At 40.4% G+C, this 55,853-nt stretch overlaps 1 protein-coding gene across 6 annotated transcripts; it reads right to left on the bottom strand.

The window, feature by feature from the left end:
• Nucleotides 1-2,029: 2,029 nt before the first annotated feature.
• On the bottom strand, nucleotides 2,030-32,022 carry CNOT6 (CCR4-NOT transcription complex subunit 6). 6 transcript variants are annotated; one of them, XM_079320196.1, is made up of 13 exons: nucleotides 31,819-31,997; nucleotides 29,635-30,010; nucleotides 18,333-18,446; nucleotides 15,678-15,864; nucleotides 12,243-12,328; nucleotides 11,194-11,283; nucleotides 11,022-11,090; nucleotides 9,448-9,605; nucleotides 8,786-8,940; nucleotides 7,663-7,817; nucleotides 6,463-6,693; nucleotides 4,985-5,187; nucleotides 2,030-4,312 (listed from the first exon to the last, which is right to left on the bottom strand). In XM_079320196.1, exons 3-13 carry the CDS (start codon nucleotides 18,442-18,444, stop codon nucleotides 4,100-4,102), a joined length of 1,659 nt encoding a protein of 552 aa, XP_079176322.1. In that variant the 5' UTR covers nucleotides 18,445-18,446; nucleotides 29,635-30,010; nucleotides 31,819-31,997; the 3' UTR covers nucleotides 2,030-4,099. The 6 variants fall into 6 exon arrangements, with proteins under 6 accessions (XP_079176322.1, XP_079176318.1, XP_079176319.1 ...); XM_079320192.1 differs by having other exon boundaries at nucleotides 11,179-11,283; nucleotides 31,819-31,996; XM_079320193.1 differs by having other exon boundaries at nucleotides 11,179-11,283; nucleotides 29,635-29,956; nucleotides 31,819-31,996.
• Between the last annotated feature and the right edge of the window lie 23,831 nt (nucleotides 32,023-55,853).

The raw sequence follows: 55,853 nt of genomic DNA, 5'->3' as shown, positions 1-55,853 counted from the left end.
GGGTTCTCCACAAGATCTGGAGGCGTTTCTCATCATGCCTTCACTTTGCAACCCAAACCCAACTGACTGGAGCAGATTTCTGGTGTGCAGTTCTCAAAAGCTGCAGGAACCACAGCAAGGTTTTTCTTATGCTTCCATTATACCCTTCACACACTTCATTCCCTTTGGCTGTGACTCTTGAGGAAGAGCTTTATGAATCAAGTTAAAATATGAATTAGACTTCAAGAAGGTTTGAAACAGATACTGGATTTATTGGTCAGCTATGAGTAGGAAAATACATTGGTAAAGAAAAAGAAGACCCTGTATATAAATATAATACTAACTAGTTAAAATTTGACCAAGAAGAAAGTTCCACTGAAGAGAACAGTAAAAGCCCTTGTTTACCATCAGACCATATTCAGTTTCCCATTTATCTTATTGAAGAGCTGCCTATAGACAAATGCAACATTCTTTGAGCTTAGTGCAGATAATGTGCTGGTTTTTGTTACATGAATGGTAAACAAGAGTTAGTCCAGTGCATTACACATTATACAGAAGTACTGTGAATAAAGACTAAGATATTCTATTTTAGACACTACTTAAACATACCAAGACACTTACGTGTTACAAATTTATGCAACCAAAAGAAAAGAATAGCAGTTAACATACTAAAAAATACTGTGTCCGGCTGGATGAGAAAGGCTTTGCTACTGAAGCGGTTAACTGAGCTTCTCAAAGTTTTACAGTGGAATTAGTTTTCTTTTTCCCCCTCCCCCACAATGGTGTCGCAATTATTTTGCCTTTCATACAGGTTTTGCGTGCTTGAAAAAGCAAAGCATAAGCTATTTTCTAAGCCTGCTATAAAAAAACAAAAACAAAAACAAACAACCTTAGATTTGCTGAAGTTACATCAAAGATGCATACAATGTTCTTCAAATCAGTTCAGTCAAATGCTAGCCAAATTGACCTTTAATTTAAAGCTGCTAAAAGGACAAAATAATTACAGCACACACCAATTTATATGCTCATTCCCCCCCTACTTGTGTTATGTTAAAAGCAGTAACTTGTGGTATTAGTCTTGTACTCTAAACAATTGCTTTAATTAAGGGTGTAGTACAATTTACACTTTGACACCCAGAACTCTTGGTAAATGTAAATAAAACTAGACAAGATATGGCAGAGTGTACTTTAAGTGGAAAAAAGCCTGGTCTTACCAAAATAAATCCTTTCAACCCCAAGGATGTTCTGTGACTTCTGCTGTATGTGCTTTTACAACAAGAACACTGAAGGTACATTATGGCAACACCCAAAACCACCTCGAATAAAAATATTGCAAAGAACCATTTCATGTTAAAAACTATGAAGCAAACATTTTGATTTTGTGAAGACACGGTTTATTGCCTTATTCTATGTTATAGCTGGAAATTGAGACTTTTGAGTTAGATTTGTTTGACACAAGAATGTATTTTCTTTGAAAGATTTATCTCAGCTCTGTTTTGGTGCCATCTGGTCTTTCCCTATTTTCAAAACATTTCTCCTTCCTTCCTTCAGCCCCCGAGTCACAGCTGCAGTCCAGTTAAAACCCAGTGAAGTCAAAGGAGTGTCTTCAATGGATTCAAAGGGTTTTCAATCAGGACCTGATGGACTACTATAAAAGCTGGAGGAAATGGTTATTCAAATGGACCCTTAGACCATAAGGTGACTAAGCAGGAACAGTTGTGTCTCCAAAAGCACAAGGGGCCATATTTTCACATGCTGTCATAAATTCAAATATCTTTTAAGACTAAGCAATAGAGGAGAACACATACTGGATAAAGCTCAAACCTTTAGAATCTAACAAGTGCACTCAAGCTCCAGCATCTATTAAAGTAAATTATCCCCCTCTAAAAAAATACAAAATGAGTAAGTGCTTCCCTTCCCCTTCTGTAAAGCTTTCTGGACTCCTTACACAATCCAGATATCAGAAAAGAAAAATAGTTTGCTTAGTCTGACAAGCTAAATTGGCTCATCATTACTGGAAATTGTCATGATGTACATTACCAAGACATCATTAAGGAAACATGAGTAAAACACCTTTTATTCACACTTTACAAAAAAACCCCAAAAAACAAACAGAAAAAAAAATAACACTACGCATTAAATCTACTACAGCAATACTACCAGCATTTCAATGTACTGATTATAAACTGGACATGTTTGGTGTTTTTACAACTAAAACCAAAACAAGATAACCCCAAGAGATCAGGTCCCAGACAAGGATTCAAGATCAAAATTTCTCCTATTGATATTTTAAAATCTACATTTTACATCCGAACTGTTTGCAATGTTTACTTTGAGCTTAAAACAGAACGGTTTGAGCACACTTGTGTGCTGACTACTTTTCAATAAAATTTTGAATCATCATTATTACCAATTCACTCTTTTATATATAAAAAAATTCATAATATTTAGAAAGTTTTCTCTTAATGCTCAGTGTCCTTTTGCTTCCCTGCCCGCAGCTGAAACAAAAGCTGTTTAAGACCAAGCTCTATCTCCATTATTAATTTTTATTTTTTTTTTTACATTTATTATTCAAGTTGTATTAGTTTAAGGAGATGATGAATTCTCCCTTTTAGGATACAAATAGACAAGCTAAATTTGTAAGCTGTTCTATACTTGGCTTCATGACACAAATGGCACTGAGGGTACACTATAACTTCGGTCTTGCTTGACACTTTAAAATAAGACTTGGTCACTTTAAAATATGATCTGAAGAATTGTCTTTGGGACCTGTATTGAAGATGCATTTATTTTACACTGCTTCATTAATAGAAAATGTAGGGCTAGGTTTTTATCTTCAAGGAATTATACTTTCAGAAACTGAGGAACACACAAACAAAAGAGAATCCACATGATAGTAACTCTTAGTGGGAAAAACAGCACTGTGCAATGACACTGAAAGAAGCAGTGCATGGGCATTAGAAGCTAGAAACTGTGTACCCATAACCTGAACATGTTCCAAAGTGTGATATTCAATGCTTCACAAAGGAAAAAAAGATGCCACAGCTTATACAAAAGTATCTTCATAAAATTTTCACAAGTGTTAACATTATTTAAAAAAATAAAAGAGGATGCACAGGATCTCTCTGCATGCACAGGCAGTGCTAGTTGAGAACAAATTTAAGCAGGCACAGTGGAGATAGGACAAATATTTATAACAGAAATGAAGAAGCTGTACACAAGTATCCCTAGATTTTAGTTAGAGATGAGAAAAATTCTGAGTGTGTACACATCAGCAATAACTTTCAATCCATACAGGTCTACTTATATTCACTGCTCAGCTTATCTGTTCTGCGAGAACTCTATGCCTCTTTTTTTTTTATCAGAAATAGAATGTATTTTGTTATCTCTGTAAGATATTAAGATTTTATAGGTTTGGATTTTGAAAGCAACGTTCTCAATGGAACATAAAAAGTAGTATAAAAGGGCTAACAAAACCCTAACAGTGCAAATCATTAGCAGAGAAAACCTGTGACAACCTCTTTTACACGCTGGCCTTTATAACACATGAAAACAGATAAAAATTTAGCCTTAGTTTACAATACAATCATTTTCCAAATCTGATTTTTCTTTTTTTTTTTTTTTTAAAGTACAAAATCTCATAAATCAGGTTTTCTGTTGTTCATATACAATCAATAAAGGCTAAATTCAAATTCTATATTTTACAAACAAGTCTGAAAAAGGAGGGAGTGAAGTACGGAGAATGTTCTGTGGATGTTCCTACTGGCCTCAAAAAAGTAGTGCTACAGATAACTGTGCAAAGAGAATACACTGTATAACAATTCCCTATTTCAAGGCATGAAAATGTCACGTTGGAGAAAAGAAACAGGAAGGTTAATTGTAATGTATTAAAGAAAGGTGCAAATGCACCAATCGCTGTGGAACAGTATACAAAGTATATTGGGCTCAGAATTGTGTCTGTTGATAGCACCTGGCTTTTACTATGTCTTTAGCAAATAATTAAGATTAAAGATTAAGATTATTAAGAAAAAAAATCCCTGTTGGCCATACCTCACTCCTCTATATTCAGATTTTACAATTGTACAAGTTAGATTGAGGTTGCCCTCTAAAATGTATTTGACTACCTCCTGCCAGGGAGATGGATTCCATTTACAGGAGGCAGGAAAGGCAGCAAAAGCTCCAGTTGTGCAAAAAGTGAGAAGTGGTCAGAAGGGATGAGTGGATGTGGACAACCACTTATATTGTTCTCTATTAACCAATGATGATCCAAAGGTCCAAGAATGCCAAGTATGTTTAGCTGAGGTTTAGAGTAGAAGATGTAATCAATAATACCCTAAAACAAGAGAAGAAAAAAAACAGAAAGAGTACAGTTAGTATTTATTCTTGTCTCAAATTATTATTCCAAACAAGAGGTAAGCTCAGGGTTACAAGTAATGAAATATCCCATTCCTTCTCTTTAGCACATCACAATTTAGGAGGTTTTTTTCTTCCTATATCCAGTGGGATGCTCAGTATAGATTTGGAAAACAAAAGAAAAGGCCACCCTTTTTCACTTCCACTATGCTTTGTGGGTTTCAATTTCCAACCTCCTACAGAGCTTCAAATAACATTTTGCTGATTTTGAAGAGGAAAAAAAAAAACAATCTTTGTTTTCCCTGGGCAACAGAGAACTAAGACTTTTCCAGAAGCAATATGGATTATTTCACTATTATTGCACTTGACAGTTGAAGTGCCCCTGTCATTTAGCTTGGAGTATCAAAACACAAACTCTTACTGTTTACAGGTAAGGTTAAGAGCACCCCAACTCTTAGAAGGCTACTGCAAGTTATTAAAAATAAGATGGTTTCTAGGAGACTGAAGTGTTAGGCATGCCAGTTTGCTGTGTTTTAAGTATAAACTTGGTGAACTTTGCTACACAGATTAATTTATATAACTAGTTCATACAGCAAATCACTAGTTACACTTGAAAAAGGAAAACTTCTCCAAAATATAAGCAAGTCCTTACCTTGAAGTCAAATGTGTAATTTGTATAAGGCATTAGACCATTCTCATAGGCACTCTTCAACTTGAAACCATGTGTAATTCTTCCATTTGTTGTCCCATTTTTTCCATTACAGCTGAAGTTAGTAAGACTTTCATTGTATCTCAGTTCCTTAAAATCTTTGTGGTTTGTTTCCACTCCACCAGTGCTCAAGTACTCAACAACACCTGAGGAGACAGATTATAAACAAGTATTAACAAACATTCAGCAAATAAGTGTGTGTAGGTACTTGAAGTCAGACATGCAACTTTAGGCTTTATATAACCAAAACCTTAACAATGCACAGTACAATCAACAGCAGTTCTTTCAAAATACTGCAGGGCAGTGTGTAGCAAGAGCAAATGTCACCTAGAACAGAGACATACTTTGATTAGAAAAAAATGAGAAAGTTAATAAGGCATAGATTGGGAAGGGGAAGATGAAAAAAATCAGAAGTAAAATTCTATCAGTGCTAGCTATTGGCTGCCTCTTCTTGCTCTTATGCTCAGGTCCTGCCATTCAATGTTCTTCAGCTAAAGTGCTGCAAAAAAGCCAACTTCTGGAACACTACTTCAAAAGAAGCTAACTTTAAAGAGGCTGCAAAGCCAAATTGATTAGACTTGTGTCACAGAAACTATGATTGTGCCTCAATTTCAGAATATCTATATTATCATTCTGGAAGGTAAAAGAAGCAGTTAAGTTGTTCTGAAGATACAACCAGACATGTGAACTGGTCATTGCAATCAGCACTAGTGATACTGACCCTCCTGGGATCAAAAATAATCCCATTTCCACTGTTGCTGAGCAATAACTGCTCCTTAAAACTCTAGCAGATGTTAAGAGTTGCCAAGATGAAGCCAGAAGTAAGGGGACCAGGAATGGAGATGATTATATTGATCAACCCATAGTAAGAAGGAAGGATGGCTCTTGAGTACAGCACTTCAGCTGGGTGGGTGCCTGAGCAAGCAAGGTGACAGCCACTGAATGTGCTCTTTTCTTGCATTTATACAGCTGCTACCAAGTCAAGAAACAAAGTCCCATGTTAGTAAAGAGCTCTGGAAAGTCCCCTTTTCAAGGGAATGTATTGAATTTTAGAAGTTCTAAAAACATGACAGAAAATGATTGTATGGTAGCAAATTTAAAAGGTAAAAAATTATCTTTTCACACTTAAAATTAAGAAAACCAAATTATCAGCTATACACTTATGTTTCCAGTTATTTTTGGAAGACATTTTAAAATACATGAAAGAAGAGGGAACAAAATCACAATGGGAATGTTTCTGAAAGACCAGACACAGTTCTACTACAGCACAGGCAGTAAGACTGCTCACAAATGAAACAGTTCTCTCTCCTTCTCTTCCCTTAGCACCTCTACAGCATATAATATCAAACAATGCATTCTTGAAACTGAACAAACTGTTACACACTTAAAACAGTCTAAAGAATAAGAAATAGAAGTCTTACCAGAGTCTGGTAGAGAATTGAGATCTGCACACAGTACCAGTGGAATGGTTCCAAGCTCTCCCGAAACACCAGGTTTGAGACTACGAGAAGCTTTATCAATAATGTTCTTTACCTCAGACAGGAACATCATAGTCTGAACCAGCTTCACATCAGAATAATCTGGGTCCCAATGCATATGTGCATTAGCTACAAGAACTAGCTGCTTTTCCATCCCAAGATGTGGCTTTCCAGCTAAAATTTAAAGTCAGTTATTTATTTAAAATCAGCCAATGACAGAAAACACTATTACAGAAATGTATACAAAATGCTTAAGGGGACAAAAAAAAAAATTACCAGTATGACTTCAAGAAGGTTAATACCATTTGAATGAAGAGGGTCAGATAACTCCTCTTACATTTAACAAGTGTTTTAGTTGATATAAAGCTTTAGGAATGATATTTCACATTTAAGACCACTAAGAGACTATCTTGTTACATGTAATGCTTTTGTATTCACTGAAAATTAACATAAGTAATGGATAATCCTAATTACAGGCAAATAATGTTTTTCTAAAATATTACAGCAGCTTTCCTCAGGCTATGATAGCAAACAGGCTCTGTTCATATCTTATTAGGTAGCAAGCTCTGAATTCTAAGTTATTCACATTCTAAGTTACATCTCTTGATAGAAGTGTTTCTTAAAAGGCTTGTTTGCTACAATCTGAATCAATAAAATATCATTTGGATAAATATAACACAGGTTGAGTAGGTTCTCACTGTGATACTTACAAACCAAATTTACATTTCCTGAATTAAGAATGACAGGGCAGAACAAACAGGTCGTATAAGCATGACAGTAAAGAAAATCAGTTAAAAATATGGAGATACATGATCCAGAAACACACAACCTAACACCATCTGGTTCTTTGATACTTGTACATAATTTTAAGGAAAAAACCCCAAAGCCAAACAACAAAATCACTCAACTCAAGTTTTTATATCTTTTTTCCTTAAAAATACAAGTTGGGGGGGGAAGCCCTCATCATTTAAACTATAAAACTTTTCCCCAAAATCCTCACTGGAAATAAAGTTGCCTGAATATACCATCTGCAAAGCCAAATTCACCTGCAGAACCTAATTTCTTTTCTTTATTATACCAAGAGCAATTTTTTTCATTTACAAAATGCCATCTATTTAAAAAAATAAGTGAAATGGGACTTACATGACATCTCTATCAATTCCTTTCGCAGTTCTAACAGAACAGCAACTCCAATGTTATCTTTTGTCATGACTCTGTTCAGCATAGCCTCTGAACCTTCTGAGTTTGCCATTGCTAGTTGATTGAACTCAACAGTATGCTTTTGAACCAAAGTAAATCTGAAAGAAAAACATCATATGTCATTGTTTTCAGCAGTCAGATACAGTTGGAAATGTTATCAATAATTCTCCTTTTAATTAAAGCTCAAACACATTTATGATGTGAAAATCTCAGCCTATCACATAATTTCATTAAATCCTAAAGTGAAATCAAATTCTATAGTTTTCCTAGCAATTTTCATGTCATTTAGAGTAGCTTAGTTACAATTAAAAGATTTTGTTGAGAGATATTTTAGAAAAATCATGCTTGTTTCTAACTTGGCATCTGCTCCTAGTTCAAATATGTACATTTAACAGAGACGGACTAAATAATTTTCCAAGCCACTATGTAGCAAACTTGGCACCTACATTTACTTGTGGATACACAAGAATGGAAGCAGGAAAGAACATTATTACCATCAATCCAAAGTTGTACAAGTGCAATATGACACAACTAGTAAGTGCTGCAGCTCTTAAATGATTAGGGTTTGTTTTTTTATAGAATTGTACAGTGATACCTTGTCACTTGCTTTACCAAAGGCTAATTCATCAAAAAGTCAATGTGATATGAGGCCTTATTTCAGTAATTTGGGGGATTATAAATTCCTTTACTCAAAGAAACAAAAGGCAAGAAAATCTGCTTCATTTTTCATTATTTCCTTCATTTTCTATTATTGCCACCAAATGGCTGGGACACCCACACTCAACAAGTGAAGGATAATTTAGTGAACTCCCAACCAGCACTGCTCAAACAGAATGAAATCTCATTCAACTCCATATTTCAAGGTTAAATTTTTTATTGTTAGTTCTACACAGAACAATCTCTCATATAAACCAGTCTTTCCAGGGGTAGGAATGCTCTGTATGAAATCCTGCCTGGCTACAAAAGGGCAGTTTAAAGCCCAACTATTTGAACTATAGACCAGCCTGAGAAATTATGCAAAAGACAGCAAGAGACAACAGAAGGCTTAGCAAACCACATCACTTACTTTTCTGTTTTGAAAAATATTGCACAACCATCAACGTGTTTTCTTTCCTGTTCTGACATTGTCCTAGCTCTAGATTTTGGACTGAAGAATCCATTATAGCCACGTTCTTTCAGTTCTACCAGGAAAAAACTGTAGTACTGCTCTGTTTCCACCTCCTGTAAAGTTAAGGCAGCACAGCATGAACATACTATTAGCAAAATATAGAAGATGTATTATTTAGACTCTTCAGAAGTGTAAATCACTTTCAAATGAGATTTAAGGGGAAAAAAATCTAAGAATTAAGTACATCAGAGAATGCAAATTCAAGAGCAATATCCCTATTTTAAGGAAATATAAATGAATTTCTGTAATCCCTGGAGTTATGATTATCTCAAGCCTCTTATTTGAAAATGTGTCAATTACAGCCCCACATACAGACACAGGCACAAAGACACCCCCATGAACATTGCTTTGATCAGGGGCTGCTGGTTTTCATTCCAACTGCGGGGGCTGAGATCTTTCTTTTGATGTCAAGCAACAAATAATGCACTAAACATCACTTCTTTTTCTTTTGTTTGCAGAAGGTTTTGAAAACAGACCATTTACTATAAATACACTTAATGTGAAGAAACCAGCACATGGCAATAGGAAAGGGAAAGAAATAATGGTGTGATTTTTTTTACCTGCAGACTTATGATGTCAGCATTGCAGCTCAGTATTTCCTGCATAATGGCTTTTTTTCTGTATTCCCAGTTCAAGGCCCAGGATGGACAATAGCCATACAGCTGCCGGGTGGCATATTTGTCACAGAGCACGTTGTAACACATGACAGAGAACAAGGCTGCAGAACAATAATTTTACTTACACACTGATAGATTAAAAATAAAAAATACAATTATGGTCTTGACTTTTGTCTTCTGGGAATTTATCAATTCACGCTTCATTTGTTTCAACCAAAACACAGCATGTGTATCTGTGCTAAAAAAATTTGTTAGTTCTTCCAAGGAGACAAATTACATGTTTGGACTTATGGCAGCTGTCTTCTAGCATTTAATTAGGAAACAAACACCCCCTTTTATATGGTTAACACAGTGAAGAGTAGAAAAATGTGTTTTATGATAAATGGCACAGTACTGTGAAAAACCCAAATTAAAGTAAGTGTATTTGAACACTTGTATTTGTCAACTACACAAAGATCTGCAAGTATACAATTAGATTCTTTAAAATCTACCTTAATTATTGCTACCACAAACTGTAACAGATCCACAGGCAGGGTGAGGGTTCTTTCACACAAAAAAAGTGTAGGCAAATTAACCCCTCAAATATTTCCACCTCAAAAAGCCATTCAGGCATAGGAAAAGAAATATCTCCTCTCTGTATTAATTTGAAACAGGAGTAATAATGAGACAGGCTGGGGCAACTTGACAGGTAATCCAAGAGCATGGATTTGGGGGGGGTGTTTTGTTGGGTTTTTAGATTTGCTTGTTCTTAAAAAGCACTGAAAGAATTTGTCATACAACAATGAGATACTTGGAAGCTTCTCTCAAATGTAGAAAAAAAGAAACAAGACCATTGTTTGAAAATACAGAGAACTGAGGAAAAGAATCTTAGGCTGACTGGCATCCAAGTCTAGCATTTTGAAAACAAACAGGTGACAGAAAAACAGAAGCTGCATTAACATCATGATCTTTGAAGCAATCACTTAATAATGGGAGAATAATCATTCCTGAAAGAGAAGGCACTGCAATCATTGAGAAATACACTAAGATTTTTGGTGTGCAGGTAAAGAGAAAAGACAGTATTTTAAACAATTTATGCATGGGAAAAAAAAAAAAAAAGTAGATAATTAAACATGACCTGAATCCTAGCAGCAAGAAAAAAGCTGAATCAAAGATGATACCCTGGTTACTTAAAACGATTCTACATTTTTTGGAAATCATGCTTAAATGCTTCCATTTTTTTTTATTCTTCAACAAATGTTACATTAAGCCTATTATAATTCTGCCATTTAACTAATTGTGGACAACAGTTTCAAATCCTGTGAGGGGGACACTAATTAAAAATAAATTACTTTAGAGTAAAAGATGGGTAAATCTGGAACAGGTGTTCCAATTGGGATAGAATGACTTCAGCTGGCTGGTCAGCACTGCAGAGATGATTGGTTAATTTAAGCATTAACTTCTTTACAAGTAAAGATCAACAGCTTTTATTAAAAGGAAAACAGAAGAAATGAGAAATCCTTGAAGTGTTACAGTACCTGTTGGTCTTGTACGGTCTGGTTCTTGCAACATAATCCAGGATCTTGGAGGTGGCTGTTCTGTCGAAACTATGGGAACATTTTAAAATAGAGATACAAGTGATAATCACATTCATTTTACACAGCAGAAATAAATGTTTTAAGAATGATCACTTACTTCTTTTTGCAGTACCTGCCAAATTATCAAGCAAATAGTTCAGTAGCCGTCGTGTCCCATCTGGTTCCTGATACAGGTTCAGAATATCCTGTGTAAGTGGGTTTCCTACAAACCAATTCACAGGAATATTGAATAAAATATACAGAACTATTGCAGACTTGCATATCAGTGTTGAAAGATGACAGCTTGGAGACAAGATCTACTATGAACTTCTTTGGGGTTTCAGATCTCAGGTCTTCAATCCCACAAAACCCTGGATGTGTGGACAGCCCTAGTGAAGTTTAGCAACACTCCCTGCTGATTCTGCTGGGGGACTGAGCATCCCAAAGGGGGTCCTTGGACTAAGAGCAGTGAAGAACTTGTGTGGTACAATATGCAGAACTGATGAGCACAAACACAGGAGGCACCTCTGCTCAGTGTGAAACATCCACCAGCAGCTGATCTGACAGTCAGATCTCAGTAGAGACTCTGCCATCTGCCAAACATAAGCAGATTGCAGAAGTTGTCATGGACAACACACACTGCAAGTGCCTAGTTTTAAGGGGGAGATAAACAGAATTTTGAGATTTAGCAGTGTTTAGAGGTATTATATCTCTCAGTGCTTCTGATTTTGCGGCTCAAAAATTCCTCAAGGTCAGCAATTTTACAACTAGAATCCATAAAGTTCAGAGGGGGAAAAAAATGGGAAAAGACTTAAATTGCTGCTTGCATAAGAACCCTGCAGCCATACAAAGGATGTTCCCTTTCTGGCTGGAGATGTACCACAGTTAACCACAGACTATTTCTTAGTTAAAGCAGAACTGCATTCAACCCCCATGCAAGCAACAGAAAGCTTCTGCTCACTCTGCAAAAAGAAAAGCAAACCTCCTTCTATGGGCACTGCTTTCCCAATCCTGTTATTTTTCTAAATAATCCCTAAGTAACAGTATTTATAAATGTGGAGGGAGCAGCTACATCTGGGATTGCTAATCAGTAACATTTTATGAACCAGCAGACTACAGCCATTACAGCTCAGCAGCAGTATCACTAAACAAGCACAGAGACCAAGAAAAAAACAGCAATACCTTTCAGACCCAAAGTCTGTAACTGGAACAGTTTTCCCAGCTCAAAAGGTAAAACTCGTAACAGGTTGTTATTTAAATGTAGTTCCCTGTAGACAGAGCAAGAATCATATGGGTCTGAAAACAGAGCAACATTTATCTGCAGCAGTACAAGAATTGAACTAAAGAGAACCAATATAGTAGCAAACCACAATATCGAAAAATTCAGAGACTAAACAGCAATGGTTAGGGAAATCCTGCTGTACTCAGACACACACACCCAGACAAAACACATTATGTTGAAGTACAGAGGAAAGGAGCTGTTTGGAGAGTTTATCTTAAACAGTCAGACATTTTGTGAACATTAGCAATAATTAAACACTTTAGTATCTACAAGGGATGATGCAGTAACAGCTCAGACAAACCAGACCATGAAACAGGTCAGCTGTAATTAAGAAATAAAGGGAAATTATATCTCTGAAACCAAATCAAAAAATCCAGGATCATGCCAGTATGATTACAGCTGTGGCATTACCATGCAGTAGTCATTTACAGCAGTAATTTTCTATGGTTTGAGTGGTTTTCTTTTCATAATTTCAGTGGTAAGACAAAATACGTGTTTTGTAACTCACAAAACCAATATACAGACAGCAACAGAATTCATGTCCTGAATTCTGATATCCAACAACTGGGTAGAGAAAAATACTTTTCACTTTCCTAAATGAATTCCCACTAAGCAATGAAGACTTTCATAGAGTCCATCAATATAAAGTTGCTGCTCCAAAGTGTTTAGAAGTTGGCGCCTAAAGACTTGATTTCTAGGCAACAGAAAAAAAAAAAAAAAAAAAAGGAAACCTGGAGGGCAAGAGTTAATTTAACTCTTGCTGATTTCTAGAGAACAGCATTTGTGGGTTTCAATGTCTTTCTTACCATAAGCAGCCAGAACTGACCCCAGGATTTGAGGTGTGTTATCAGCAGTAGAGGGGGACTGTCACTGCTGCCACACTCTGGTGATCTGGGCCAGGTGCCATCAGCTTTCTCAGCCATCTGGGCACACCTGGCCCACATTCAGCTGCTGTTGATCACTCCCACCAAGTCCTTTTCCACCAGGCAGCTTCCCAGTTTCCCCAGATTTGAGCACTGCTGGGTTGTGACCCAAGTGCAGGGCCCAGCACTTCAGCTGACTGAACCTCACACCACTGGCCCCAGCCCACGGATCCAGCCAGTCCAGATCTCTCTGCAGAGCCTTCCTGCCCTCCAGCAGATCAACCCTTCCACCCAGCTCTGTGCCATCTGCAAATATACTGGGGGTGCACTCAAGTTTTTTCAAGCATATCAAGAGAATCTGTTTTACAGCTGAGCTTTCCAAGATAACATGTTACACTGTTTATTTTTTTTTCTCCTTTTTCTGCAAAGATCAGAAATCCTACTGTTCTGACATGTCTTTTTTCAACTACTTGCAGCAAAAAGGGAGATGAAAGGAATCCTGGGTGAGATCTACAGTACAGACTGAACCCAGAGCTCCAGATGTGGGAGCTGGGAGAGCTGTTATCAGTTCTCAGTGCTGAGAGCACAAATGATTTCTGTGGCTCAGGATAGCAGCAATGCCCAGGGTTGAATTACCATTAGTTTGAACAACTTCCCAGAATCCAGGGGAAGTGTCTGCAGCAAGAGCCAGCCTGGAACACAAAACCCTGGCCCAGCTGGGACCTGCAATGTGCTCTCACATAGGATGTGCTTATACGTTTTTCTTCACTTTCACTACACTAAAAAAAAAAAAAAAACATGGAGCAGCTGCAATTACTGAGAGCACAGTGGGTTCATGCACAGCTTTTCACATCTAGAGATCTGGGCTCAAGTACTGTGTTTTGGCCATAAATAGAAAAGCTGATGTGATCATAGACCTTAGCCACACATTTCACATTTACAAGATTTACCCTTCTCTGTTCAGAACAAACTTAGGACTGAAGATTCACAGAATCAGCCAGAATAAATCAGGAGAATTGTTGGGAAGAAGGCATATTGATGACTCTGCACTGCTGAACTATCTCCATGTCACAAGTGTTACATTTACAAAAATATTTTAAAAAGACTGAAAGGAGGTTAAGGAAGTACAAAGATGAATTTGAGACTACTCCAGTAAATTTAGGGTTGCTAGCTCACAATATCCAAGGAGCTGGATAAGGAAGAAACCTATTACTAATAACTGCTTTGAATTGAAATAGTAATGCAAAGAAATAGAGCTTAGAACACATTTCTCTCCAGTTGAAAGCAACTATACAACATGCTACAAAACAGAGCTGCCAATTATGCTTCAAAAAGCAAGGTCCCTTTGCTCAGCCTCCAAGGTTGAGACTTGAACTGCTCTGGAATTTGAGCTTTTAGAACCAATTTAATCAGCTAGTTTAATCCTCTCCAATAGAGCAGACGTTTCTAAAGGGAAGGAAAATGCAATGGCAGGTACTTTTATGTGCAAAATTGCTTTGCCTTCAGCTTCAAGAAAGCTGTGCTGGCAGTCCACTTCTCTATCATTGTCTTTACTTTTAATAACATTCACATTACTTTCAGACTCTGTATTTTCTGGATTTGAGAAAGCTGTTCAGAAATATCTTCTAAATTAATAGCAATGAAGGCAATTACTGGCAACTGTCTAATAAACCTAAGATAAGGCTCTTCCTTTGAGTCAAGGGCAAAAAACAGTTGCCTGTAAATATTTACTCTTATAAAATTTATATATTTATGTAACAGTGTTTTTACAAAGTAAAATGCAGGAGCCTTAAGTACAATCTAAATTGGCATCATTACTTGTATTTCACTTCCAAAAGGAGTTTTCATTCCATGCTAACTTTGTACATCTTGGCATTAGAAAACTGAAGGGAAAAAAAAAAAAACCTCGAAAACTGCAATTAGAACATCTTTTTCTCCTCCCCAGTTTGCACAGGAATGAAGTTACATCACAGCAAAGGTGGGGAGGAGATGATACTAGACATCTTGCAATTGTTATACAATAAAGAGAACAAGAACTATTGTTAAGTATAATTACTAAATATGAATGAAGAGGAAAACATTGTAGTTAACATGCTTATAAATGTTTAATCTGACCTTTTTCCTACCTTACTGTGAGATAAAAGCAATTTTTTCTGGTGCTTCACTTACTCTTTGAGACAAACACCACATAAAAGATTTGTAAAAGAATCTGGAAAGAGATGCCTGAGAGGAAACCTGACTGGGAAAAATATAAAATGGGTGATTGCCATCAAACCAAGCACTTTTGAGGCTCATTCTGTGCTGTCACACATCAGCACAGGAGATCACAGAAAAGCCAGTACTGCTATAGCTGCAAGTACTCAGGGAGGTAGATAAGAAGGGTGGAAAGGGGAATTTACTGATGCTGAAATTTGAACTGCTGCTACAAAGATAATAAAAGAACAATTTTAACTGCTGTTGGGATTTACATACCTGAGTGACACCATGTTTCCGAGCTCTGCTGGTAAACTGCGAATTTTATTAGAGGACAAGTCCAGATATACCAGATTGTGAAGCTTGGCAATGTCTGAAGGAATACGGGATAAGGAATTGTCACTGAGATGCAAAGCTGTCAAATGGGTCAGTGTCCACAACGATGAGCTTAAGCTTCTCACTTTCCCTGTGGCAGAAAGGTACAAAAGAGAAAACAGAGCATTTAAAATTTATCTGGCAATAATTAAACATTTTTCAAGTATAAATGGGGCAGGGGAATTTGAAGGTGAGTTTTGCTCGTGGGTTTTTTGTGGGTTTATTTTATCATTATTTTATTCAATGTAAATTTCATTAATCACTGATTCTATAGATGAAAAATTTGTCACTGTGTGAGAAAATAAAAGATATTGCCAAGAATGCTTGAGGTTGTTTTTCCCAATCCATACTTAAGACTTAAACATCTGTCTTTATCTAGTTCCATACACAACAAAATATACTAACTAGCTGACCAGAATTTATCATTAACAGAGGTGTAAGAAACATGTTTTTCAATCACAATTTATGTCTGAGATGAAAGACAGTGCTTTGGTTCATCCCTTATTTCCACACATCTTTCAAACCAAAAATCTTTACTCTATGGCATTAATCCAGCCAAGAACAGATAGAAACACTATATTTAGGGTGACTAAGATGCTTAGTTGAGAACATGGATTTCCATCTGGCATTCAACTAAAAGCTGTATCAACTATTGCCAGATATTTTTTAAAGGTATGATTTTTTGTATAAACTGAAGGGTGGAAACATGGATTTGTGTGACAGAATCAAGATTTTTACACTGCTGCATGCAAGGAATGTGAGATATCATCAGAAGGTCTCAAAATATTTATTCTCTCCAAGACTTTTTTCCTCCAGGGTAAATCCTGTTTCATTTACATAAATCATCTCACTGTACCAAAAGTATTAGGAGTACCAACACCAGCTTTTCCAAGGCAAAAAGAAGTTAGCTGGAATAACTTTAAAATCCCCACTGTGACTCATCAAGGTTAACAACAGTCTGGTTAATATTACACCAACACACACTTTGTAATACCTCTCCTTAAATGATTTTCTCCAAAATAAAAATTCATATGTAATGCTCAGGGAAAGTTACACTGAGATATGAGCATGTGGGACTCAGTCCCTGGCAGCAAAATGTTTAATACTGGTATAACTTCCAGTGAGCTATAACAAAACAAGGAGCATAAAAAAGCCTGTAGTGAAAAAAAAACAGGATTTAAATGTTTAACATTTGTGGCTTTCTGTATTATGTGACCAAGTATTTTGCAAGGAAAGGACATTGTAAACATTAATGAAACAAAAACATTGCACAGTTTTATTTTGCAAGGCAAATGCATACACTTCTTAAGGGATTGATGCTCCTCTAATGCTCGTTAAGAAATCCTTTGAAAGGTTTTAAACACAAATCGATAGTTGTTTGCATTTTAAAACTGAATTAGCACCTCTTCCCCACCCCCAATGCAAACAGGTGACTGTGATGGTAGAAAGCCTTGTAGCTGAAAGGATTTCCAATCAACATCCCTGATCCAGGCTCTCCACTCCAGCACCTCCCCTGGCAGGAATCAGTCTGTAGTGAGATTACCAGGCATGAAAGGAAAGAGCCATCACTTAATGCACTTCCTATGCAGAGCAGCAGATGTCCAAGAGGATTCCAAGCCTAATGCTGATATGTAATGCTGATTCCTGAAGCAGCATTTAACTGTGTTTCTGCATCTGTAACCTTCAGTAAAGAATGCTATTCACATGGTCAGGCACGTGGTACTGGAAGCAAGGCACAGACAGATTCAGTGAACTGGATGGAAAGATTCTTCACAATTTGAAGAATTGTTTGTTTAGTCCTTCTTCCACAAATTTCTCTACTGAACAGTCGTTTATAAATCCCACATGGCAATTTTTTGCAGTTGCTTAAAGAACCTCCATATTTACACAAAATTGCAGCCTAAGTTTAAAATGTCACAAAATGGTTTTTTAATTCTTAAAATATTTGCTTGAAGTTCTTTGTAAACACACTTTTTGTAGCAAACTCTACAAATCAAGAGACTGGTTGACCAGTTGAAACACACACTTATAAATTCTGAGCATTATCTTACTTTTCAGAAAAGATTCAAGAGTCCAACAGCATCTCAAAGCCTGCACAGATTGTGGAGGTTTTGGTGTATTTAATCTTAAGAACAAAGCAAAATTTACAACTGCTTTTAAACATGGACTAATACCTCATTGTTACATTACCTATGGTAAGAATATACAACTATAGATGAACTCCAACTTCACCCTGTTCTCTCTGACAAATTACATCTTAAATTCATGCTCTCCCTCACTTCATCTCCTTAAAACACAAAGAGCTCATATCTGTATTCTCACCTTGACAACTTTCCTACACATGGGGATTTCCACTTACCCCACCTTACCTGTCCTGCAGCTCCCTGTGCTATCCCAGCCCAAGTTCTCTCTTCCCTCCACACTCCTCCCAGCTGGCAGCTGCCATCCCATTGTTCTGCTGGCTCACTTCAAGGCAGGCAGTAACTCCACCCCAGCATTGTCCAAGCTCACACTACTTGCAGTGAGTTCATAACTCAGGACCATGCCTCAGTTTCTTACCACTTATTTCCAACTCTGCCCAGTGTGATTTCTTTCCATTGGCTGCTTCCTCTGAGGACATAATTGTGTACATCCTCCGTGGATCAGGTGGATCGTACTTTTCCTTGGGCATTCCTGTTGAAACCAAAAGGCAAGTGATTAACTGAGATATTGCATACTGAGAATTCTGTAGAAGGTAATTCTCATTTCAGTTAAATTTCACATTAGACTTTAACACCAAATACTTTTCAAAGCTACAGATAATGCACCCATTTACAAATGTTGCTGAATAGGAAACACTGGTATAAAACAGAAAAACAGAGTTTCCTAATGCTCCCTGAATGGCAGACAACAGCCCAGCCTTCCCCCCCTCCCAGTAATTTACCAGAATCTGCAAAGCAGCTTAAAAATTGTGTCCCACCACCCTCCATGGCTATGTTGGCTGTCCCTCAGAACTGACACATCCCCCTGCAAGCTCCTATTTCTTTAACCATGAAACTTGAAAAAGGGATGATCACCACTGCTGGGATCTCTCTCATATTCCTAGAGAACACATTTGCTAATAACTCTGATCACCCATCAGTTCCAGATTTACTGCAATTCTCACCTCTTCACACAAATCAACATCAAGAAAAGAATTAAGGTTTCAAAAAGATCCTCAATTCTTTAAACCTGTAAAGTGACAGGTTTTAATTCAACTTTCACTATTCTCTCTGCAATCCAAAAATATTGCACCCAAGGTAGAAATTTCTATCACTTTCTTCAGCCAGGTATTTAATACTGAAATTTTTCTTCATTTTTCTCATTGTTTTTCACATCATTCCTGGTAACTTTATAAGAGTAATTTTTCTAGGTCCTTTTTACCATATTCAATCATGCATCATGACAGAGAAGCAAGCTTTCCTCTCCAACAAACAACAAGCTATAAATCTCTTTATATGAAATAGAGAAATTAAACAATGCTGGCGCAAATCACCCTCAAGAACACATTACAAGCAATATTATGCAATTACCCAGCAAAATACATTACAGCAATATTATAATACTATCCAAACCCACTCAGTAAGCAAGCAGCTATACTGGTTAAATTTCTAAGCAAAATCTTCCTATCAAGTCTTTTAAGGCTTTCTCATTTTTTCATCTCCTGGGACGAACTGAAAAATATTGTCATTATATAAAATAATTGAAGGATAATTACTAGTAAATAAGATCATCAACCAGACTTACAATCTGTTTACTGATTTTACTGAAAAATGTTTATTCTGTATGCTAAACAAAACAACAGAAATCCACTAAAAACTTTTCTGCATACTTATATGCATCTTAATTAAAATAAAGCTTTTAGGTACTACAGCTTACTTTAATATAACAGCTCTTTTACTAAGTCACACTGCTCTTTCCCTTTCCCTCTCCCACTACTGGTCAAAACCAGATTTCTGCAGTGAAAAGAAATTCCCCTTTAAGAAGTGAATTGTGGGTAAAAGGATCAGATTATAAATAGCAGCTGGGTGAGGCTCCTTCCAGAGTGAAGGCATTTGAGTACCCAGGGTGTGGGAATTGCCAAGTGTAACACTTTTTTTCATCAAACTTCGCTAATTAAATGAGAGGAGAGCAGACTATAAGCTCCAGAAAGGTAAAATCCTAACTTCTCACTGCAGCAACTATGCAACTTGTGCAAAAATATATATCTGAGTAAAGTACAGAGCATTTCTTCTGAAATTTCTCTGTATAATTATATATAATTCACAAAGACCATGTAGGAATGCTCCAGCTTGTCAGGAAACATTTACCTTCCTCAGACATTTATGCTTCCTCTTCCTGCTGCTCCCTGAATTAATAAATATGTTCCAATTTTTCAAGAGGCAGGTAGAGCAAAGACAGAAATCCCATTCAGTACAGAAACAGGAACACTCCCCAGAGCACACTCAATCACATGCACTAATTAGCAGCTTTGCTGGTACCAGCAGTGTATCACTGCTCACTGCTAGGAGAGGATGACATACTTTTCCAGTGGGTTTTGTTAATGTACACTAAAACAATTAGAGATTTAAGAATTTGGGGGTTTAACACTGGATGCTGGTGATCCTGGACTCCCAGTAGCTCCACAGCACTACCTTCCCTCTCAATAAAGTTCCTTTTCCCTCTCACTGCTGCATTTCTCAGAGGATGAATCCCTGCTGTTTAGGATTACCAGGTGCCAAAAAAGCAGCAAATGCTTGGGAGCCTCCTGGCTGAAGAAGCTGCTGCTGCCTGAGAGCATCACTGCCACCAGCCACATCTAAGATACTGTCACACCAGGCATTAGCACATCTTCATCACCCAGAACTCAAAATTTCTCAGGAACTGACAGGAACGCTAAACTTGGGTGTATCTCTTATACAGCATAAAATACAAGCACAACACTTGAACTGCATTTCAAAACTTCACAGCCTGGAGTAGTTCAAGAAAATCAGTCTCTTTTACTGTCTCCTTTCTCTACCTCCCCAAATCCAAATTTAGCACCTGCTGGACTGCTACAATAAAACATAATAGCTGAGGTAAACATCAGATTGATAGAATTTTGTCAGGCTAAAGCAATTTATAGTAAGATCCATAAAATAATGTTAAACATCCTTAGAAGTATTGATAACTGCAGCTTTTAAAAATCATCATGGTTATTTTCAAAAGACCTTATACCACCTGTAATTTTCACTTGCACCAACACAGATGGTGAAGCACCATTAATGTTAGGTTCTTACTGCATACAGTAAATCATTTTGTAAAGGAGAAAATCTTTACAACAAATATATGACAACGATTTGTGGAACACGCTCCAGACAAATTTAATGAAAAGGACATTTAAGTATGTTTGAATGCAAATGAAATTGTTTACTATCTTGTACCAGGTTATTAAAATTGTCATTTTAATAGCTGTAAAAACAGAAAAGTTTGGGAGTTGTACTGAGTGTGGCTTCCCATTTCCGCTGTGGGTCACTCAGTCCCCACACAGAATTAACACCCCTTACCCCAAAGAAACTGAGACAAACAAGGCCAATGAGGTCAACAAAAAAACCTGGTGGGTTTTTTTTCTTCATTTTGTGAAATGCTTCCTACAACACCATGATAGATGAACTCAATTTCAAAATGAAATGTGTTGGACAACTCCTGCAGGCCAAGTACAATCTTTCATACTATTACTATGGATGTAGATATCAAGTTTGCCCCTAAAACATCATCTTTAAATTAGGAAAAATCTGAATTCTAAAAATGTGTTGAAAATAATGAAAAGTAAGAGCAACACAGTGCTCAGACATAACTTAAACTGATCCAATCAACTATTCTGAAACAACTATTTCCATACTTACTATGAACCATCCATAAAACCCATTTACAAATCTGGAAGTACCTTTAGAAATACTTCAACATCACAATGCTGAAGCATTACAGCTTTGCTTCCGAAACTTCCTAACACATGTTGGTGACTTTTTCAGACTTCCCCTTGTTCCCCTTTACTTGCTTTTACTTGTCACTAACACACTAATGCAGATCAGGAGATAGCCAGGAGGGGAAAGTAAATAAAATAGCAACACACCTGATCAAGTGCAGAATTACTCAAACTTTTTACTACTTTAATTAAAAACAGTGAATAAATGATACAAATCTAGATCTAATAAAGAAAGAAGTAACAAGACAATTGGAGAACATTTTCCATTTGTTGATGCAGTACAGTATTACTTGCCAAATAAATTACTTCTCAACTGCTGAAAAGTAGCAGGACAGAAAGCAATCTATTAGTTGCTCAAAATTTCATAAGAAAACAATAGCACATATGAGAGATGTTTTTTTCCCTTTCTCTCTCCAAACCCTCAACTGGAAGCTCACCCCAGACCATTCTTTTGTAACCTTGTGCCTTTAACCCTGAAGCTCTTTTCCATGCAATCCCAAGTTTCACTTAAAAATGGGTTCCAATGACCTCGCCCACAAATATAAATGTTTCTTAAATTGACTGGTCTGTTTTGAATTGAAAATTAATTTAGGATCCTCCACACCCTGTACCACTTGCAATGTGGTTTTACAATGCATGAAGCAGAACTAAGCTGGCCCTGCTGCAGTTCCTCCTCCCCAGGACTCTGTATTTCCACTTCACTCTTGCATCAGCACCGACTTTTGTCTGATAACAAAGGAGCTGGTGAAGAGAATTAAACTGGCTAAAGGGGGAAGAGGAAAAAAATATATATTTGAGGGAGACTAGCTTCCTGTGTTATCATTCTGTATAGCAGGAATGTATGTGTGGATTTGCAGCTGCTGAAATCAGGACATCACCATAATGGCACTTCTGGCCACAATGGCCCAAAATCTCTTCTCCCATAGCAGGAAGCAAACTCTTGCTTCCAGCTACCCTCACCCAGTTAAACAGTAACACTGAACAAAGTCTGAAATCCTAACTGAAGGCAAAGTACATTGCTTTTTAGATAACTTAAGGCTGTAGCAGGCCTAGTAATGTATAGGTTAATCAGATCTGTTAACCTGTATTCAAAGGGTTAATTTCTACTGTTGAGCTTTATTAGAATTAACAGGAATTGCTGCTTTCCAGTGACCCTCTTCAAAGGGAACAGAACTACCTCTAAAAGAAAACTACTGCACTTCAGAAAAAAAATCTTTGAGATAATTTCACAATAGGGCTGTATTTCAGTTTTACTATAAACCTGCAGATTTGCCCTTTCCTACTCAAAGACTCATTGCCCCTTCTTTAAAAAGTGCTTTTCCAACATGAATCAAGCTTGCTGCTTTCCCTATCCTGTCACCAGTAGCGCTTTACTCAGCAAGCCATGAATTTCTATGGAAACTGAATTACATTTCAGCTTCAAGTACAGCAAATAAGCAACACTGTCCCTGGCCAGGATCACAAGGTGCAACATCTGGCACCTTCTCACAGAAAAGCCACAGTGGCTGGAAAAGGGTTTATGATAAAGGTCAGTCCCTGCAGAATTGACACACTTGACTTGATGAGTTGAGTCAAGGACTGAATTTATCCTCAGCCTGTTCCATGCCTGGGCAACCAACTCGGGAGTGATGTCAATACTGAAAACTGATGGAAAAATATTCATGGGCAAGATACCATGATGAGGAAAGAAAAAAAAAATACCCAAAGCATCCCAGCTAAACCTCAAGTGGCCTCTGAAGTACATTGAATGTGTTTCAGCTAAATTCTTATTTAAAATGATTTGGCATCACCCCACCCACCTAAGACACAAAACTAGAGAATTGGATACTTTTTCTGTATCCTGACACTGTTCCTACAAAGCCTTCCAAATTTCATGTTATCTTATTTCTATAAATGTCTTATTCAAAACATACTAAATTGAATTTTCTTTTAAATAAATCTTAATATATGCCTGTAAGTTTGTATTTCCTAACTACTAGCAGGTATACAACATAATATGGAAAAATACTTATCTTCTGCTATGAAACATAAGTTGCTACATAGTGCTTATTTTGTTGCAACATAATATACTATATATTTATGTTACACATATTTTATACATGTATTTCATATAACATGTACATTGCCACAATGTCTTGTAACATGCAAAATATCTACAAAATATATTTTGCTACAATACACAAGCAGATAAGCCAAAGCTCGGGAAAGCAGGTGTGAGCCATCACCCAAAAGAAAAAAAAAAATCTGAGAGTATTAAAACTGCCTCAGAATTGAGAAATCCATACATTAGAACTAAAATCACAAATATTCTGAGGCTGAGTAAACAGAAATTTATGGACTTGCTTATCTATTGAAATACAACCTTACATTTAACTTTGAACCAGATCCCTCTATTGAAATATATACAAAGAAAACACCAGTGTTGCAAGAAACCACATATTTATTTTTTTTTCCTACTAGTATGCTACTTCAAGGCAAATATCAAGTCTGTTGTGTAAACACCTATTATTTGTGGACTAGTACAAACACTCTTGGCATTTTATTTGAAAAATGCTCTTCAAGCAATTTTTTTTTTTTTTTTTACAGTAAGTATTTGGTATTGAAAAAACAAGGCTAGGAAAAATCTGATTGGGAAATCAGCTAAAGGCCAACACCTGAAATTTTCAGACCACATGCCGTAAGTTAAAAATTCCCTTTTGCCTAGTGTGGGGAGGGATGCCCCTCCCAAAAGACTCCAGTATAACGTGGGAAAGTGTCAAGATCCCTTTAACCCAATTTATATCCTAATGTTGGAATAATCTAAATTAAAATTCTATAAAAAAGCTGTTGTGTCAACACAAAGTCAATTGATTCATTCCAAGTAATTTTTCACTTGCTAAGATCACATTTTAGTGGCTGTTAGCTTCATCAGGGATGTAATGCTTCTCCATCCTATTCTGAGGACTTCTAAAACTGTAATTTTACATGACTGCCAATACAAACCCACGAGTTACCCTTCCTCTTTTTCAGACTTAAGATAATGCTGTGGGATGTGAGCATGTGTAATAATAAATACACTATACTGATTAAGTCAACATCCATTAATTGATGTAAGTGTATCTAGAATATCACTAATCAGATGAGTTATTTGAATTTGCATATATAAGTTCTACTAGAGAAAACTCAGAAGCTGAAAAATGCTTTAATATTCTTTTTAAAATCTATAAAGCTGTTAAAGTTCAGCAAACCCCTTAATCTTGCCAAAGCTGACTAAAATGAAACATAACCCTCCAGAAACTCAAGCAAAGTATTCCAGTTCAGATAAACTGGGCCATAAATGTCAAAGGATTTACTTGCTGTCTTCAAATCAGGAGGGCTCCATTAGACCAGGGAGCACTGAGTAAAACAGGCCTTAAATTTTGTTAAGTTCAAAACTCAGTCATTTCATATTTTTAAGAAGATCATATTAAATTTTGACCTGCAGGTATTTCATATTTAATTAAGGTGTCTTTGTCCTTCATAACTACTTGTTTATGGAAACACAAGCTGGCTGGTTCCAGCTGGCAGTGGCAGGCAGAGGGAGGATGTAATTTTCCCAACTTCTACTTTTTCTACCCAACCCCTACCTATTACAATTTCCCACATATAAGCAATGTGCAGCCCTGTATTTTAATGGTGTATGTGTAATCCTCTAAACCTTGCACAGTGTGAAAAACTTGTTTACCATCATTTCACTAATGCCAAGAAGCAATTGCCACTTCCATGTTCAGTTGCTATAAAAATTAGTTTAGGTCCAGAAGAGAAGTCTAAAATGGTCAGAGTACAAAAGGCACAACTGAAGACAGAAGTCCTTGACTGTTCCATCTTCCAGACAGATCTCCAAACCAGACCTGTTTTATCAGACTTGTGATAAAACAGCCCTGGAATTCCCACCCCTTGCCATGCACAACATATAATCACTAGAAATACGATGTCCAAATGTTCTCAGTGTTGCAAACATGGTCCAGATGATTAGAATAGTTCTTAATTATCAGAAATTGCATCTAATTATGACTATAGTAAAAGGCTGCTGTATACAAAACAAACACTAACACAAAACCAAATTGCAAAGCAAAGACTGACCTTAACTGGTACCCCTGGAACCACATTGGCTAGTTAATGAGTACTACACAGCATTCAGCCTTTTGCACATTCTGTTAGTGTATTCTGAAATGCCAATATATTAAAGAGATGTCAGGTTCACTAATTACTTTAAGAATTTAAATAAATTGCATTGCAATACAGAATTGTATACTGTACGAGACAGATGGAACTTAAAAGACCAGCTTTAAAAAATAGGAGTTGTGTTGTAAAACATTTAGCTTCAGGTTCTGTAAATGTAAGCAGAAAGACCAAGGCTTCAAAGCTTCACCTACAAATGTCTCCAGAAAGCTGAGAAGAGTCTTACACTCCAAAACATTAATATAATACCAACTCCCACTCCACGGGTTGTATTCAATAATATTTGACAATTTAGTTATGATTCTTCACAATATATGGAACACTGATTCTTGTTTAGGGGACCTAGTGCAAAATTTCTTATCTTGGCCAACTCAGTAGGCTGTTCTAAATACTGGCACACGCACCAACACGTTCCTTACCACATTTTCCTTCATGTGTCTGCAGAATGCTTACCACATTTCTGATGTTTCATGGGGAAGAACCAAAAGTCACCACACAAAACACTATTTCTTAGTCTTACAACAGAACTAAGGACTAAGAGAGAACTTGGCTACTTTAAATGAAGTTTGGACATGAGCTCATTCCTGATACAGGACTGAACCAGAGCTTGACAAAATATGTCAATATCTAAATCTGAAAATCTCTGCCTTCCTAGAACACAATTTCTAAATGCTTGTTAGCATTGTTGTTGCTAAACTAACTAAAGGTCAGGATGTTACAGAACTCATCACACAGCTGATGCTCTACCCATCTAGCCACATCCTGACAGCAAGCAAATTATTCACAGATTGGTTTTACTTCAAATTTAACCAACAAGCCTGAAAATGTTTTTCTGCAACCACACTCTTGTGCAGCAAAACCAACACAAGGCTTCTTTCCTGTCCCCATGTTCCACTGCACCACCTCTCTCAGTAGTGTTGATGGAGCTGCTTGTGAGACAATACTGAAAGCCAGCAATGATACTCAGCTCAGAAAGTGGGATTTAGAGGTTGTGGGGGTGGGTTTTTTTTAATAATGAAGTATCACCACTCAGCCATGTCACTGGCTGGTTTTGAGCATTACTCTGACAACAGTTGTACTGACACAGATGATGTGGATTTAATGAGCAACCAAAGTAGCAGCTTTCCAAATTCTGCCACTAGAGAGAAATCCTGACCTACTTAATCAGAAGAGCCATGAGGTGATCTAGTCTACTGCTCCCTATAAAGAAAGCACCTGTGCCATGACTGGCCATTGCAAATCTCCAGAGGTGGAGCTTTCATCATGTTTCTCATCAAAATAGGATTTCTTACTAGTTTTAATTATTCTTCACACTTATTACTTGTCCCTACAAGCTCCCATTCCTGAAAGTACTCTGCAGATGAATTGTGATTAATGCTACATTAAATGCTGCATTAATTAAAACTGAAATTCCTCTTAATCCACAGGACCTTTGCTTTGTCAGAAAAATCTCATCTCTAGGGTGAAAACTGTTAAAACTTCTTTAAAACAGTAATTTAAAAGTATTAATGGTCAGAGTGTGGCATAAAATTTCTCAATACTTTTGATATTCAGCCATTATGATGCCATTTCCTTGCTCTGACAGGTGATACACATCAGATGGTACACAGCCAACACTGGTGGTGTTTTAGTTTAGTTTCAACCCTCCATCACTGTAGGTGTTGACTAAACATGGCCTTTGTTACAAAAATCACATGAAAGATCTGTCTCTGAAGCAAGTTTTTTCTGATCCCTGACTCTGCAAACAGATCTATGCAGAGTGATACTTTTGTGGAACAGCATTTCAGTCAGCTCAATGTGCAGGATCCACATCTCACCCATCAACACACTCCAAAATAGCTCAAGCAATAAAGTTGCATATTATTTCTAACATGCAGGATATGACATTATTGTACATTCCTGGTCTCCTAACCATGGCTGCACCCTCATGACAGGATCCATCACTCAAATTGCTGCAGCATGTTCTGGAAAACCCCAGTGTTCCAACTGAAACTGCTGCCTTGCTAAGGAAAGGGGGAAGCTCAAAGGATGCTTTGGAGATACTGGTATTATAAAATGGAACAAAAATTTCAGGAAGCTCTTCAGGTAGGGAACCCCTTCACTTGCAGAATAAAGGCTGCATACCAGGAACATGAACTCAGATGCACAAGAGAGCCATCCAAATATCCAGGCTGTGATCACAATGTTGAGTTGGCAGCCTCCATAAAACAATTAACAGCATTCCCAGTCTAAAAAAAAATCTAAAGTCAAATCAATCTCTTCCTGCAGATCTCCATTGTAGCATAAATTGGAATACTAACAGCATGTATTTTAGTTCTAAAATAAACAACTGTATATATTTATTGCTCCTAGTCCCTCCTTAATTCATACACCAGAAAAATGGGCTCCAAGACATTAACGAAAGGATTCATGTTGCAGTCTTACAAAAGGAAAAATTGAGTTGTTGCCAATCTTTTTTTTTTTTTTTAAGCAAGCACCATCTTGGAAGTGCAATTAGCAGCTAAAAGTACATGTTAAGCATTTAAACAGCTTTTTCTTTGGGACCTGCCTAAGCATTTGTAAACTCTTCAAGATGTCAGCTGCAGAAATTGCTCCATGCAGAAACTGTGAGTGCAGGACCCCAGGCTTATGCCAAGACTCCCTTGTTGAGTGGACTTGTACAGCCCAATTTCAATGTAAGAACATAAATTATGCCATTTAAAACAATGCTAATAATCTTGCAGGGTATTGTACAATAATCACACTTCCAAGTGTGAAGCACCAACACTTTAGAAGGAATAAAACAGATGAAACCCTGCAGTGACTCAGTTTGAGCAATTTATGCATAAAGCTTTCAAAATTACACCATGGAGAAGGCTAAATTTAGACTGGAATCAGTAATGTCAGTATTTTGACATGGGAAACAATGTAAGACCTCAATACATGGACTGAAAACCCCAGATACTTTGTAAGCAATTGAGCATGAGTCAACCTCTGCTCCATGCAACGAGAACTAAAACCTGGTGGTTGGGTCTGCTGAGAATATTCTTGTGGTGTTTTAAGGTCACTGGTAGCTTTTTAAAGCCCACCATACACAAAAAGTACATATATAAAATGCCAATTCTTGTACATCACTTCAATTCTGAAGACTGAAAGGTATCCTCATTATTCTGTGTAGAATCCTTGCCTAATGTGGTCCTATTCGAGACTGGGATATAATGGTCAGACTGCTCATACACAAGTGTACAGCCAAAAGAACATGACAAAAATCAGATAACAATAATTTAAAACTCAACAGTCTGTTAGCAAACAGAACCAGGGCCTCTGCAACAGGGATTGCATGAGTGGATGGAAGAATTCTGGTTCACCACATGGACTTCTGGCACGGTGGTGAGCCAAACAGCATGGCACAGTGCACTACAAACACTAATATTTAAGTTTTTTGGTAACAGATTAACAGAACCATTTTTGTTTACACAGCCATGTTTTCAACTATAGATTCTTTTGTTCATATGTTGGGAAAGAATTTTTAGTTTGCTCAGGCTTGGAACCATTTCAAAGACAGCTGAGGTTTCCATCACAAACATTGCACTCGGTTAAAGGAATGTCTTCCCAATATCTAGTACAGCCCTATCTTGAAAAGGTACCATGCTCATTCAATTTGTGACCCTTCATAACATGTTCTCAAGTCTTCATGTATAAAATGTCAAATGCATTTACCTGCCCATGCAGTATTACAGTTTCATCTATCTTTATATTTCAGTTCTTCCTCTAAAATTCAAGCATAGTAAACAGCCTGAACATGAGACTGTATTCAGAGTTCAACTTCAGAATGCAAACAGAAAAGAGATGCATGGTAGGATCCTTTTTAAACATGGGCTGATCCAACGATTCAGGTGAAAAGTGAACAAAGAGTTAATCCAAATGCGAAGGGCTCCATTTCAGTAATAGCATGAATAAACCCCCACAGAAGGCTCCATTGCTAGCAGCAAACTCCACAGAGTCCAGATGAACCAGCAGGAAGAACAGAGGGCGGATAATCCTGTAAAATTACCCCAGTGGAAATGTTGATAAATTCCCAATTACGAGACCTGCTCTAGAATGAAAAAAAAATGCGAGATACAATACAATTACCAGTCAACACTTGCACATCTTTGTATTTAAGCCAGACAAATACCACAGGTATTTCTTAATCCCTTGGATTTTGAATTAGTTACCCACTGTGGCGAAATCTAGATTATGAAAATAAGCCCCAGAAATCAAATGAAAAAAACAGGCAATCTGCAGCTCTAGTTACAAAGCAAATACCCATCCATGAAGTTCTATTTTCAGTGATACAATTTTCTATGCGTTTGTGGAAATACAGATGGCTGTATTAAAAAACAAACAAACAAAACAAACAAAACAAAACAAAAACCCCAACAAAACCTTTAGCTTACTGCATTTGTTTTGAATATACTCTTTAAATTACATAAAGCAAAGCAGCACAGAATCAGGTTGAGAAGACCTCTAAGGTCATCGAGTCCAACCTAGGACTACAACCTAGCAGTTTCTATATGAATTTTAATGTTTGTGGAAAAATGCTGATAAAATACGTGTTCACCATAGATACTAAGACAGAGACAGGTGCAATAGATATCTCCTTTTCTAAGCCTTGTCTGATCCCAGGCTTATCGCTCTCCACACAATTCTGGAGGAGGAAAGGCTGTCCTGTGAGCCGGGCCGGGGGCTGCGGGAGCTGCCCCCCGCGCGCTGCGGTTCCGCAGGCGGCCCAGGCGCTCATTCCCGTGCCCCAGCCGAGGCGGGGACCCCGCTCGGGCCCCGCCGCTTACGGACGGCGAAGGGACGGCTGCGATGGCGATCCCGGCCCCGCCGCCCCCCGCCCCAATTCCCTCTGTTTATCCCTGCATGCGCCTGTCCCGCGGCCCCGCGCGCCCGCCCCCCGCGCCTCCCCATTGGCCGCCGCCGCTGCCACTCACGGCCGCCCCGGCCTCGCATTGGCCGCCGCCGCTGCCACTCAGGGCTCTCGCCCGCCCCGCCGCTCCCTCCGCCGGAACGAGCGAGCGGCGCTCCGGCCCCGGCGCCAGCGCGGCCGCGGCTCCCGCTGCCGGCGGGGCGGGGAGGGACGGCGGGGCGGGCGGGCAGCAGCTGCCGCGGCTCCTTCCGGAGCAGGCGAAGCGCTCCGCTGACAGGCAGCGCTGCCGCCCCTCGGTGCGCGCCCAGCCAGGCGGATCGGCCTCCGGGGAGGCGGCGGCGCGGGGCGCCGTGCGCGGAGGGTGGACGGGCAGTTCCCCCGATTGATGTCATTTCCCTCGGCCTTTTGTTTAATTATTTTAAACTCAATTGCACGGTGAGGAAAATAAAACCAAACCAACAAAAACAACAAAACCTACCAGCACCAATAACAACAACAACAACAACAAAAAAAAAACCAACTTCAGGCTTCCAGATGCCATTATACTAATTTCTCCTAATTGCCCCTCCGATGCAAACCGAGCCGGGCTCCAGCGCGGCGCCGCCCGGCCCGGCTCCCCCCGCCTCGCTCCCGGCCTCCCGCTCGCCGCTGGGCGCCCGCGGGGCTCGGCGCCCCCTCCCCGCCGCCCCCGCTGCGAGAGCCGCCGTTCCCCGCCGCCTCCCCGGGCGCGGAGCCTTCCCCGGGCGTCCCCGCAGCAGCGGCGGCCCAGGCCCAGCGCACCCCCCCGGACCCCCCCCCGCCCAGAGGGGCCTCGGCGCCCCCTGACACCCCCAAGCGAGGCGGCGCGGGGGCTTCTCCCCGCCGAGCCCGGGCTCCCCCCTCCCCTCGCCGCGCTACCGCCGGGCCCCCCCTCAGCGCGCTCCCCCCGCAGCGCTGCCCCCCCCGGGCAGAGCCCCCCGCTCCGGGCCGGGCGCCGGGGCCGCCCCTACCTGTGGCTGCAGCATCCCCGTCCCCCCGCCGCCCTCGCTCCGCCGCCTGCCTGGCTCTTTGTTTCCTGCCGCGGGCCGGACGGGAGAGCGGCTCCCCCCCGCCTCCTCCTCACACTCATTGAAAGCAAACAAGCATCATGGCGGCCTGGCGGCGGCGGCGGCTGCGGGCAGGCCGGCCCCCCTCCTCCGCCTCCTCCTCCTCCTCCTTCCTCTCCTCCTCTCCTCCGCTCCGCTCCCCGCCCCACCTGCGCAGGCCGCCCGCACTGCGCGCACGCTCCGCGGCCGCGGAGGGACCCGCGGAGGGACCCGCGGCGGGGCCGGGGGGATGCGCAGGGAGGAGTTTGGAGCGTGTTTGGGGGTACGGCCGCAGCGGGGAAAAGTGGGGGAAAGTACCGAGTGGGCTGCGGTGTAAGGCTCGAAACCCGTGCAAATGGTGTATGGCAGGGAAGGGGATCCTAGCAGGGGCACAAGGAAGGCGAATGGGAATAGTCACTTGTTTGGAAAAGAACTTTCAAATTCTCCTGCAAAAGTCCAAGTGGGGAACTCGGCCTTGAAGTGGATGAGCTCAGATATGGTGCGGGTGATAGGCCAGATGCCTTTTTGGAAAGAGAGCATTTCTTCTATGTTTGTGTCTTTAATGGTAAACCAGTGCCTAGGATCTTTGCTGTGAAAAGAAACAATTCCCAGAAACAATGTTTACATTGAAATGTCCCCCAAAATCGCCTGCAGCACCTTTCTGAAATTCAGGTTGCGGCTCACGTCATTTTCTTCACGAACTGATTATTGGATGCAAACCAAGATATTTAGAAAAATTAAGTACCTCCTCATTGAATGTTATTATTGTCCCTGCACAAGAAGAGTTTGTGATGAGAGATGTCAAGTGAAATGATGGTGGGGAAGTGCCATCCATGGTGTAATATTAGCAAAACTCCTAAATAATGACTTCTAAATTAAGGATTTTGTCAGTTTTTCAGAGAGTTAAAATGCTGAAACACTGATGATGCTGCAGCAAATAAGCACTTGGTACACACCACTTCATCCAAGGGAACAGTGAAGACTAGATACAGAACCCTGTTTCTGATCTGGGAAAGCTGAATAGGAGCTGAGGCCTCCATTTAGGTATAACTGGATATGTAGCTGGAAATAAATGGCACTCACATTGTTGTGCAGCGAGGCATTCTCTTTTGTGAAAGAGGATGGTACCATGTCCAGCTTCTGAGGAGCAGCACCCCCATCCATCGAGGCCAGTGCTTGGAGAACATAACCCTGACATGCTGCACACCAAACCTGCTCACAGAACATCCTCCAGGGAAAGGCTGGCACTTGGTTGGAAATAATCCTTCTCCACTTCAGATTTCTGTTCATCCTTATCATATGATCTATCTGAAACGCTCTCGGATGATAAGCTATCTCCTCTCCACATGGTGCAGGGCTGTGCTGGATACCCGAGCCTGCTCCGTTCCGGATGCGCGGGCTCGGGCTGAGCGCTGGATCTGCTTCCCCGGGCTGCCGGCTCAGGAGAGCTGACACTCATTCACACCTAACCCCACTCGCTCTGCCTGTCATTCTCCTGCACTGCATGGCTTTTCTTTCTGATAAGCAGCTGTCCTGCACATTCTTCAGTTAATACTTTCTGGGTCAGATATGGCCTCAATGGACTATATCATTTTGCCCAGAGCTAATTCTCCAAAAGCAGTAGGAAAGTCTTTGAATACGTTGCAGGATTTTCCAGGAATTGCTGCTCAGCAAAGAAAATTTGGTTGATCATAATTCTCTCGAAAAATGCTTGCAGGGAAGCTTCATTCCTCAGGGATGGATGCTGGGGTAATGTTACATTAAACATGGAAAGGTCTACTGGCAAAGACCTTCAAACTGCAAGTGAAGAACAAATGGCAGAAACTAGTGTAATTCTCAAATAACTCAGATAAGCAAATGAGAACATTAGAGAAAATAATTTAAAAGCAATTAAAAATAATTTTTTATTATTGCTCATTATATAGATTAACAGGAGATGACAGCAATCTGGCATATTTCAAGTTAGTGAACTTTTACAGGTTATTTCTAAAAAAACCAGCAATATTTGAAGAGCCTAAAATTGCAACCTTTTATGTCAACTTTTTTTTAAACTGCCAGCTTGTGTGGTTTGAAAGAGCAGAATGAAGTAAAAACAGGTATGTGGTTTTTTTTTTTTTAGAAACTGTTATGTTCCACTGAATTTCCTGTGCAGAAGTGCTGTTGCTCATCTGTATGTCTGATTAACTTTTGCTCCTGAAAGTGTTATCAGACCTGTAACCAGGCAAACAGCAGAGCAGATGGCCAGTGCCAGTATCGGTGTTTCTGGTCTGGGTGCTTAATGAGATCTGAGAGTGTAACATGAGCCTCTTTCATTTTGTCTGTCTCACATGGCAGATATACTTGGTGCAAGTGCTCTGGTTGCTCAAGGTCACAGATTCATCAATCAAAAGAGAGCCCTTCCCATTAATCTTTTACCTGCCCGTGACAGTTCCATACATCTCAGGAGCTGCCATGTCACACTGAGTGCTGACTTTGTCCTGAGTTTGGGACAGTAGTGCTGTCAGGACAACCAGGTTAAGCAGAAATTAGCCACTGCTTAAAACACTATGTTAGATGTACTGTACTCTGAGTGTGAATTTTCATTTATTAACTCTAAACCAAAAATGTCTTTTTGTGCTGTGGAATAAGCCTTCAGCTGGGCCAGATCTCCTGTCCCACACTACCACGTGTCCCACATTATGAAGGTGAATGTCCTACAACATTTCTCAGCTTACACTTGAAAAGAGAAATATTTGCTGTGAGTGGTTTAAAAAAATCTCAGTGCTCCCTACCATGTTGTCTCTGAATGCACATCTGAAGCTGGAGCTGGGAGTGTGCCTGAGAGGCCTCAGGGTCCATTTGACCAACACCTGGTTTGAGGTCCTGGTGCCTCTGTGCACTGACAAAGGGATGTGAAACTTGTGGTAGAGAGTTGTCTTTGTGGCTGAGCAATGGTACTTTTTTTGCTTTATTTAAATTGCTAAATTTGGCAATGAAGATATACTCTTGAAATATCGATATACCATTGCAGAGGCTTGTTTGACTTCTAAGTTCTTTGTGATAAAGGATGTCCTTCATCCTGAATCCATCACCCCATCCTGAGGGGGAGCAGGCACAGAGGGGCTGTGGCTTGTGGGATCTCTTGTGTCTGGGTTTACAGAAGAGGTGACCAAAGAAAGGTTCAGTCCTACCCATTCCCTCACTTTCTGTGCCCAGGAAATGTGACGAAAGCAATGTAACTTGGAGGCAGGAAAGGAATCGAGGAGGAGAGCACAGTTATGGTATAGCAGGGGAAATAATGGGGAGGAAAGGAGTAACAGGGAGATGGAGAGGGATCCCAAGCAGGAGGGCAGAACCTAATTATGGTCTGCATTTCAGTCTATGTGGGTATAGATATAGGGGTCTGAGCTGCAGGATGGCATCCATGGCTGTTGAGATCAGCGGGATAGCTGCTCTGAACACGGCATATGCCTAAAATGACAGGTAGTCTGAAAAATGAGGACTTGGAGCACTCATATTGTGCTTCTGAAATCATTGCATTTTTAATGATTTCAGCCTTAAGTTTTATGGCCTGTTCTCCATCTACCCAGTGAATGTAAGAGCATCTTCTTTCACAGCTGGATAGTAAAGATAAATCTTTGATGTTTATTGAGCATTAAAACTACAGTGAAAGCTCCATACAAAAAGCATTGAGGCAATTAATATTCCTGCTTTCCTCTGCATGGAATGGAGTTCAGTGGTTTCCAGAAGACCTTTATGTAAAAAGGTAATTGAAATCTCCCCTTATGCATATCCACAACAGAGATGAATTCAGGAATTTTAATCCTGGGATAGCACAGTTTGTAGGTAAGGGCTTTGCAGCCTTAGAATTACTTTAATATGCATTGTTGGACAAAAGTGGAATAAGTTCTTTGAAAGAAACTGAAAATTATCAAAAGGTTTCTTTCTAGAAATATCTGCATTTAGTAGGAAGACTTCCACAGTGAGAGAAGAGTTTCTAACTCCTTTTTGCTATAAATCTGCCACCACCTGAGATGCCTGTGTACTATGTTTAGATGACTCTTACAATTATTTAGATATTTGATAAACTGTCAGGATTGCAGCAGTTTAAAACGTGCATTGAATCTTGTTCTCTATCTCAAGCATGCAGGTCTGTGAAGCATTGAGTCATTAATAAATACTTCCTAGTGTGTACATTTGTGCTATACTGTAGCAGTGAAGTAACAGATCTAAAATGCCATTATTCTTACTTGTCCTAATCAAATATTAAAATCTGAAGGCTGTTAAGAAGCTGAATTTATGAACCATGATGTTGTTTACCTCATTGTAATTTTTTAGACACAGGCTGATTCTTGCATGTTTTTGTTCCTAGAATCACCTCTCAAACTCTTGGTCACCTTTCTCCATGAAGACATCCATCTTTTCATGTTAGAACTAAGTTAATAATATGAAAGGAAATGTTAATGGTGTGACCTGCCTGCATTCATTACATGAGCAGAGCTCCTGGTTGCATTCAGAGCTCTGCAAAAAGAGCACAAGGCTTTGCCTTTCACAGCAAAAGCTTTTATGTATGTGAGTGAATAGAGCAAATTGCTATGAAACACCTGAATGCCCAGTTATGGAGTCACAACTGAGAGGTTAAATGCCAAATAATGGCGTTGCTGATGTAAGATGGAAGGATTCTCTTTAGTGGAAAACCAGTGTTCAAACTACCCACACGGATCTTTGGTGTTTTCTGCCATATCCTCTTCCCTTTGTACCCATTTTGGTGGCTTTTCCTCCCTCCTCTGTCAGCATCTTATTTTCCATCTTTATTCATCGCCGCTTTCTCTGCTTTTCTCTAGCAACAGAAACATATTTACGTGCAGGCTGATCCCATCTGTGCTCCCGCCTTCCCCCTGCCGTGGCACTGCATGTCTGATGGAGTTTCATGCGCTGGCTGGGGAGCTCCAGCCTTGGGGACTGCCAGGATTTCACACCGTGGATCGGGCAGGCAGGGCACTGCCCACTGGGCATGGGCTTTTTTTAAACAAAAAGAGAGTGGGCAGTTTTTCTTGTGTAAGAAAATGCAATAATACCGTAATCATTTGTTGCCTGACCGTTTTCTGAAATGGAAGAGTGCTGAACTTTTAATTTAATTGGGTCTCTTGTGCTTGCACTGCTTCCTGCTCATGAACCAGAATATATGAGGACCATAACTCAAATATACACTAAGCTGTCCCTGCTGCAGTCTCATTCCTTGCAAATTAAGTAGGATCAGGACTCAAAAGAGATAACTAAGGAGACCTATGTCCTGGAGGAAATTACCGTGAATTACAAAATGATGGTTTCTCTCTTAATAAAAAATGAACTAATGCTCCATTGTGACACTATGGAACTCTTCAGTTTATAAAGATAGTGTCTTTCAGGAAATATATATGTTAATCCAGCTGTCATGCATAAATTCTCATTTGGGGCCTGATCTAATTCCCATTGAAGTAGAGATGGACTCAATCTACTTAAATTTCTCCATGCAGTTTCACGGCTTTCCACTATCTTCATCTGTTGTATCACATTACTGTGTGTGGGTAGAGTTGCCACATTCCACCCATGACACAACTGTTTCGGTGGCAAGTGAAGTGATACGTGCATATGGTGCACACAGGCTTTACACGAACCGTATGCTTTCAGACAGCTCTATGCAATTGGGGGACTGGAGAGGCTTCCTGAAGAAAAAGTCCATTTGCTACATTAGTAGAAAATGTAGCAAATTTGGTTTGTGGTCCCATTAAAGAAGAAGTCCATTTGCTACATTATTAGAGAATGTAGCAAATTTTTGTTTGTGGTGCCATTAAAGAAAAAAGTTCATTTGCTACATTATTAGAAAATGTAGCGAATTTTGTTTGTGGTCCCATTACCCTACTTTTGATATTTGAGGGTCAGAATAAGTGATTCGTTGTTTACCTTTTGTAAATTAGCAAATTAGATTAATTACTTTGAATAACAATAAAATGGTTGTACAAAGATTTTGGAATCAATCTCTTAATATTATTATTTACTGTGTCAAATCTTAGGCCCAAATTTTGCTTATTTTACAGTGAGCAACTTAATAAAATTTCTAATTATGGTTATATATAGTCTTCTTTATGCAATGTGTTTTGCATTTCCAAGATGTTGAATGTCCTCATTGCTCAATGTTTTGTATAGGAGATTATTATTATTTATCTGAAGAATTTTGGCTAAGGGCAGTCTCTGGGGGGGAAAAAAACCCTCCAGAGAATTTATAAAGTACACTTTTATCTTGAGGCTATTATAGGCCTACTATTCTTGGGTCTTTTTACGTTAGTGGTTGCAAAAAAATTGCAAAATTACTGAATAAGTTTATCTGGTGGTTAAGTGTGGCTAATTCTGTATTATCTGAATTGACAAAATACTTTCCTTAGGACATTAGGTAGGCAGAGAGAGGGGACAACATAGCATTGGGTCAAACACCAGCACAGCCAAAATAATTAAATATGAAAACTTTCAGCCTCTCATGGAGCTGCATATGAGACTGCTCCTCACGTGCAGGGCTGGATCCATTGCTTTGGACACTCCATTGCTGGAGTAGGATCACCCAAAGCAGAGTGGGCACATCTGTGTGTGCGAGCTCAGCACAGGATGCCCCTGCACTCAGAGGAGGCTGCAGCACCTTGGGGCTCCAATTTCTTTTTAAAGGCAGGCAGTGGGGCTGAGGTGATGAAACTGGAAGAGTTTTGTTTCCAAGCACTGGGAGAGCTCACTGAGCTGAAGGTAGGCAGGATATTCACGGCTGTGAAGGGTGGGGGTGGCTCAGTGTCTGCAGCCATGCCAGCTAAAAGGCTGCACCACGGAACAGCTCCTGCCCAGAAAAAGGGTGAAAATCATTGACTGCTTCCCAGGTGATCACTGCAGGAGATAGGAAGAAAATTCGTCCAATGTTCACAGCTGAGTATTGGTGTGGTACTTTTAGGGCTTTTTCACTCCTTCCAAAATATTAGCCACTTTAAATAAATGAACCCGAGAGGGACAAAATGCCAAGTTGAACAAGCTGCTGATCTGACCTGCTGTTGTGTCTTCTGTGTCCAGAATTGTTGGTCTGCAACATTTAAAAAAAGGACAAAAAATTGTCACACAAAAGAATCGAAGTGTTTGAGCCTAATGCAGCAGGCTCAGGCTAAAGCACATTTCCCAAAGTGTGGCTTTCAATATCAAGCCTACTCCTGAGGAACTGGCAAATGCTCAGCGAGCACAACACGGAGACAACTGGCAGCCTGAGTCATTTTCACATGTGATTGTTGAATGTGACAGATTGAGAATAGCAAGGAGTACGAGTTCATGCTATGAGAGTGAAGTAACCTAGCATCCTCTCGCTGGCTCGAGCCTGCAGAGAGATGTGGAGTGCTGTGGCAGAGAAATGCCATCCAGGCTTTGGAAAAATGGGTTTAACACACATGTTGTTTTCTTCCTTTGCTCATTTTTATTTCACCATAGAATGTTTCTTTCTTGTCTTCATGGCAGATGGAAAGTAAGAGAAAAACCCTTGGCATGTTTGTAAAGCCTGGATTGACATTAACTTATTTGCCTTTTTGCTTTTTCTCTGATTACCTTTTGTCTTTCTACTTTTACTTATGCTGTATTGGCCTTTTTATTCCATTGCTCCAGCATATTGGCTGTACAGAAATGGTTTCAGATAAAACTGGGGTACACTTGCTTATGGAAATGATCCCTTCCAAACTGACCTGGTGGGTTCAGAGCAAATTACAAGAGGCTGGGGAAATCCAGCAGAGTTACTGATGAAATATCTGCTGCAATCCAACCTTCTGTTGCAGTAGATCAAGTATTATATCCGAGTCATTTATTAATTAAATTTAGCCACACTTTATTTAGACACATGGCCTTGGAAAAAGCAACTTCTTCCCAATTTCTTCTTCAGAATTGTTTGATGTTGGTCTCTGCCAGCACAGCTGAGCACTTTGCTGTTCAGGTCTGTAAAATGTTCTGCCCTGAGCTGCTGTTTGAAGTCTGCTGCTCAGCTGTGTAACATTGTATGTGAGGGATTAGTTTGTTTAATCTTTGTAAAACAATGTGCTTGATTAATTAGTTGTAGAGGTGTTTTGAGGGTTTTGGGTGGGAAACACCACAGATCAGTAATGTTACAAAAAGACTTTGAGATGGGTAACGCTGATGCCTGGGGCCCTTGCAAAAAAGAGAAACCTTTGCACAACTTCAGAAGAATAAAGGAAGGTTTTTTTATGTGTCCAGTATTTTTTTCTTTTTTTTTTTTTTTTTTTTTTGCCTGTAAAATCTTTCGTGTAACCATGGGCTCAGGACATAAGTGGCTCTTTCTACAAGTATTAGAACCAAGCCCTTTTACTCCCTTAACTCTTTCTTCATCAAGACTTTGGGAAGATGATGATTCCTGGGAGCCCTTTGACTGCAGTGAATGGTGAGTACCTGGACTGACTCCACTGGTCTCTGTTTTGTTCTACAAATAATTATAGGTAATACATTAACACAGAGAGCTGCCTAATGCACCGGGCACGCTCTGTTTGCTCACCACAGCAACAGAAAAGGATTAAATGCATTCTTTGTGTTCGTGAGCTCTGGGCCGTTATTCTTGCCAGCCCGAGGTGATTTATTGCTTCAGATCTGAGTTGCCAGTCCCTGGTGGGGACGTGTGGAAGTGAAGTGACCTGTACAGAAATTGGTCTATTTAAACCCATATTTTTTCGGTGAATTGTTTGTCTTAATGGCTGTTTGTGACAGCAGCTGCCTGTCAGGGATGTGCCAGTGGGTGGTGAGGGGCCCCAGGAGAGCAGTCAGGACGTGGATGTCTGGAGCTGCCAATGCTGTTTTCTCCATCTTGGTACTTCCATGTCTGTCCATGGATCTGACACCACAAGAAATTGCACTAGCCTGGGCGCTTTTCTGATATTCCCTTTAACCTCATTTACTAAGTCTCTCCTCTCCTTTGTTCATGAGAATTCAATCAAAAACCTTCTTTCCTGTGTGACTGGTGCCCCTGAGCTCCCCAAGACTGGCCCTACATGGGCTGAAGCTGCTCTCAGTGTCCTGGGACCAGAGTGGGACTTGGGCTGTGGAGAGAATGTTGGGTGCCAGGCCCTGCTGGGGACCCTGCTCTTCCAAATAACGGACAGCAGGTGGTAGCACATGTTCATTTCATCACTTTTGGGTTTTTTTAAGAATTAGGCTTTGCAAAGCTTCATTTGATTTTCTAGAAAGGGTGGGAAGGCTGTTTCTGAAGAGGATGAGCACCTGGCTTGGTTCCTAGATTTTTCAGTTTTTCCGTGGAAGCTCAAGCCCCTAACATTTCTACAGACACTTTCTTTCCATGAGTTCCTTTGCTGTGTGACTGAGAGAGCTTGTCTTGGCTTGACTGGATCCTTCCTGGATAATTTCCCTGTGGAAGTGCACAGGTAATGCTGAGCCAGCAGCGAGCTCAGGCAGACTCTGTGGACCTGAACTAAAGCAGAATTAAACTGGTTGCATCAGCTAGCAGGGCTGCTGAAGAGAAACATGCTCTTCCAGCCCAAAACCCTCCTGAGAGGTGAGAAGGCAGCCAGGGCAGCGTGTCAGACAGACAGGGCTGAGTCCACCCTCCAGCTGGCAGACAAAATATACAGATCCCTCTCCCCTGCAAGCTGAGTGGCAACAGGAGCAATGGAAGCATTTTTAGATAAATATTCCTGCAGGGTTTATGATAAGACAATTCTTTCTGTTGGCCTGGTGAGAGCGTCTGCATGGGCAAAGGCACAGACGTGGTTTTGAAATATCCAGCCCAGTTAATCCATGTGTCAACAATACATTCATCCTGAGATTTATTTAATACAGACACTTTGTTTACTGCTGGCTTTGGAAATATTTCAGCTCCAATAAAAGTGAAAACTTGTTTGTTTTTTTAATAACTGGACTTAAATAATTAACTGACATGTTATGACAGTCTACTATGGCCTGAAAAGCACAGCTTCAATCTCATGTCTTAAATGAAATTAAGACAATCTAACCTAGGGTTTCTTGTTTGACTGGGTTTATAATTGCTTTCAGACTGCCCATGAAAATGCCCACATGTGGACAACACCACCTGCAGTTTGGCCACTGGGATAACCAGTGGGTTGTTTCCTTGTCAGACCTGGGCCAGAGCCCAGCTGATGAGTTCCAGGAGGCTGAACCCTCTACATGGCCCATGTTTCAAGGTGTAACTTGTTGTGTAAAAATATTGTGTGTCTCATCTCTTATATCTGTATATATCTATTTATAGCAAGAGAGCAGAAATGCCAGCATTTTGTGCTCTAGGAAATGGATACTGTCACAGGAATATGTGATTCAACTTGGCTCCACCTGTTTTGAGCTGTTTAGGTTTTCTCAGGAGCTATAAGGCTATTGTGATTTAATTGTCTTTGAGCTTTTATGTCTTGATTTTGACAAACCAAACTTTTCTTCTGCAGCAGCAGGCTGGGATTCTCTTCCCAACTCAAATTTAGAAAAAGTAACAATTTTCCAAGGAACTGGCCAGAATTTGAAATCTTCCAGAATTTCTGAGTCGTTTAAATTGGTTCTCAATACACTGTAGTCACTGTCATCTGTTTTTCAGCGCCAACTGAAGCACTTGTTTTTCAGTGCCAAATAAGCACCTGACTCAGGCAGGTGCTTATTACCTTATGTGGCAATATAACCTTTTGTTTCATTAAACTTTTACCAGTAAAACCCCATTCATTTTCATCTGGATAATTTAGAAGATGAATTACCTCTGCAGTCCTCCTGCTTTCCAGAGTTGTAGTTAAGCCAAACCCCAGCTTTTCCAGAAAACTGAATATTAATTTTGCTTCTCAGTAGCTGGTAAATCACATGGTAACTCCTAATAGCAAAAATGGCTCCTCAATGACATTGCATTTTTTGTAAAGTTATTTTTTGTAAAGCTTACATGAAAAAAAATACTCTCTAGTAAACCATCCTACAAAAGACACATTTGAAGTAGAGAATAAGGGGGTTTGTAAGCGGTGAATTATTTATTCTTAAGTGAACACAGAAGTAGTAGCTGATATAAAATTCTTGGTAGAGCTTAGCCAAATTCTGACGTGTAATTGCAACATGCTGCTTCAGAAGGGTGGTGCTTGCAGAAATATCAGAGCATGTAAGTAAAATTCCCTTCAGGATGGGGTGATAGGAAAGCTCTGGGAACAAGCCCTGGAGTAGACTGGGTGTCCTGCCAGTAACCTTCACTGAGGTGACGTGGGAGGCACCACCCATCGTGGGAGTGCAGATGGCTCACGTTACTAGAGATGTCCCCAGCAGGCAGGTCAGTCCTTTATTATTTAATTTCAGTACAGTAGGGAACATGCTATTCGTTGCAGAAAGGATGTGGATGTGCAGGATCCTGCCCAGCTCTGTAAACAGAACCTAAAATCTCTATCTCTCTTCCATCTTCTCATTTCTGGGGCTGATGGTATCAGGGTCTGGACCAGGGTCCAGGACAAAATCCTTTCCTTTGTGTGGTGTCTTTTGTGCCTCCCAGAAAAAGAGCCCAAGTTGTGAATAGAGACTAGCATGGAGGTGGAACTGGGACAATCTGGTTTTGCTTAGTAGTGTAAATGATTTTAATTTTGTTTCGCAGTCCTGGTTTTAAAAAAAATAAATAGAATTTCTCAGAGGCAAGTCAGAGACCTTCATTCAGGAACAGAAGCACTTCAGTCTGGAAGGCCAATTGAAACAGGTTTTTCTCTGATTTGGAAAGCTCTGCCATTTGACCCTCTTGGTGGTGGGTCACATGGTGTAATACTTAAGTGTGTCCCTTGACTGCTGTTTGGTGCTGTTTTCTAGCCCAAGTGACGTGTATGCCTGGAGAATAAAGGGATGCTTCACTTAGTTTGGCTCAGAGTTGTTCTGTCACTGCTGATGGGGGAGCAGGTTAAAGGCTGTGTCCTTCCCTAGTTTAGCAGAGCTGTACATCAGCTCTGGCTCCCTGGTGGGATGGCAGAGGTTCAGTTCTCTGGCTCCTGGCCAGGACAGGCAGGAGCTCCTCTGTGTCCTGCTATTAGATACAGATGGAGCTAAGGAGAGCATTAGTAATCAGAACAACTCCACCTATTTGGTGGAGATACAGTACCCTAATGGGAGATTCCTGTGGAAAACTCTGGTAAAGCTGATAAGAACCCACAACTGACCTTTGATGTCTGCAGCTTTCAGATGCAAAATGTTTAACTTAAGGAAATGGTGAATCTGAGTGTTCCCAAATGGATCTGAACAAGGGTAAGATGAAATTGTATTTAGAGTTTTTTCTATAGACCTGTGGGTTTAGTAGGGTCCAGCCAAATGGAGAAGGTTTTCCTTTGTGTGAGAGGATGCTGTGCCCAAATTCCCTACAGAGCCCAGATCCTGTGAGTCTTGTTTGATAGAAAAAAAAGGAATTTCTCAGCTGGAGCTTTGCCTGAAGAGATTCAAAACATACCTGTGTTTTTCTCCTTTTACACAGTTTTCATTTAAGTATTTGTGGTGCTGAGGTGATGCTTGCAGATGTCAGGATGGTTCAGGGTGTTTTATTATGTACATTTTTGTGGTGTACATCCCTGCAGGCTTGTACAGCCCTAAGGAACAGACTGTCCCTGTCACAAACTGTATCTCTCCAGCACAGAACTGAGTGAAGAAAATCATAATACAGTGCAGCAGGTGAAGTAACCTTCTGGCTCACCACCACAGGAGAGCTGGAAGAGCAGGAGCAGCCCAAGCTGCAGACATCAGAGGGGAGGGAAGCTGATCAGCGTGCAGGAATGCAGAGGGGACATCTGCTCCAGGTCCCAGCAGTGACAAAGCCAAGCTGCAGAAATTCCCTTTGTTTCTTGGATGGGAGAGTTCAGGAATTCTGTCAGTTATTACTGCAGAGCAGACTGCAGCCTCAATCCTGCTGTCTCCAAGTGTGAGATGTGTAGGTTCAGATCAAAGTATCTGGTGTGTGCTTACTGTGTATGGGCCCATCATTGCCCTACAAAGCATTTCAGTGTTTATGCAATGGATGTGGATCATTTTATTGGTCTTATTGAAACTGGTGGTGTATATAAATTCAGTGGTGGAGTGCTTTGCATGGTTATAAACTCTATAGAAGAGAAAAAAAGTGATTTAATGGAAACATTCAAGCTTCTGAAAAAGAAAATTTTCCTTTGTGCTGACTGGCTGTATTCAAATGAGGCTTCTCTGACCACATCTTCAGGTCAGATAAAAAAATAACCCAGATAATTCAGGGTGAAAAAATACTTTTAAAGAAAACTACCTCTGTTAGCATCGCTTCCAGTAACTTTGTTAGTGACACAGAGTTCCTTGGTGTGTCACAGGGTGTGTTGGGAGTATTACACTATGTTTTATGGTGTAAAATCCTTCTCATTTGGCAGGAGAACTGTTGGGCAGTATTTTGAAGGGCCTGTTGCTTGTCCATAAAAGATCTCTAGTTTTGAACTGCTGCACTGCTATACACAGAAAAAGTGATGTTCCATATAACCAAGTTGTAAAAAACCCTGGATATTTCTGGATTTAGCCCTAGCTGGTTACCACTGTGAGCAGATGTCAAAGACTTGCTTTTTGGTTTTTTTTTTTTTAGTTGCTTATCATATTTTTAAATATACTAAAAGCTAAAAAATATTGCATAAATATGTCCTAATCATCAGATTTTTAATACAAGTTCTCCCTGCTTTGTAGTGTCTGATCTACATTGTTGCTCACAGAGGTGGCTGAATGGATGCAGATGTTTTCCTTCCTATATCACAAGTAACAGCTGAACACACAAATTCCAGCTCTTCTCAGTCAGAACTGATGATTGCCTCATACATAGCTTAGTAATATGCAAAAAGTAGATTTCAAAATGTTGTAGGGGACTCAGTAATTGTCATTTTTGCCTGCTTTATAACCAAAACCATAGAATTCTTGGGAGTTTTCTGTATCCACTCAGATGCTGTTTTCAAGCTATCAGCTGTGAGAAAAAGCTGTTTGAGCTTCAGTAGGTGTAACTGGCTCCAGAACACAGGAGGAGGGTTGGGTGCTTCCTGGAGTGACAGAGGTCTGGTTTTTAGAAAAACCATCAGTGAATGCCAGCTCGAAGTCATCACTGTTCTTCCTTTGCTCATTTAGATCTGTTTCTTCCCTGTAATCAATATCTGGCCTTACAGCATCTGACAGTGCTACAGATGATCCTTGTGCACTTAACAGTATTAGAAAGGGGGCTGTGATGTGCTGCTTCTCTTTGGTACCCTTCCCAAAGGGAGTAATCACAGCTCCAGGGGATGACCACTCACTTCCAAGCAGTTAAAAGGAAGAATCCTGGATGCTTATCTCTGGAAAGCAGAAGAACAGCTGAACTGGAGAACAGACAATTTAAGAAGAAATGGTATGAAATATTTGTACTTTGCTTTCTACAAACTAGATTGCCTTTGCCTTTGGTGAAGTGCCCCAGGATAGTTGCCCAGTGGGGTATTTTAGGAGGGTCCTGGGGGTACTGGGGTCCCAATTCCAAAACCAGCAGCAGCAGGAGCAAGGCTGGTGTGCCCTGTGGTTTGGCTGTGCCTGCAGTGAGGACTGCAGAGCTTCACACACAGAACATTATGCTCCATAAGGTCCAGCTCAGCTGGGCCAGCCATGAAGCAGAGCCTACACAAATCACTGGATTTTCCACAATCGTTCAGGTGCTTGTAAGAAATGGGAAGGAAAATCAACTCTGTTATCACAGCTGCCCATGCAGAGAAAGAGGGTCATTTTATGAACCACTTACAAGCACATTATTACTTAATAGTAATTCCTAAGTTTTTAATTTGGAGGTAAGATGATTTGGGGATAAATATCTATTTTCAACCAACAGTCATTCCTTTAGTTGTTAGTAAACCTTTAGAAGTGTTTTGATTAATGCATATGTGAACCCATCTGCCTGGGTTTTTGTAAACCAGCACCTCTCTCTTCTGTCACTGTCCCCTTGTACCAGTTCCTGCCCTTCTTTTCCAGGAGTGATGTGGTTCTTTCTCCTTGATGTGGCAGCTCCTTCCTCTGTCTCTCTCATGGCTTTAGTGTCTTGATCCCCTGCCCTACTTCACTCCAAAGATCAGGACTCCTCCTCAGATCTCCATCTGATTTTTATTTTTGCTGCTGTGTCACCTAACTGACTAGCTATGGCCATTTAGAAAAAGTAAAAAGAAGGAGAGTTAGTATAATTAGGGAAAAAAACACTCCATGAATGTTACATGCCTTAAAAACATGAATATATTTTATGCTTTCTGTCCTCCTGGCTCTCATCATTTATAAATTTGCAGCTTTCCAGAAGAACACACTGCTCAGCACAGTGGGATTCTGATTTGATCCTAATTGTGACTGCTGGGCCTGAATAGGCTGTTAGTCAGGAAACTGCCCTGTGCACACAGCAGGTGTGGGGAGCCTGAGATGTGTGACCAGATGATGTGCCAGCTGCCACCTCCCTGCCCTGCCAGACCCTGACTTACCTGCCAAGAGAGGGCAGGGGCACACAGACACCAAACACACGTGGGTACAAGACTTTGAGAGCTGATCAGACCAAGTTTTGGTGAGCTAAACTCAGGACTAAGCCAAGCAAACTCTTTTAACTTAGTGACCATTTGAAATTTTTCTAGTGTAAACATAGCCCATTATACATTTTTTTCATTGGTAAAATATTGCAAAAGAGTACACAACCATTTACAAATGTGTATTCCAGACCACTTAACAGCCTGTATAACCTTAAACATTTGTGAGCCTCTGACTGACCTCCATAAGAAAATACTACATTGCAGGTTGGAAGCCTTCTGAAACCTTACTGCTCGCTGTCCCAGGAGAGCAGACAAGTTATCTCACAGCCTTACTCAATTCTTGTTTTGCATCACTGCTGAGGGCCCTAATGAGCTCAGCTGGCTGTGCCCCTGGCTGGGGCTGCCAGAGCTAAAGCTGTGCAAACCTGTGGTTCTCCCAGTGGAAATTGCAGCCAGATAAGTCATCTTCATTTTGCATCAGCTGGAATTCCTGCAATGTGCAGTTTTATTCTGATTATATTAGCCAATCATTTCAGATTTTGATGGTTGTTTTCCCAATGGTGTGAAGGGTAAGAGAGCAGAATTCCCTCCCACTCACCAATGTGTACAGTCCTGCAGAAAAATAACCTGAAATAGATATGAAGCTGCTCATTAAAATATTTTTAAAATGGGTAATCATACATGCTTGTAATCTTGCATTAAACAAATCACTTATCTATAGGATGATTGCTTTCCTGTCCCACAGTACTACAGAACTCAGCAGTGCTGGTGCTTATGGAAGTTGTGCTGAATGGTGAACAAACAGAAAACTCAACCTCACCTCCTCCAGAGCCACCAGCAGCAGCCTCTGTTCTCTATCAAGCTGGTTGGATTTTAAAAAGTGACAAAATATGGGATTTTTCTCTAGCCTTTGAGCAATCTTCCTGTTTTTTAATGCTTGTATTTGTATCTGCAGGTGGTATCTGATCCATAAGACAAGTTAATTGAAAGCCTACTTTAATCATTAAAAAACGTGGGAAATAGCTGGAGGGTGAAATATCAGGCTGGGATTATGAGACTGAAGCTGCACTTTACAAAGGAAAACCTTGTGCCTTGCAATTGTCCTTGTAATGTTGTGAGAGCTGGAGGTGCTGAATTAATTCCCAATAGAGCTGAGTTCTGATTATCCAAATAGATCAGGGGACCCAGGAGCAGCACATCCCCCAGAGTGCTCACAGAGCCACTCCAGCAGTGTCCTGGTGCTCCCTGAGATGTGGAGGGTGCAGCCACCACGGGTGGCACCTCAGTGACATACTGAGGCATGATGGGGTTTGTTGGTTTTAAATAAAATTTAAATAAAATGTCCCATCCCCCTTATTTGGGTAATGCAAGTAGGACATAACTCACTCTGAGGTAATGGAAAGTAGGGTTTGAAAGGAAAATGAGAAAAATTAGATTCCTGTTGGGGAGCTTGCACTCTCTAGACAATTTTCCTTGTATATTCCCAGAAGGACAAATCAATAGTTCATGATCACATTGAGCTGAAGGTAATCAGACTCATTTATTTTAAATTGACAGAATAGGGTGTGGTATTTTGGAACATGGGTGGAACGTGGATTTCTGGGTGTTTTCCTGATTTATGATTGGAAATACTTAAAAAGCAATTTCTGTTTTGCAGAAGAATAGCTATGTCATCTTCCTGTGAATAACACAGGGTGTTCACATCTCCATGGTAATTGGATGTGATAAAATAAACAGATTTTCTGATGTTCTGTGCGAAAAGTCCTCTGTCTGAGTTTCAGTGCTCCTAATGCACATATATCCATTTGCCTTCACATTTCTCATAAATAACAAGGTCCACTGTGGGGCATGCTACAAATAAAAGGAGAAGAAAATACGAATCTAAAGAGAATTATGGCTGGAAAAATTTTCATTAACTTTGTTTAAAAAATATTGCAGAAGATTTTAAGAATAGGGCACTTGACTCAATATGCCTACCCTTCAGTTCCCTCTGCCATAATCCTGTCTTCAACTTTCATTTCATATCCTAATTCCTTTCCTCTTTCAGTAATAATAGAGGTATCTCCTAAATTCCTCAGGCTCAATCTCCTGCTCTCCAAAGGCTGCAGCAGCACAGCAGCAGCTCAAGGAAGAATATTCTGATGAGCACACTCCTGCCCAACACAGGCCTGGTGCCTTTCACCATCCTGTTTTCAGGGGCACACACACCCCTCACATACCCCCACACAATTTCAGGAAGCCCTAAGAGACCACAGCAGTCAAATGAATTTGAGCCTTTATTTGAACAAATGGCAGAAGTTGTTGACCTTCCTGGCACAGCTGCAGAGCTTTTTCCAGAGCCAGCTCCTGGGGGTTGGGGCAGCTTGGGGGGGATTTTTGGGTCTGGGGAGCTGCTGCTGAGGTTTTGGGCTGTGTTTGCCATGCATGAGTGGCAATGGAGAGGAGGGGAGTGCTGCTGTCTCAGCCAATATATTGTTGTGGATGTTTCACTAAAAGCCCAATATGAGAGTGTAGCTGCTTCATGCTCTGTGCTCCCTTTGGCCTCACACACACCCTGCCTTCCCAAAAGGCTTCATGCCCTAAAAGGATGAAGCAAAGAGTGGGAGGGGAGCGTGGGGTGGTGTGGAGAGCCCCCCACCCTGCCTGGCAGGTCTCTGGCTGTGCTGGAGCAGCACCAAACCCTCCTGACTCCCAGCCCAGCATCTCATCCACAGCTTTTCTTATCAATTTTTTGCATTCTTAAATGCATTTGATGAATTGCAGTTGCTGGAGAACCACAGATCTGGTGGGAGGCTCTCTGAAGTGCTGGAAGATATAAGTGTACATAGAATATTTTTGGGGAGCTAGCCATATTCCACTGATAAGCCTGAGGGAAGAATAATTCAGAACAGCCCAGCCAAAGTCACTGCTGGCACATGGCGTGTCCAGTACTTCTGGGAGTTGTCAGATTTTCTCCCACTTCATATAAATTGTAAAGAAGATGGAGTTTTGTCCTTGAAGAATAATACAAAGAGGTATTGAAAGTATATGCACCACTCTTTCTATCTTTAAGGCACCCTTTAATTTCAAATGCATTGTTCCAAGTTGTTTTTGCTGGAATAATATTAAGGTGTTGCAGTTTATCATCCTCTTGGATGACAGCCATACCTGGAAAAAAGCACTGAATAAAAGCCACGTTAGCAGTTAGCCCTGGGCTGGTTCCCACTGTGAGCCAAGCCCTTTCTGGAGCTCAGCTGTTTGCAGTTGGCAGTCCATTTATTTAAAAGCTGTTAAAATACTAAATATTCTTTTCCTAGGAGTTCGATGAAATTGAGTGCAATTAATTGCTGCGTTTCTAGCAAGCAGTTAAATTATTTTTGTTCCCCATTAGCTAATAAAGCTCTCGAGATGGAAAGCTGCTTTTCTGCCACAATAAAGCAATATTAATATTTTGCTCTTAAAAAATCCGTGTTCGTCTGGGGGTCACAAAACATTTTGCAAAGGTAAATGACTGTATGGATTGGTATTTATTCATTTATTTATTTGTTTATTTATGTATTTATATGCCATCTGCCATGGGCTTTTCTGTCACACTCTGTTGTCTCTAACTGCAGCCACAGCTGGTTCTGGCTGGGGTGTAAGCTGACCCTCACTAAGGAAATTTGGTAACTTCTAGACCTCCAAATTCTTTAGGGATGCTTTACAAAGTTTGAAAACATCCATTCAGTCTCTTTCCCTGCCTACTTTCATAGTAGAAAAAAAAGACTGGGAAATTTTGATTATGCTTTTTATTAAAAAAAAAAAGCCAAAAACAAGCAAGCAAACACTCCCCCTCAGGCCAAGCTGATTGGAAAATTTATGAGGGTGAGTTGGGGGGAGGTAATTTTCTTGGAAAGTTACAATTTCATTTCTAAGAAATAAGAAAATAAATATTGAAGCCCCCATTTCTGTTTTTTTTAAAATATTATTATTAAATATAATGCTGTTTTCTAGCCAGCCCTAAGTCTTTTTAGCCCAAACAATAACTAACATGATCCAGTCTTGGGTGCCAAGGTAAATCCTTTCTGTCTTGAGTATGAGACCAGTGAGCTCTGGGATGATGCAGGAACGCAGAGAAAGGTCAGGGCAGGATTTTTGGAGAGATTTTTTCCTCTCCAGGAAATCTTAATGGGGAGCCCATCAGCCCTGGATCTCTTCCCTTTATCCAACCAATAACTCAGGCTCTCAGTCCCCAGCCAAGTTCTGTCCCTTTGACAAATCCTTTGGCCCCATCCTCATGTGCTTGATAACAGCTAAGCCTCTTCATGCCAGCTTGGGAATTTTATCCTCTCCTGCCTTTATCCTCACTGGCCTCTCCCCTTCCTCTTCTCCCTCCTCTCCCTCTCCCCTCCCTGACACTCTCCAAGCCTGGCTTGGCCTCTCCTTTGTCAAAGCTCTGACATGTTCCTTCTGCTCCAGAGCAGGGGAAACGTGACCACACACACTGAAATCCATTTTGCCATGGCTCCTTCCCTTGGGGGGGGATTTTGCCAGGGGACAGGCCATGAACAGACTGACCCAGAGCCAGGAATGTCAGTCTCGTTTTCTGCCTGACGCGGGGAGGGGACGGTCGCATGATTCCGCCCCCACCTCTAATGACAAATCGTGGCACTCTCATGCAAAATTGTTTCCAGTTGCTTTCCAGCAAGAGAAATTAATCCAACCCCAAACCACCCATGCAGGAGCAGATGAAGTTGCACAATGGAGGGTGTAATGCCGGGTGATTTTTAAAGGGAGGAGATAAGGGGATATATCGCATTTAATTGGGAAAGCAGCAGAGTCACTTCAGAGATTCAGACTTATGAGCAGCAAGTTTGGAAGTCAAACAGACCTCTTTCAAAATATACTGTAAGATCCTTTGCCAAACATCTATTCTAATTCATCTTTCAGTGAACGTTGGCCTTTTTAATTAAAAAGGGAGCAAATTCCATCATTATGAACTGTTGACTGTCAGTAGGAAAAGAAACATCTGTCCTGTGTTAACTAAATTTTCAGAAGGTCATTTCCCCCAAATACCTCCTTTTTATAGGCTTTAGCACTATTAATACTAGAAATGCAATAAATTGTATCAATTTAAGCACCCACCAAAATGAGCAGTACACCTGAATTTAATAACCATGGGTGTAAGGCATGGAAGAGAATCTTTATAAAATGTGGTGAAATTTTATGAAATTAGGTGGAGTCACTGGAAGCTTTGCCATTAACTTTGCTGGAGTCAGCTTTCCCCTACTGTTCACTTTCAACTTTTATTTCTTTCTCCAAGCATGGGGATAACACTTGTTCCTTGCTGCCACCTGGACCTAGGCCAGGCTGGCCAGGCCACCCCATCCTTTCCATGCACAGGTTTATCACCAAACCTGCACCACCACCCTCTTTCCACCTGCCTGGGATGCAGCCCAGTTTAGCACAGGCAGGTCTCAGGCTGGAGCCACACCTGCACCTGCACAGATCAGCATTGGCACTGTGGTGCCCAAGCACCACAAATCAGGAATTTGACAGTAACACAGCCACCAATTTCCTGAGGTGGGCAGGAGGATTTCAAGCTGTACCACAGCATCACCTGGTGCAGGATGTGTTTCCCCATCCTTTGGCAAAATTATGGTCCCCACCTCTCCCTCCCTCCTTCCCTTGCTCCATCCCTCCCATCCTTTTCCTCTGGAGACAACTGGTTCCAGTACAAGAGCTGACTCTCCCTGAGCTGCTTGGAGGCTGTCTAGTAAAGCCTTGATGGATATTAACTATCTATCCTTCTTGGATTTATGCATAGCTTCCAGCAATGCTGGCTTTATCAAGCCACTCAAATGAATATAAATTTAAAATAACTAACTAAAAAATTTTAAAAAACCCTCTCATTTCCCTCTTCAGTACTCAACAATCAACATCTTTCAAGGTATGTGTAAAATTAAGAAAACTACAGGTTCCATAACTAAGGAAAGAGAGGTTATAAATATTGATCAGATTGAAAAATGAATGGCTCTTGGCATTTGATACTCATTTTCAGTGCTGGGTACAGCAAGAGAAAATGGCCCAAAAGGCTCTTACCTCACAAAAGATGCTCATTGTCTAAAATGTAGGAGAGCCTTCAGGCTTTCTGGAGAGCAGCACATTGCTACATGTGCAAAAAATGCCTGGCTTGAATATTCTATTTAGCTTGGTTTGTTTTCTAGTTTCCATTCAGGTCTTGGAACTGGCCTGGTTTTCATACCTGAGGCTCACAGAAGGTCTGTAGATCAGTGCTAGACACAAGGAAAGGGGCAGGGGATGGCTGGCAGGGGAAGTGATGCCTCCTGAGTCCAGAAGATAATTATTTATGTAAGCAGAACGTCACTTACTGGAGCAGTGGCTGGAACAACAGGCCAGAGCACTGAGAGCTGTCTCATGCTGAGGGAATGGTGCTCCCTCAACACGTGTTGCACTGATGGATGAAGTTTCTAAAGCAAATGGAGCCACTGCTCTGCCTCTTGTCCCAGGGCCCTGACCCAGAGACTGCTGCAGCCAAAAGGAGCCTTTCCATCAACTGGAACACACTTGGAAGGGAATCTGAGCTTCAGACACACTAGATCTTGTGCACAGAAAAATAATTAGAAAAATTCAGTTGGCTGCAGTTGTTACCAACTCACATGTTTGTGGATTTGTCTGGCCGGACGCATGGTTAGAAGAAAGAATTAGGGCTGCACACAGATCCCCCTGGAGAATTAACTTCCCTTATTCCTATTTGACCTGACCACCAAAGCAACAAACATCTTGACACCAGACTCCTTACTAAGATGTTTGTGAATCTGCAATGGAAATGAGACTCAAAGGGCCAGATTCCATTGCTGGACTGGTGAGGGAGGACTGGGCCAAGTAGCAGGGGAAAAAATCTGTTTGAAGAACTCCAGGCAAATTTATCTTGTCCACAAAAATCTTTTAGCTGGAGATATGCTCAGCCAGCTGGGGCTTGGGAGGCTGGCATCCTCACTCCAGCTTGGCCATGAGCCCACTGAGTGATTTGGGCAAGTACCTTTGCCTATGTGGCTCATTAAAAGCACTTGAATTATTCCACAATTAGATATTCCTGGCAGTCCAGATACTTCACAGCTATTGGATTTTTTTCCCCCTCTGCACTTCTGGGCACTCTACAGAGGAATCTTACATAACAGAGGCTCTGGAGGCACAAGTCAGAAGTAAATCCTGGTATTGGGGTGTCTCCAAACCTTTCCTACAAACCTGATACTTCTGCTGACAGATCTTTTGCTCATGCCCAGGTTTACATTCACTTAGCCTGGTTTTGTCCATTTACTGGGAGAAAGGGTTTCTTGATGAAGGAAAAAGAGGATTAAAATGTGATGAAATAATGAGGGTTCTGGGGAAGCAGCCCTGAGTCAGAGGGCTGTGGGGGTGTGTTACTCACTGTGAGCACAGCCTGACTTCTGTCCGTGCTCTTCCTTGTCTAGGATTGAGCTGGACATGAGCTAGCACATCTGCACTGCAATTAATGGAGGCTCACCTACTCGTGCTAGACTTGGGTTTGCCCCAGTGTTTACATGGTAAAGATCCAGTTGCCTTTTTGCCTTCACTTGAGCTTTGACAAATCACAGTCAGGAGAAATATTAATCTGAAATATGTGTGCTGAACCTTTGATCGCCTTGAGCCAATGAGAAGCTGTGATTAATTTTAATCTTTTAAATGCTCAAATGCAAATCCAGAACTCTGAATTAATATATTTTGCTGGCATCAGTAGAGGATTGTGAAACAGGAAATTAAGAGCACAATAACTTAAACAAAAGCTTATGAAGAAATAATAGCAGTGGTATGGGTAATGCGTCAGAGTGAAGGCTGGGCTGTTCAGAGAAACCTGTAAGAGTAAAGTACCAGTTTGGTGGGATTTGGGGACCTATTGCCCCTTAAGTTTCTGTAAAATTCCAGCCTAAAGCTGTTGCCAACATTTTATTGCAAGTTTATATCTTCATAGCAAAAATTCTTAATAAAATTAGCTTTCCTTTGACCTCGTGCCGAGTCCCAGCAAGGGCTTTTGCCTGTAGGTATTCCTGGAGTCTCTTGTCTGCAGCAAGGGCTGATTTGTGTTGCATGGGGTTAAGTAGAGATGTTCACCATCATCACACCAAGAGATGCTGCAGTTTAATTGCTTCTTGTTACTGATACTGGGCAGCAGCCTCACAAAATGCAAGAAATAACATGTATTTGGTGGTTTTGATTCTGTAAACTTGGGTTATGCATTTATCTCAAATTTAGCTCTAGTGTCATTCATCATATTAAAAAGTGACATAAGTATTATTTATCCGTGATAGCTACCCTACTAAATTACTTACAGAGATTTAATAGGTGATAGATATTTCCATGAGGAACAGGTGTCACGAGTGAGTACAGTCATATGAGCAATAAATAACGAGTCATAAAAGTCTAACTCAGTAACAACAGATTAATCATCAT

This window comes from Erithacus rubecula (genome assembly GCF_903797595.1).
Source record: "Erithacus rubecula genome assembly, chromosome: 16".
Taxonomy (NCBI): domain Eukaryota; kingdom Metazoa; phylum Chordata; class Aves; order Passeriformes; family Muscicapidae; genus Erithacus; species Erithacus rubecula.
The sequence above is the reverse complement of the archived record's forward strand: the minus strand, read 5'-3'. Positions and strand labels throughout refer to the sequence as shown.

Coding starts and splice junctions, on each gene's coding strand:
- CNOT6 (XM_079320191.1), bottom strand. CDS start 18,444: ATGCCCAAGGAAAAGTACGATCCACCTGATCCACGGAGGATGTACACA. Junction 12,329..15,677: donor GGAAACATGGTGTCACTCAG/GTATGTAAATCC, acceptor CTCTGTCTACAG/GGAACTACATTTAAATAACA. Junction 7,818..8,785: donor ATATTTTTCAAAACAGAAAA/GTAAGTGATGTG, acceptor TTTTTCTTTCAG/ATTTACTTTGGTTCAAAAGC.